General features: G+C 45.4%; 4 protein-coding genes across 5 annotated transcripts; 2 read left to right on the plus strand and 2 right to left on the minus strand.

Annotated features, from left to right (window-relative positions):
• Nucleotides 1-36,025: 36,025 nt before the first annotated feature.
• Nucleotides 36,026-38,543, minus strand: LOC123166258 (uncharacterized). 2 transcript variants are annotated; one of them, XM_044584028.1, is made up of 3 exons: nt 38,063-38,543; nt 37,732-37,776; nt 36,026-37,550 (listed from the first exon to the last, which is right to left on the minus strand). In XM_044584028.1, exons 1-3 carry the CDS (start codon nt 38,442-38,444, stop codon nt 37,510-37,512), a joined length of 468 nt encoding a protein of 155 aa, XP_044439963.1. In that variant the 5' UTR covers nt 38,445-38,543; the 3' UTR covers nt 36,026-37,509. The 2 variants fall into 2 exon arrangements, with proteins under 2 accessions (XP_044439963.1, XP_044439964.1); XM_044584029.1 differs by having other exon boundaries at nt 36,026-37,776; nt 38,063-38,534.
• A 374-nt stretch (nt 38,544-38,917) lies between these two features.
• LOC123164547 (V-type proton ATPase subunit B 1) lies at nt 38,918-46,815 on the plus strand. The gene is made up of 15 exons (XM_044582067.1): nt 38,918-39,146; nt 39,529-39,608; nt 40,155-40,210; nt 40,324-40,422; nt 40,598-40,657; nt 40,972-41,083; nt 41,240-41,445; nt 41,531-41,662; nt 41,837-41,974; nt 45,116-45,266; nt 45,591-45,673; nt 45,793-45,840; nt 45,951-46,004; nt 46,090-46,173; nt 46,273-46,815. The coding sequence occupies exons 1-15, from the start codon at nt 38,920-38,922 to the stop codon at nt 46,456-46,458; spliced, it is 1,716 nt and encodes a 571-aa protein (XP_044438002.1). The 5' UTR covers nt 38,918-38,919; the 3' UTR covers nt 46,459-46,815.
• A 1,468-nt stretch (nt 46,816-48,283) lies between these two features.
• On the plus strand, nt 48,284-53,314 carry LOC123169233 (transmembrane 9 superfamily member 7). Its single transcript, XM_044587071.1, has 7 exons — nt 48,284-48,518; nt 50,451-50,615; nt 50,758-50,867; nt 51,053-51,143; nt 51,231-51,343; nt 51,621-51,768; nt 51,850-53,314. Exons 1-7 carry the CDS (start codon nt 48,384-48,386, stop codon nt 53,005-53,007), a joined length of 1,920 nt encoding a protein of 639 aa, XP_044443006.1. The 5' UTR covers nt 48,284-48,383; the 3' UTR covers nt 53,008-53,314.
• Nucleotides 53,315-53,532: 218 nt separating this feature from the next.
• Nucleotides 53,533-55,910, minus strand: LOC123169232 (L-ascorbate oxidase). The gene is made up of 3 exons (XM_044587070.1): nt 55,442-55,910; nt 54,826-55,332; nt 53,533-54,741 (listed from the first exon to the last, which is right to left on the minus strand). The coding sequence occupies exons 1-3, from the start codon at nt 55,859-55,861 to the stop codon at nt 53,707-53,709; spliced, it is 1,962 nt and encodes a 653-aa protein (XP_044443005.1). The 5' UTR covers nt 55,862-55,910; the 3' UTR covers nt 53,533-53,706.
• Nucleotides 55,911-71,764: the final 15,854 nt, after the last annotated feature.

Consider the following 71,764-nt stretch of genomic DNA (forward strand, 5'->3'; position numbering starts at 1 on the left):
TAGGCGCGCCCCCACCCTCGTGGACAGGGTGTGGGCCCCCTGGTCTTGATTATTTCGCCAGTATTTTTTATATATTCCAAAAATATTCTCCGTGAAGTTTCAGGTCATTCCGAGAACTTTTATTTCTGCACAAAAATAACACCATGGCAATTCTGCTGAAAAGAGCGTCAGTCCGGTTTATTTCCATTCAAATCATGCAAGTTAGAGTCCAAAACAAGGGCAACAGTGTTTGGCAAAGTAGATAGGATGGAGATGTATCATTGGGGAACGTAGTATTTCAAAAAAATTGCCTACGATCACGCAAGATCTATCTAGGAGAAGCATAGCAACGAGCGGGGAGAGTGTGTCCACGTACCCTCGTAGACCGAAAGCAGAAGCATTTAGTAATGCGGTTGATGTAGTCGAACGTCTTTGCAATCCAACCGATCTAAGTACCGAACGCACGACACCTCCACGATCTGCACACGTTCAGCTCGGTGACGTCCCTCAAACTCTTGATCCAGTTGAGGCCGAGGGAGAGTTTCGTCAGCACGACGGCGTGGTGACGGTGATGATGAAGTTACCGACGCAGGGCTTCGCCTAAGCACGACGACAATATGACCGAGGTGGAAATTTGTGGAGGGAGGCACGGCACACGGCTAAAGATCAACTTGTGTGTCTATGGGGTGCCCCCCTCCCCCGTATATATAGGGGGGGAGGAGGCCGACCGGCCCTAAGGGGCGTGCCCAAGGGGGGAATCCTACTCCAAGTAGGAATCGGCCCCCCTTTCCTAGTACAAGTAGGAGAAGAAGGAAGGAGAGTTAGAGGGAAAGAGGGGCCACGCCCCCCTCCCCTAGTCCTATTCGGACTCCCCTAGGGGGGCGCCACCTCGTGGCTGCTGCCCTCCCTCTCTCCTAAGGCCCACTAAGGCCCATTACTTCCCCAGGGGGTTCCGGTAACCCCTCCGGCACTCCGGTTTTATCCGAAACTACCTGTAACACTTCCGGTGTCCGAATAACATGGTCAAATATATCAATTTTTATGTCTCAACCATTTCGAGACTCCTCGGCATGCCCGCGATCTCATCCCACACTCCTAACAACCTTCAGTACATCAAATCACATAACTCATAATACAAATCGTCATCGAACGTTAAGCGTGCGGACCCTACGGGTTCGACAACTATGTAGACATGACCGAGACACATCTCCGGTCAATAACCAATAGCGGAACCTGGATGCTCATATTGGCTCCTACATATTCTACGAAGATCTTTATCGGTCCAACCGCATAACAACATACGTTGTTCCCTTTGTCGTTAGTATGTTACTTGCCCGAGATTCGATCGCCGGCATCACCATACCTAGTTTAATCTCGTTACCAGCAAGTCTCTTTACTCGTTTTGTAATGCATCATCTCGTAACTAACTCATTCGTCATATTGCTTGCAAGGCTTATAGTGATGTGCATTACCGAGAGGGCCCAGAGATACCTCTCCGACAATCGGAGTGACAAATCCTAATCTCGATCTATGCCAACTCAACAAACACCATCGGAGACACCTGTAGAGCATCTTTATAATCACCCAGTTATGTTGTGACGTTTGATAGCACACTAAGTGTTCCTCCAGTATTCGGGAGTTGCATAATCTCATAGTCATAGGAACATGTATAAGTCATGAAGAAAGCAATAGCAATAAACTAAACGATCATAGTGCTAAGCTAACGGATGGGTCTTGTCCATCACATAATTCTCTAATGATGTGATCCCGTTCATCAAATGACAACACATGTCTATGGCTAGGAAACTTAAGAATCTTTGATTAACGAGCTAGTCTAGTAGAGGCATACTAGGGACACTCTGTTTGTCTATGTATTCACACATGTACTAAGTTTCCGGTCAATACAATTCTAGCATGAATAATAAACATTTATCATGATATAAGGAAATATAAATAACAACTTTATTATTGCCTCTAGGGCATATTTCCTTCAGTCTCCCACTTGCGCTAGAGTCAATAATCTAGATTACACTGTAATGATTCTAACACCCATGGAGTCTTGGTGTTGATCATGTTTTGCTCGCGAGAGAGGCTTAGTCAACGGGTCTGCAACATTCAGATCTGTATGTATCTTGCAAATCTCTATGTCTCCCTCCTTGACTTGATCGCGGATGGAACTTAAGCGTCTCTTGATGTGCTTGGTTCTCTTGTGAAATATGGATTCCTTTGCCAAGGCAATTGCACCAGTAGTGTCACAAAAGATTTTCATTGGACCCGATGCACTAGGTATAACACCTAGGTCGGATATGAACTCCTTCATCCAGACTCCTTCATTTGCTGCTTCCGAAGCAGCTATGTACTCCGCTTTACACGTAGATCCCGCCACGATGCTCTGCTTGGAACTGCACCAACTTACAGCTCCACCATTCAATATAGATACGTATCCGGTTTGTGACTTAGAGTCATCTGGATCAGTGCCAAAGCTTGCATCGACGTAACCGTTTACAACGAGATCTTTGTCACCTCCATAAACGAGAAACATATCCTTAGTCCTTTTTAGGTATTTCAGGATGTTTTTGACCGCTGTCCAGTGCTCCACTCCTGGATTACTTTGGGACCTTCGTGCTAAACTAATAGCAAGGCACATATCAAGTCTGGTACACAGCATTGCATACATGATAGAACCTATGGCTGAGTCATAGGGAATGACTCTCATTTTCTCTCTATCTTCTGCAGTGGTCGGGCATTGAGTCTGACTCAACTTCACACCTTGTAACACAGGCAAGAACCCTTTCTTTGCTTGATCCATTTTGAACTTCTTCAAAACTTTATCAAGGTATGTGCTTTGTGAAAGTCCAATTAAGCGTCTTGATCTATCTCTATAGATCTTGATGCCCAATATATAAGCAGCTTCACCGAGGTCTTTCATTGAAAAACTCTTATTCAAGTATCCTTTTATGCTATCCAGAAATTCTATATCATTTCCAATCAACAATATGTCATCCACATATAATATTAGAAATGCTACAGAGCTCCCACTCACTTTCTTGTAAATACAGGCTTCTCCAAAAGTCTGTATAAAACCATATGCTTTGATCACACTATCAAAATGTTTATTCCAACTCTGAGATGCTTGCACCAGTCCATAAATGGATCGCTGGAGCTTGCACACTTTGTTAGCATCCTTTGGATCGATAAAACCTTCAGGTTGCATCATATACAACTCTTCTTCCAGACATCCATTCAGGAATGCAGTCTTTACATCCATTTGCCAAATTTCATAATCATAAAATGCGGCAATTGCTAACATGATTCGGACGGACTTAAGCATCGCTACGGGTGAGAAGGTCTCATCGTAGTCAACTCCTTGAACTTGTCGAAAACCTTTCGCAACAAGTCGAGCTTTGTAGACAATAACATTATCGTCAGCGTCAGTCTTCTTCTTGAAGATCCATTTATTCTCGATGCCTTGCCGATCAATGGGCAAGTCAACCAAAGTCCACACTTTTGTTCTCATACATGGATCCCATCTCAGATTTCATGGCCTCAAGCCATTTTGCGGAATCTGGGCTCATCATTGCTCCCTCATAATTTGTAGGTTCGTCATGGTCAAGTAACATGACTTCCAGAACAGGATTACCGTACCACTCTGGTGCGGATCTTACTCTGGTTGACCTACGAGGTTCGGTAGTAACTTGATCCGAAGTTTCATGATCATCATCATTAGCTTCCTCACTAATTGGTGTAGGAGTCACAGGAACAAATTTATGTGATGGACTACTTTCCAATAAGGGAGCAGGTACAGTTACCTCATCAAGTTCTACTTTCCTACCACTCACTTCTTTCGAGAGAAACTCCTTCTCTAGAAAGGATCCATTCTTAGCGACGAATATCTTGCCTTCGGATCTATGATAGAAGGTGTACCCAACAGTCTCTTTTGGGTATCCTATGAAGACACATTTCTCCGATTTAGGTTCGAGCTTATCAGTTTGAAGCTTTTTCACATAAGCATCGCAGCCCCAAACTTTAAGAAACGACAACTTGGGTTTCTTGCCAAACCATAGTTCATATGGTGTCGTCTCAAAGGATTTAGATGGTGCCCTATTTAACATGAATGCAGCCGTCTCTAAAGCATAACCCCAAAATGATAGCGGTAAATCAGTAAGAGACATCATAGATCGCATCATATCTAATAAAGTTCGATTACGACGTTCGGACACACCATTACGCTGTGGTGTTCCACGTGGCGTAAGTTGCGAAACTATTCCGCATTGTTTCAAATAAAGACCAAACTCATAACTCAAGTATTCACCTGCACGATCAGATCGTAGAAACTTTATTTTCTTGTTACGATGATTTTCCACTTCACTCTGAAATTCTTTGAACTTTTCAAATGTTTTAGACTTATGTTTCATCAAGTAGATATACCCATATCTGCTCAAATCATCTGTGAAGGTCAAAAAATAGTGATACCCGCCGCGAGCATCAACACTCGTCAGACCGCATACATCAGTATGTATTATTTCCAATAAGTCTGTTGCTCGCTATATTGTTCCGGAGAACGGAGTCTTAGTCATCTTGCCCATGAGGCATGGTTCGCGAGCATCAAGTGATTCCAAAAGCCCATTAGCATGGAGTTTCTTCATGCACTTTACACCAATATGACCTAAACGACAGTGCCACAAATAAGTTGCACTATCATTATTAAACTTATATCTTTTGGCTTCAATACTATGAATATGTGTATCACTACTATCGAGATTCAACAAAAATAGACCACTCATCAAGGGTGCATGACCATAAAAGATATTACTCATATAAATAGAACAACCATTATTCTCTGATTTAAATGAATAATCGCCTCGCATCAAGCAAGATCCAGATATAATGTTCATGCTTAACGCTGGCACCAAATAACAATTATTCAGGTCTAAAACTAATCCCAAAGGTAGATGTAGAGGTAGCGTGCCGACCGCGATCACATCCACTTTGGAACCATTTCCCACGTGCATCGTCACCTCGTCCTTAGCCAATCTTCGCTTAATCCGTAGCCCCTGTTTCGAGTTGCAAATATGAGCAACATAACCAGTATCAAATACCCAGGCGCTACTACGAGCATTAGTAAGGTACACATCAATAACATGTATATCAAATATACCCTTCACTTTGCCATCCTTCTTCTCCGCCAAATACTTGGGGCAGTTCTGCTTCCAGTGACCAGTCCCTTTGCAGTAGAAGCACTCAGTCTCAGGCTTAGGTCCAGACTTGGGTTTCTTCACTTGAGCAGAAACTTGCTTGCCGTTCTTCCTGAAGTTCCCCTTCTTCCCTTTGCCCTTCTTATTGAAACTAGTGGTCTTGTTGACCATCAACACTTGATGCTCCTTCTTGATTTCTACCTCCGCAGCCTTTAGCATTGCGAAGAGCTCGGGAATTGTCTTATCCATCCCTTGCATATTATAGTTCATCACGAAGCTGTTGTAGCTTGGTGGCAGTGATTGAAGAACCCTGTCAATGACACTATCAACCGGAAGATTAACTCCCAGCTGAGTCAAGTGATTGTGGTATCCAGACATTCTGAGTATATGTTCACTGACAGAACTATTCTCCTCCATTTTGCAGCTGTAGAACTTATTGGAGACTTCATATCTCTCAATCCGGGCATTTGCTTGAAATATTAACTTCAACTCCTGGAACATCTCATATGCTCCATGACGTTCAAAACGTCGTTGAAGTCCCGGTTCTAAGCCGTAAAGCATGGCACACTGAACTATCGAGTAGTCATCAGCTTTGCTCTGCCAGACGTTCATAACGTCCGGAGTTGCTCCTGCAGCAGGTTTGGCACCTAGCGGTGCTTCCAGGACGTAATTCTTCTGTGCAGCAATGAGGATAATCCTCAAGTTATGGACCCAGTCTGTGTAGTTGCTACCATCATCTTTCAACTTAGCTTTCTCTAGGAACGCATTAAAATTCAACGGAACAGTAGCACGGGCCATTTATCTACAACAACATAGACATGCAAAATACTATCAGGTACTAAGTTCATGATAAATTAAAGTTCAATTAATCATATTACTTAAGAACCCCCACTTAGATAGACATCCCTCTAATCATCTAAGTGATCACATGATCCATATCAACTAAACCATGTCTGATCATCACGTGAGATGGAGTAGTTTTCAATGGTGAACATCACCATGTTGATCATATCTACTATATGATTCATGCTCGACCTTTCGGTCTCAGTGTTCCGAGGCCATATCTGTATATGCTAGGCTCGTCAAGATTAACCCGAGTATTCTGCGTGTGCAAAACTGGCTTGCACCCGTTGTATGTGAACATAGAGCTTATCACACCCGATCATCACGTGGTGTCTTGGCACGACGAACTGTCGCAACGGTGCATACTCAGGGAGAACGCTTATACCTTGAATTTAGTGAGAGATCATCTTATAATGCTACCGCCGTACTAAGCCAAATAAGATGCATAAAGGATAAACATCACATGCAATCAATATAAGTGATATGACATGGCCATCATCATCTTGTGCCTTTGATCTCCATCTCCAAAGCACCGTCATGATCACCATCTTCACCGGCTTGACACCTTGATCTCCATCAAAGCATCATTGTCGTTTCACCAACTATTGCTACTACGACTATCGCTACCGCTTAGTGATAAAGTAAAGCAATTACATGGCGATTGCATTTCATACAATAAAGCGACAACCATATGGCTCCTGCCAGTTGCTGATAACTGTTACAAAACATGATCATCTCATACAACAATTTATATATCATCACGTCTTGACCATATCACATCACAGCAAGCCCTACAAAAACAAGTTAGATGTCCTCTACTTTGTTGTTGCAAGTTTTACGTGGCTGCTACGGGCTTCTAGCAAGAACTGTTCTTACCGACGCATCAAAACCACAACGATTTTTCATCAAGTGTGCTGTTTTAACCTTCAACAAGGACCGGGCATAGTCAAACTCGATTCAACTAAAGCTGGAGAGACAGACACCCACTAGCCACCTGTGTGCAAAGCACGTCGGTAGAACCAGTCTCATGAACGCGGTCATGTAATGTCGGTCTGGGCCGCTTCATCCAACAATACCGCCGAATCAAAGTCTGACATGCTGGTAAGCAATATGACTATTATCGCCCACAACTCTTTGTGTTCTACTCATGCATATAACATGTATGCATAGACCTGGCTCGGATGCCACTGTTGGGGAACGTAGTATTTCAAAAAAATTCCTACGAACATGCAAGATCTATCTAGGAGAAGCATAGCAACGAGTAGGGAGAGTGTGTCCACGTACCCTCGTAGACCGAAAGTGGAAGTGTTTAGTAATTAACGCGGTTATGTAGTCGAACGTCTTCGCGATCCAACCGATCCAAGTACCGAACGCACGACACCTCCGCGTTCTGCACATGTTCAGCTCGGTGACGTACCTTGAACTCTTGATCCAGTTGAGGCCGAGGGAGAGTTTCGTCAGCATGACGGCGTGGTGATGGTGATGATGAAGTTACAGACACAGGGTTTCGCCTAAGCACTACGACAATATGACCGAGGTGGAAAACTGTGGAGGGGGGCACCGCACACAGTTAAAGATCAACTTGTGTGTCTATTGGGTGCCCCCCTCCCCCGTATATAAAGGAGGGGAGGAGGAGGTCGGCCGGTCCTAAGGGGTGTGCCCAAGGGGGGAATCGTACTCCAAGTAGGAATCGCCCCCCTTCCTAGTCCAAGTAGGAGAAGAAGGAAGGAGAGGGAGAGGGAGAGGGAAAGAGGGGCCGCGCCCCCCTCCCCTAGTTCTATTCGGACTCCCCTTGGGGGGCGCCACCTCCTGGCTGCTGCCCTCTCTCTCCCCTAAGGCCCACTAAGGCCCATTACTTCCCCGGGGGGTTCCGGTAACCCCTCTGGCACTCCGGTTTTATCCAAAACTACCCGTAACACTTCCGGTGTCCGAATAACATGGTCCAATATATCAATATTTATGTCTCGACCATTTCGCGACTCCTCGTCATGCCCGTGTTCTCATCCAGGACTCCGAACAACCTTCGGTACATCAAATCACATAACTCATAATACAAATCATTATCGAACGTTAAGCGTGCGGACCCTACGGGTTCGACAACTATGTAGACATGACCGAGACACATCTCCGGTCAATAACCAATAGCGGAACCTGGATGCTCATATTGGCTCCTACATATTCTACGAAGATCTTTATCGGTCAAACCGCATAACAACATACGTTGTTCCCTTTGTCATCGGTATGTTACTTGCCCGAGATTCGGTCGTCGGTATCACCATACCTAGTTCAATCTCGTTACCGACAAGTCTCTTTACTCGTTCTGTAATGCATCATCTCGTAACTAACTCATTAGTCATATTGCTTGCAAGGCTTATAGTGATGTGCATTGCCGAGAGGGCCCAGAGATACCTCTCCGACAATGGGAGTGACAAATCCTAATCTCGATCTATGCCAACTCAACAAACACCATCAGAGACACCCGTAGAGCATCTTTATAATCACCCAATTACGTTGTGACGTTTGATGCACACTAAGTGTTCCTCCGGTATTCGGGAGTTGCATAATCTCATAGTCATAGGAACATGTATAAGTCATGAAGAAAGCAATAGCAATAAACTAAATGATCATAGTGCTAAGCTAACGGATGGGTCTTGTCCGTCACATCATTCTCTAATGATGTGATCCCGTTCATCAAATGACAACACATGTCTATGGCTAGGAAACTTAACCATCTTTGATTAACGAGCTAGTCTAGTAGAGGCATACTAGGGACACTCTGTTTGTCTATGTATTCACACATGTACTAAGTTTCCGGTCAATAGATTTCTAGCATGAATAATAAACATTTATCATGATATAAGGAAATATAAATAACAACTTTATTATTGCCACTAGGGCATATTTCCTTCACCAAGTAGGATTCGGATCCTACTTGGGACGCCCCATGGCTGCCTCTCCTCCCCTCCCACCTATATATATGTGGGGAGGAGGGCGCCTAGAACACACAACAACAATTGTTAGCCATGTGCGGCGCCCCCCTCCACAGTTTACACCCCGGTCATAGTTTTGCGGTGCTTAGGCGAAGCCGTGCGAGAATCACTTCACCATCACCATCACCACGCCGTCATGCTGACGGAACTCATCTACTACCTCGACACCTTGCTGGATCAAGAAGGCCAGGGACGTCACCGAGCTGAACGTGTGCAGAACTCGGAGGTGCCATATGTTCGGTGCTTGATCGGTCGGAGCTAGAAGAAGTTCCATTACATCAACCGCGTTGTCAAACGCTTCCGCTTTCGGTCTATGAGGGTACGTGGACACACTCTCCCCCCTCGTTGCTATGCATCTCCTAGATAGATCTTGCGTGAGCGTAGGAATTTTTTTTAAATTGCATGCTACGTTTCCCAACAGGCCCCTCGTGACTCGTCTCGATCTCTACCAAGGCTTTCTGTGTTTCTTGTCGCCCCAAAAAAAATCATGGTAGGCAACGTATTTTGACATCCGTATATATTGATTTCCCGTGAAATAAAAAACAAGCAAAATATAGGAACCGCTAGTGGGCACTAAATTAATAGGTTAGTCCATAAAAATAATCTAAATTTATGTAAAAATATATTTTAAAGCGATAATATAATAGCATGAAACAATCAAAAAATTATAGATATGTTTGAGATGTATCAGCTAGTATCAAAACTGACTGACGTGACTTTCGCGTCATGGTGGGAGGAATTAGTGCGCTCGGTACTTTTACCTTTTGATGCCGATGCCATACTTTCTATCCCCTTATTTACAAGGAATATGCCAAACTACTGGGCATGGAGCGGAGAGACTAGTTTTTCTTCTAGTTCAATATGCTACCAGATGATAATGACCACCAAGACGCAAAGAGAGAACTGACTTGAGGAGAATGATGGTCCATCCTATTCGACCCCAGAGTGTAAATGTAAATCATGGACAACCTTGTGGAAAATAAAAGTACCATCAAAGCTGAAAGTATTCCTATGGCGGATTGCTCAACATTCCATCCCGATAGCCAATATACTACATCATAGGCACATGTCTGATGTTGTTGCGTGTATCACTACTGCAGGATGCTGCTAACGCGACACTACGATCAGAGACCCTTCAACGAAACTGTGTGCGATGCAATAATCGCAAACGGTGGTGTAAAAAACCCGTCAAAAAAGGTGCAAAACGTTTGCGATGACGGATGCATCAAACATGGTTTAGATTTTAGTTGCGTGTGCGATTCAGGGCATACGGTTCAGTTCAATTAACCGTTTTTGATGAGTAGGAACAAAAGAAACGGGCAGCCAGATGAAGGTATGTGCGATGTACATCATACGGTTCACTCGGATGAACTATTTTTGATTAGGCAACACAAAAGAAACGGTCAGCCAGATCAAGGTGTGTGCGATGTACAACATACAGTTCACTCAGATGAACTGTTTGTGATTAGGCAACACAAAAGAAACGGTTAGCCAGATCAAGGTGTGTGTGATGTGCGACATGCGGTTCACCCGGATGAACTGTTTGCGTTGAGACAAGAGAACAGAAACGGTTCAATATAACAAATACCATAAATATTGCAAGGTTCAAATTCAAAGATTACAACGCCCAAATTCATACATTGCATGTTGCGTCATTTCTGAAAAGGGATCAGCCGCTCGCAAGTCATGTATGGGTTTGACACAATAACTTTCAATTGCTTTGACATATGATCTTCCAATATGAAGTTTGGCATTTTTGGAGGCACTTCCATTCGACAGTACCAGCCGGCTCTGATAATCATACCATTGATCTTTCCTAATTAAATGCGTGTTCAACCTCAGTACACTCAGCACCTTTGCTCTGGCAAGAAAGAACCTGGCGAGTGTAATCTCTGGTGGGGTCCCTCGGTAGGAGTTCAAAGCAATATTTGAGAGATGCAGATCTAGGCATTCGATGTGATTGTCGTTATAAACATCATCCACCTCCGGGCCTAATATGCAAAGCAAAAGAAGAGAACGAATGTGTTAGTGCCTACATGCAGTTTTGAACACTGCTACACGCCCATTTGGTTTGCAGGATTTGTAAAATGCACCAACGTGCCATCTTCGATCTGGCATGATTAACATGGGCATTTGATTACAATCTAGAAACATGTAGCCTTCTTCACAAGAGGTTGGATTGGATGAAAAATTCCCTAAGAAAACTAGTACAGATGAATCCAAAGGAGAAATGCTTATGGGCGATTGTAACCATATGAATGAAGCAACCAATATGGGATGGGGTGTATGTCCTAAAATCCTTCAAAATTCCTTCAGAAATCGTAGTACATTGTCATTGTAAACTTGGGAAAATGTGCAAAAATTTGAACTCCCTTATGGTTAACATTTAACTGGAAAGGAACATCACCTTGATATACAACTTCTTTAGGCACGGAAATCATCTCATGCAACTGACAACTTGGCCCATGTAGGGGACGACAGGTTCTAGTGCCAAGACCATCACTGTGCCCAGAGTCTGGGTGAAGCTTCGCTGGATGACAGACGGACATACATCTTCAAAACTAGAAATAATGTTGATATCAAGAAGGAGAGGTATATAAGGCGACTGTTGTACCTGAAAGTTGTAGTATTTGACAGACGAGTAGCCCATCACTTTCAATTTTGGAGCAGAAATGACGTTGATTCTTGTTGGACCTTGTTGATCAACTACAAGTAATCTCTCAAGTGAAGGTGTGTCCTGGATGACCATATTGTGGTCCACCTTTTGTGATCTCTCGTTGCAGCACCAGCAACACACATAAATAGTGCGGAGAGTCCTGGAGGTGATGTGCAACGTACTCGACCAATTCATCCCCTGAAGACGAAGGAACTCGAGTGTAGTACAGCCGCGGAGCAGGCGCTCCATGTCATCCTTTGGGATGCGGACAACGCCGAGCTTGAGGTGCTTCAGTCGTGGTAGAAAAAGAGCGGGCGCGTCATTAAGGGGGGGTGGCAGTTCATGAACTTGGCGAGGCGCAGCGTGGGCGCGAAGCGGAGCGTGGACGTTGGCAGCAAGCGCATATGCCCATCATTATAACTTAGCTTCTCGAGCTGATCTATCACGCGGGATCGGAACCACTCGTCAAGCTTGGCTCATTCCTTGCCATTGGAACGGAACTTGCCGGCGATAAGGCCTTTGATTGGGCCATGGTGACTGCCGAGGATCTGGGAGAACGCATCCAAGCTTTGGCGATAGCCATGGCAGAGCTTGTGGGCGTGGAGGAGGTCGACAGGGGTGCGGAGCCATAGGGTGCACCACCGCCAGGAAAGGGCGGCTATCCTTGCCCAATATTTGATTGGGAGGAGGGATATGATGACTATCAACATATCATCGGGGAGGTTGTTGATGAAGTCTAGGCCTGCTGGAGTCGCTTGCGGTTCTTTCTCGACCCGCCTCTGCTTGTTGGCAGCCACGTTCTCCACCTCGTCGGCGGGGACGGAAACCTCTGTCTCCATATTCACGCAGTGCTCCGGTGCTTCAGCAGCCCCGGCGTCGCCACTCCCTCCGATGGGGCGCTTCGGCGGCATCCTCGTACACTGACGGCTTTGAGGACTCGGAGCGGCGTCGAGGATGCGGGCAGAGAGAGGAATTGTGTGCGTGGCGAGGATGGGGGGTGCGGCCGCTTGGCGGCGCCATTAATATAGACTAGTGGGAGCGAGGCGGGCGGCGGTCCAAGGCTGTCTCGCTTCCCGGTGAGAACGACTGCTTAATCTCTAGTATGAATGAAATCTATGCTTAATTACTAAATTTTAGTTGCAAAAAATAGATTGTGCTATTGATTTTTAGCTGCATATTTTGACAAATCGCAGTGTCTCCTGGCTTAGCGCCGAAGTCTGGCTTTAATTTGCATACCGTAATCTGAACCGTTTGCGTTGAAGAGATGCACAGATCCTGCGTTGAACAACTTGTACGCTTTCTGGTGAGCCTGCGCATTGGACTGCGCTCGCACGCCTCCCGTTCAGTCAAGCGGCTGTCCACACGGCACCTCCTATAGCCATTAAAACCAAGACACATGGCGTCACGTGAATGGTTAACCGAACACACACAGTTTGAATTATACAAACGTTTGAGATATTAAAGTGGCAGCTATTTTTTTCAAAATGCCTTTGTTGGCTGTCATTATTCGAGTGCGCCTTTTCTCAAAATGGACACGAAAAATACCACAGCATGTCGGGTGCCCTTCCATGATAGCATGCCAAATTTCATGAATTTCAGACGAGTTTTAGATTTATTAGAATTTAAAAATAAAGCATCTCAACGTTTTGCCGGCAATCAACGGTGCCCTAGTGTTTGAAATTCATTCACATTTCTTGCATGGGACCTAAGCATGCAACCAAGGACACATATTTGTTTTTTCAACCAATTTATATGCACTGGAGCATGTGCATGTAGTTCAAATTTCAATTATGCACATAAATACATTGAAAACTCAGTTAATGCATAAAACTGTCCAAACGAACCCCGAAAAATCACAAAAAATAACACAACACTCCTGTTGTTCTATGTTGACACGAGAAATTTTTTGAAAGCAATAAGAGGCAATGTATATCGTTTCGTCCCCAAAGGTGGGGCGTTCCCTACCGAAACCATCATGCTTGTTGTGAGAAGCTCTGGTTTGTGAGAAGCATACACCCAAACCTGCCCCAAATGGGACAAAAAATTTACCACGACATGTTGATGCCGCTCCATGATAGCATGCCAAGTTTCATGAATTTCAGACGAGTTTTGGATTTACTAGAATTTAAAAACCAGGTATCTCAATGTTTGCGGCCGAGTGACGATGGCAGGGTGTTTGACATTCATTCCCATTTCTTGCATGGGATCTAAGCATGCACCCAAGGACAAAGATTTGATTTTTCAACCAATTTATATGCACTAGAGCATGTGCATGTAGTTCAAATTTGAATTATGCACATAAATGCATTGTAAATCACTTAATGCATAAAAATGTCCAAACGAACCCTGAATAATTCCAATTTTTTATGATCACTGCAGATAAAAGGTCTAGCAATTCAAACATCGTCCATGGCCGCTGTGACCCCATTATGTAATTCAAATCAAGACGAAAAATCAAGTAGATCCCACACAGTTTATTATAACCAACTGTGTGAGATGCATCACAAAATATCTTCGGACCGTGTCTGAATAAGGGGGCGTGTCTGATGACACTTTGCGCGCTAGTTTTTTGGCTGAAGCGATTCCAAATTTGCGGCTTCCGCAGAAATATCTACCTCCCCCCTCCCCCTTACCAAAAGCCACATTTCTCCTCTTTCCACCTTCCTTTCCAAGTTGAAACCTTCACTCCTTGCTTGCAGCATCGCCGCCTCCTCGCCCGTGACCCTCCTTCACGCTGCTCGGCCTCCCCTATCTAGGCATGTAATCCACACCCGACCCCCATCCTCCTCCTCCTTACACATCCCACATGCCTCGACCGCCGGCGCGAGCGCGACACCTTCCACCCAAATCACCGACCCCTCTACCAAATAAGCGTCGACCTAAGCCATGGTGCGCGCAGTATAGCCAGGACCTCAAGGAGCATTTGGCAGCGGAGAAGCAAATCGCGGTCGCACACGCGGATGAGGTCGCGATGGCTGCCATTCGTGCCGACCCCCAAATCTTGGAGGAGCAGCTCGCCGTCGAGGCCACCGTTGACGCCTCGCGCGCCGATGCCGCGACGCGGTTGGCTGCTTTAAACGACAGTCCGTGGTGTTTTCTCGAGGCCACCGTTGGTGCCTTCGACGAAGACTACGAGGTGTTTTCTCAGCGTGCACGTGCTTACCTCATATCGAGAGCCAGCAGGTTGGTGCCCGGAGCGGCTCAGGCAACTCACCACTACAACAAGGGCACCCACGATGCGGAGGCCTCACCCTCTACCATGTCCAAGGAGCCAATCGTCATCGATATCTCCGACAATGAGGAGTAGCTTGTCTTATTAGCTCACTATAAGGACCCATATTCAGTCTGCTAGCTACTGCCTTTCCTTAACAAATTCTAGTGAATTGTGCTATCTACTTTTACCATGCAATCTTCTGCTATAGTGTATATGTTCTATATGTCGTGCAATGTGGTGTTCAATTAACTACTTGGTTTAATTCTGCAAATGTGATGTTCAATTCTTCAGGGTGCAATATTTCCAAGTTGTTAAGTATGCTTGGTTTGGTTAACTGTTGATCTTCTATTAGGAGTATGTTATATTGTTCAATTGGTTTTTAGTTAACTGCTTGGTTCATTTGTTGTGGCTTGGTTCACTTGTTGTTGTGTTTAGTTAACTGCTTGGTTTAATTCTGCAATGCGATGTTCAATGTTGTGGCTGCATTATGTTATTGTATACCATGTGAGGAATAAAACGAATTTGGTTGTACTAAATACATGAGAAACAAATACAATTGCTATATTTCCAAGTTGTTAAGCATGCTTGGTTTGGTTAACTGTCTGATCTTCTATTAGGAGTATGTTATATTGTGCAATGTGGTGATCAGTTAACGTTTGGTTCATTTGTTGTGGTGTTTAGTTAACTGCTTGGTTCAATTCTGCAATGCGATGTTCAATGTTGTGGCTGCATTCTGTTATTGTATACCATGTGAGGAATAAAACGAATTTGGTTGTACTAAATACATGAGAAACAAATACAATTGCTATATTTCCAAGTTGTTAAGCATGCTTGGTTTGGTTAACTGTCTGATCTTCTATTAGGAGTATGTTATATTGTGCAATGTGGTGCTCAGTTAACGTTTGGTTCATTTGTTGTGGTGTTTAGTTAACTGCTTGGTTCAATTCTGCAATGCGATGTTCAATTGTTGTGGCTGCATTCTGTTATTGTATACCATGTGAGGAATAAATCGAATTTGGCTGCACTTAATACATGAGAAACATATACAAGTGCTATATTTCCTAGTTCTTAATCATGCTTGGTTTGGATAAATGGGTTTTCCATGTGGCTTGAATTAATCTGATGAATCTGCAATGTGCTATTTTTCATCAACATATTTTACTGATAGCATGTGAACCCTTACTTAACCTGATGACTAACTACCTTATATGTGTTGCAGGGAAACAATGGGAAGCACTATAGTTTACAAGATGGTACTAACTATTATACCTTGCCTTTTTTAATTCCTTTGCCCCATTTCCAATATAGAGAAAATATTTATGCACATCCTTGTTTTCAGGGTTCACTGATGATTACCTCTCAAACCACCTCTGTGGTCAGGAGGCGAGGAAAGTTTTCATACAACACCCACGGTTCAATATTGAAGTGTTCCTGAAGAGGTCGAAGGATGGACGGTCAATCATCCACAGGCACTGGCCTAAAGTTGCAAAGATCTTCAACATGAATGAAGGCTCAATATTCGCCTTCCGCTTCAGCAGTTTTCCAGATGAGATGCATCTCTCCATGTACCGTCTATGATGCTAATTTCGAAAAGTTCTAGATGTTGCATGTGAAACTTGCTGCTGGTGCAGTTGTGTAATGGGGTAGCTGAGTGTTGAAGCTATATCATGTTGTACTCCGATGTATTTCAATTATGAAATCATGCTTCCTTAATATGGAAATGGAATATATTATGTGCTTAATATGAATGTCAATTAGATTAGTAAATGGATTATTAATAATAGGGCAATTAGCCCGCTAATTGGCCAATTAGCTTGCTAATTAGGTTTTCCTATTGCAAACGATTAATGAGAAAACACCGTGGGCGATGACCTCAGGCAACACGCACAGTTTCTAGGAATAAACCGTGTTGGATCAACGAACAATCACACACGACATTCTCTTCAAAACTGTTTGCGTTACGCCACCTTGCGCAAACGTTTTCCTTGTAGTGACTGTGTGGGATGTATATACGAACGGAAACGTTTAGTGGTGACTGACTGTGTGGGATGTACTTAAGACCGGAAATGATTTTGCCTGTATAATTGTATTTTTTTTAGCACTATTGTATGTATTTCTGTATTTGAGTGCTCGCCGGTCGCACACGACCTCATTTTGCCGAGCGTGTGTGCCAGGAGGGCATATCTCCAACGGTTTCTGGGTTGTGTGGGAAGGACCCCCCTATCGCTCACACTCACTTGGCGACGGTTCCGAATGCCGTCGCGGAAAAGGGTTAAAAGCCGTTTGTTTAGGACTGACGCGTACCAGTGTGTGCTTTGCGGAGCAGAGGATTCATGGAGACATGCTCTAATGGGATGCACTATGCCTTAATGTGTTTAGTCTTTAACATGTGAGAGCTTGCTGGAACAGGGGTGCCAAAATCCTGATACAAATGGTAAGAACTTTATCTTTGGGTTGCATGACAGCTTGTCAGAACCGCTTGCCATGGGGGTGGGGGGCAAGGAGGTAGGCAATGTAACATATTTCAAAGGCCTCTATCAACTCACCACTTTATCATAGCTTTTCTGGACGATCTTCAAGTGATTGAGGTGCCAAGACGTTCACATGTGGGAGGCGCCTCGGTAGCAAAAGCGACACAATGGATACAACCACCAGTAACATTATCCAAACTAAAGTGGATGCAACTACTCCAAGGAACAACATGTTCAACGTCATGGCGGTCATTTGCCGTGACCATGATGGGTTTTTCTTAGGAGCTTATGTAATTGTGTTTAAACACATCAATGATCCACCTACATTGGAAGCTCTGGCGATTCAGGAGGCTCTAGCCCTTGCCGTGGATCTCAATTTACAAAGGATTCATGTTGCATCAGACTACAAGGTGGTGGTGGATGACATCAAGCAGCTTAGGATGACCGGCTACGGAGCTATCACACATGAAGATCATAGACTATAGTAGTTCTTTTACTATTTGTACTTTCGTTCATGAATTTATGAGCTCAAATTTTGAGGCTCGCAATTTTACAAAGCTTGCTTTAAGTTTAGGGGTCGACTGCCATGTTTGGCTAGGATACCCCGATGATCTTTTATTCATCCCTATAGACACTGTGACGAATTAATAAAGTTTCGCGAGATCGCCTAAAAATGAGCATTGCGTAGTGCTCACTATGAGCGATCCAGCGCTGCCCACGTCCTCCTACTCCTAGCAATAGTTCATATGAAATTACTAGTTAGAGAGTATCCCCTGCAGAAGGTCACTCCCCGCCTCCTTCCGTGATGACAAGTGGCACACTGCTTGCGCGACACTTGCCACAATATGGAAGTTCTGTGTTTTTTTTTGCATATTCATTTTTCCAAGCATTTTATCTATTGAATCGTGCAACAAATCATGAATCGGGTTCTCCGTTGTGTTTCCGTGTCGATATCTTCGAAACTAGATCTCATGTTAATAGGTTCGGACGAAGTTTTTCCTGAAAAAGAAAACAAGAATAAAAATGAAAACATGAAAAAAAACTAAAGGAAAAACGGAAACCAAAAAAGGGAACCCGAAAGCACACCTATGTTTTCACATTTTTTTGGGGGCAGGGGCAGCGTTGTGTTTTTCTTTCACTTTTCGAAAATCATAGTTCTGCTTCACCATGAAGCACAACTGTGTTTTTCACTTTCGGAAAACACAGCTGCACTTCACGTGGAAGCACAACACAATTGTGTTTATTCTTCACACGTTGTACTTCACGCGAGCAAAAAATAAAAATAAAAACCTTTTAAGAAACCTAAAAAACTAAGCAAAATACAAAACAATCCAAAAAACATGTGCAAGAAAAAAGTCGCCACTGATGTGTTTAACGCGTGACACGTGGCAGCGGGTAGGTGCGCCAGGCTACTGCATGTGCATCCTATGTGTATCCCTCCGATGGGGTACGTTCGGTGTTTGCGGCTTATTGCGAGCAACAGAATGCGTACTGGCCTGATTTTACCTCGGCAATCCTGCGGGCTAGGTAAAAGTCCTCGGCAATCATCACCGTCCCGCAAGAAGGGTTAGGCCTGATTTTACGCATTGCCCAAGGGAAGCAAGCAAAATGGTAGACACTTTAGCTAAAATTCTTATGATTCAAATCTATCAATTAAGTACACTATACTGAGGCATGACAATCGATTGAGGTCTACAATTTAGAATTGGGTCACCTGATTTTGATCGGGTTAACAATTCCTCAGGAAGTTCTCTCATACAACTCTTTTGATTCACTATGCTCTCTAATTTTGGAGCTCTTTCATTTGATTGACGTATTCAATTTTGGAATTGGTTCACATTTTAACCTAGTCAACGACTGTTCAAATCATTCAACAACGGCCTATAAAAACATATCTACCCCCGTGCACCCTCTCAGCACCTAGAAAAAGCGTCAACATATGATATTATAGCACCAATATAGTAAATGCAACCACCGACGTATAAAAATTACCCACATAATTAAATACGAGTGGATTAGCAAATACACACATAATCACACCGTGAAAGCCTATCAAAACACTTCATTATAAGTAAAAAAAGAAAACAAACTCCATTATCTCCCTCACGCGGCAAACCAAATATTTCCACAGTTTCAAAATATAAGGTGTATTAGTTTTTTGAAAGTCAAATTTATTTAACTTTGACCAAGTTAAGAGCAAAGTATCGATACCCACAATACTAATTAAATAAAAAATTAAAATCTTCATGATGAATATGATGATACGGATTTGATATTACGAATGTTGATATATTCCTCTACAAATTTGGTCAAACTCAAAGAGATTTGACTTTTCAAAAAATCAATGACCTTAAATTTTGAAATACTTAAAGTAAAAAAACTCAACAACACCGACGACGCAGCAAGCGCGCCTAACCCTTCTAGTTCTATAAATTTTTGGGACGGTGATGTATCTATTTTTCTTCTAGCTGAACTGATTGGTGATGTAACTATATATCATCTAAATTCAATAAAGTGTAAACACCTTAAAAAAATGTGTACGGGCCTAGCAATGGAATTTATGTTTCTGCAAGAAAAACGGTAGTTGGCTTTAGCATATCAGTTGTTCCTTGCCATGTTCAACCTTTCAATCGTGGGTTGTGCACCTCTATCCATTTCATTCATTTTGTTTCTTCATGTTTGATCTTTACTCGTTCGTCTATGCTCATCCGATCCAATCAATGGCCCCGCACTGCACTAGTTGTCCATGTGGTACAGGTCGACTCTCCGCGAAACAATATGAATCGCCAAACATCTGATCTAGTATAGACAATGGGGATAGACACGTAACCCAGCCTGACCATCCACGTGGCAGCACATCACAATCAGACAAAACAATGACAGAATTGATTGTTGAATTTGAACGTGACAAGTTACAGGGTGCTGGATAAATGTATTTTTTGACAAGCAGCAGCAGGAGCTCTGCCAAATCTTTATAGAAAGAGAAAGAGGCCGAAGCTCCAGAGTACAGCACAGAACACAAGCAAGACCACGCAGTGATCAGGACCGAGTTTTTTTTTTGCGGGGGAATTTGAGAGCTTTATTCAACGAACGCATTCGCCGAGCAGTCAGCCAGTAAGCTGCTGATCAGGAAGCTAGGAGTGGAGTCTAGCCAGCTTTCAGTCACATTAAGCGAACAACCTCGCTTAGCACAAAGATGTGCAGGACCGTTCGCTGATCTCATTACATGTTGAATAATAAAAGAATTAAAACTAAGAGTTAACTCTTCAACTTCTGCCAGAATAGGTGCAATCACCGACCGGTCGGTGAAGCGCGAGTTCCAGAGGTTCACCACCTCTAGACAGTCGGTCTCCATGATGACATGCGTGTAGCCACGTAAAGTAGCAAATAACACTCCGTCCTTGAGAGCTATGGCCTCGGCGATGAGAGGGTCCGTAACTCCGGGAATTGGCTTGCACCATGCACCCATTAGAGCCGATGAGGATCGAGCAACTCCACCACCTCCCGGGTGACCGTCATCAAGATGTGTTGCTGCATCAGTGTTGATCTTGACAGTGGTGTTTTCTGGTGGTTGCCAGCCATAACCAGGTAGCACTGGTTTATGCTGTCGCGGAAGGTCAAGAATGGCAAGGTCTTCTCTGATATTCCGAATGGAGCTGGCTGGATCTGCCCCTTGTCTGTCGTGTGTCAGACGGTCCGAGACGTCCATATGGCCCACATAATGGTAACAATAATCTCCCTTTCTTTCTTGGAGAAACGTTAGTCACATGAAATATCCCTGGCCCATGTGTGGGGATGCAGCCGCGGGACGTTTATGTCAAAAAGCAGCCGAGCTTCCTCCCAGAAGCGTCGTGCGTGGGAGCACAGCAAGAGTGCATGCTCCAAATCTTCATCCATGGCAAGACATAACTTGCAAGTGCTAATCTGTCGGATGTGGCGATGCTTAAGGGTGCTCTCGTCCGGCAAGATACCCCTCAAAACACGCCACCAAAAGACTCGTACTTTGGGAACTACATTGAGCTTCCAAACATCTTTCCACATTTGTTGTTGGTTCACTGAAGTGCCGGTAGTCTGCCCCTCGTCCAGAGCTAACCGCTCTTTCTGATTCACCAGAGCTCGATACGCCGATTTAACAGAGTAGATGCCTGACTTCTCATGTGCCCAGGCTAGGAAATCGTCTCCTCCACCTCGCCGCAAGGGTATGTTAAGGATGGCCTCGGCGTCGGGGGCAATAAAAGTTTCCCGAACCAGATCCCTGCGCCATGTCCAGTTTGATGTATCAATTAAGTCGTTGACAGTATGAACTGTCGTGTGGTCCGGCCGCAGCAAGGGAGTCATAGTGTTGGTGGAGGGTATCCACTTGTCCTCCCACACCCGAATAGAAGTACCATCACCAACTCGCTTCACAAGCCCTGCAGTTAGTGCTTTTCGTCCTGCCACTATCGCTCGCCAGACAACTGAAGAGGATTTTGGAGCAGTAGCTTGCATGAAATCAGAGTTGGGAAAATATCTACCTTTCATAACCTTGGCGCAAAGGGACGTAGGATTAATCATAAACCTCCATCCGTGTTTCCCCAACAGAGCCAAGTTAAATAGCCGCATGTCACGAAAACCCATTCCCCCATTAGGTTTGGGTGTAGCCAGCTTGTCCCAAGCAATCCAATGTAAAGATTGGCGATCCAGTGAACTCCCCCACCAGTACTTCGCCATGCTCGTCGTCAAGCTTTTGCAAACTTTTTTGGTCAAGAGAAAGCAGCTCATGCTAAAGGTCGGGATCGCTTGCACAATAGATTTTATGAGTGTCTCCCGTCCAGCGCACGCGAACAACCGCTCTGACCAACCATTCATCTTGCCTCGCGCCCGATCTCCCAAATGTTCAAAAGTGCCACTGTTAATCTTGCCGGCGGCTGTGGGAAGGCCAAGATACCTTTCTGAGAAAGCCTCAACATCTACTCGAAGGAGTTGTTTCAAAATCTGCCTGAGATTTGGTGGAGTGTTGGGACTGAAATAAATTGCGCTCTTGCTTCTGTTTACACACTGTCCAGAAGCTTCACCGTAGATCTCAAGAATGTCATTAAGTCTTGCTGCACTTTCTGCACTCGCCTTGAAGAAGATGAGACAGTCATCTGCAAACAAGAGGTGGTTCACCCAAGGGGCCCTGAAGTTTACTCTTATACCTCGGTCAATATTCTGCCCATAATTCTTCAGCAAGGATGAGAGCCCTTCCGCACACAGGAGAAATAAATATGGCGAAACTGGGCAGCCCTGCCGCAGCCCTCTGGAGGGGGTGAAGTAAGGCTGTAGTTCCCCATTGACATGCACCGAGAATCGAACAGAAGTAACACACTTCATTATCAACCTCACCAGATTTGCATGGAAGCCCAACTTCAACGGCATGGCCTCCAAAAAGTGCCATTCTACCCTGTCGTAAGCTTTCATCATATCCAGCTTTACTGCACAGGCATAGTTCTTCCCTTTCTTTCGCCTCCTCAAGGTGTGAACACTTTCAAACGCAACCAGCACGTTATCCGTGATCAAACGCCCAGGAACGAAAGCACTTTGCTCCTCACTAACTGTTGGGGAACGTAGCAGAAATTCAGAATTTTCTACGCATCACGAAGATCAATCTATGGAGTTTACTAGCAACGAGAGGGAAGGAGTGCATCTACATACCCTTGTAGATCGCGAGCGGAAGCGTTCAAGAGAACGGGGTTGATGGAGTCGTACTCGTCGTGATCCAAATCACCGATGATCCTAGCGCCGAACGGACGGCACCTCCGCGTTCAACACACGTACGGAGCAGCGACGTCTCCTCCTTCTTGATCCAGCAAGGGGGGAGGAGAGGTTGATGGAGATCCAGCAGCACGACGGCGTGGTGGTGGAAGTAGCGGGATCCCGGCAGGGCTTCGCCAAGCGCAAGCGGGGAGGAAGAGGTGTCACGGGAGGGAGAGGGAGGCGCCAGGGCTTGTATGTTGCTGCCCTCCCTCCCCCCCACTATATATAGGGGGCGCAGCCTTGGCCCTTCCTCCAAGGAAGGGTGCGGCCAGGGAGGAGTCCTTCCCCCCCAAGGCACCTCGGAGGTGCCTTCCCCTTTAGGACTCTCCCTTTTCCTTATCTCTTGGTGCATGGGCCTCTTGGGGCTGGTGCCCTTGGCCCATATAGGCCAAGGCGCACCCCCTACAGCCCATGTGGCCCCCCGGGGCTGGTGGACCCCCTTGGTGGACCCCCGGACCCCTTTCGGCACTCCCGGTACAATACCGATAAAGTGCGAAACTTTTCCGGCGACCAAAATAAGACTTCCCATATATAAATCTTTACCTCCGAACCATTCCGGAACTCCTCGTGACGTCCGGGATCTCATCCGGGACTCCGAACAACTTTCGGGTTACCGCATACTAATATCTCTATAACCCTAGCGTCACCGAACCTTAAGTGTGTAGACCCTACGGGTTCGGGAGACACGCAGACATGACCGAGACGACTCTCCGGTCAATAACCAACAGCGGGATCTGGATACCCATGTTGGCTCCCACATGCTCCTCGATGATCTCATCGGATGAACCACGATGTCGAGGATTCAATCAATCCCGTATACAATTCCCTTTGTCTATCGGTATGTTACTTGCCCGAGATTCGATCGTCGGTATCCCTATACCTTGTTCAATCTCGTTACCGGCAAGTCTCTTTACTCGTTCCGTAACTCACATCATCCCGTGATCAACTCCTTGGTCACATTGTGCACATTATGATGATGTCCTACCGAGTGGGCCCAGAGATACCTCTCCGTTTACACGGAGTGACAAATCCCAGTCTCGATTCGTGCCAACCCAACAGACACTTTCGGAGATACCTGTAGTGCACCTTTATAGCCACCCAGTTACGTTGTGACGTTTGGTACACCCAAAGCATTCCTACGGTATCCGGGAGTTGCACAATCTCATGGTCTAAGGAAATGATACTTGACATTAGAAAAGCTCTGAGCAAACGAACTACACGATCTTGTGCTAGGCTTAGGATTGGGTCTCGTCCATCACATCATTCTCCTAATGATGTGATCCCGTTATCAACGACATCCAATGTCCATGGTCAGGAAACCGTAACCATCTATTGATCAACGAGCTAGTCTCCTAGAGGCTTACTAGGGACATGGTGTTGTCTATGTATCCACACATGTATCTGAGTTTCCTATCAATACAATTCTAGCATGGATAATAAACGATTATCATGAACAAGGAAATATAATAATAACCAATTTATTATTGCCTCTAGGGCATATTTCCAACAGTCTCCCACTTGCACTAGAGTCAATAATCTAGTCCACATCACCATGTGATTAACACTCATAGGTCACATCACCATGTGACCAACATCCAAAGAGTTTACTAGAGTCAACAATCTAGTTCACATCACTATGTGATTAACACTCAATGAGTTCTGGTTTGATCATGTTATGCTTGTGAGAGAGGTTATTAGTCAACGGGTCTGAACCTTTCAGATCCGTGTGTGCTTTACGAATATCTATGTCATCTTGTGGATGCTACCACGCGCTACTTGGAGCCATTTCAAATAATTGCTCTACTATACGAATCCGGTTTACTACTCAGAGTCATCCGGATTAGTGTCAAAGTTCGCATCGACGTAACCCTTTACGACGAACTCCTTTTCACCTCCATAATCGAGAAAATTCCTTAGTCCACTAGATACTAAGGATAAGTTCGACCGCTGTCATGTGATCCATTCCCGGATCACTATTGTACCCCTTGACCAACTCATGGCAAGGCACACTCCATGTGCGGTACACAGCATAGCATACTGTAGAGCCTACGTCTGAAGCATAGGGGACGACCTTCGTCCTTTCTCTCTCTTCTGCTGTGGTCAGGTCTTGAGTCTTACTCAATACTCACACCTTGTAACACAGCCAAGAACTCCTTCTTTGCTGATCTATTTTGAACTCTTTCAAAATCATGTCAAGGTGTGCGTTCTTTGAAAGTATCATCAGGCGTCTTGATCTATCTCTATAGATCTTGATGCCCAATATGTAAGCAGCTTTATCCAGGTCTTCCTTTGAAAAACTCCTTTCAAACAACCCTTTATGCTTTCCAGAAATTTTACATCATTTCGGATCAACAATATGTCATTCACATATACTTATCAGAAATGTTGTAGCGCTCCCACTCACTTTATTGTAAATACAAGTTTCTAACAAACTTTGTATAAACCCAAAAACTTTGATCACTCCATCAAAGCGTATATTCTGACTCCGAGATGCTTGCTCTAGTCCATGGAAGGATCGCTGGAGCTAGCATACCTTTTAGCATCCTTAGGATCGACAAAACCTTTCTGATTGTATCACATACAACCTTTCCTTACGAAAACTGGTAAGGAAACTTGTTTTGACATCCATCTGCCAGATTTCATAAATGCAGCTAATGCTAACATGATTCCGACGGACTTAAGCATCGCTACGGATGAGAAAATCTCATCGTAGTCAACTCCTTGAACTTGTGGAAATACTCTTTGCCACAAGTCGAGCTTCATAGACGGTAACATTACCGTCCACGTCGTCTTCTTCTCAAAGATCTATTTATCTCGGATTTCATGGCTTCTAACCATTTGTCGGAATATGGGCCCACCATCGCTTCTCCATAGCTCGTAGGTTCATTGTTGTCTAACAACATGACTTCCAAGACAGGATCACGCATTACTCTGAAGTAGTACGCATCCTCGTCGTCCTACGAGGTTTGGTAGTGACTTGATCTGAAGTTTCATGATCACTATCATAAGCTTCCACTTCAATTGGTTTAGGTGCCACAGGAACAACTTCCTGTGCCCTGCTACACACTAGTTGAAGTGACGGTTCAATAACCTTATCAAGTCTCCACCATCCTCCCACTCAATTCTTTCGAGAGAAACTTTTCCTCGAGAAAGGACTCGTTTCTAGAAGCAATTACTTTTGCTTCCAGATCTGAAATAGGAGGTATACCCAACTGTTTTGGGTATTCTATGAAGATGCATTTATCCGCTTTGGGTTCGAGCTTATCAGCCTGAAACTTTTTCACATAAGCATCGCAGCCCCAAATTTTAAGAAACGACAACTTAGGTTTCTCTAAACGGTGTCGTCTCAACGGAATTGCGTGGTGCCCCTTTTAAAGTGAATGCGGTTGTCTCTAATGCCTAACCCATAAACGATAGTGGTAATTCGATAAGAAACATCATGGTATGCACCATATCCAATAGGGTGCAGTTATGATGTTCGGACACACCATCACACTGTGGTGTTCCAGGCGGTATTAATTGTGAAACACTTTCCACAATGTCTTAATTGTGTGCCAAACTCGTAACTCAGATACTCATCTCTATGATCATATCACAGACATTTTATCCTCTTGTCACGACGATCTTCAACTTCACTCTGAAATTACTTGAACCTTTCAATAATTCAGACTTGTGTTTCATCAAGTAAATACACTCAGCATCTACTCAAATCATCTGTGAAGTAAGAACATAACGATATCCACTGCATGCCTCAGCATTCATTGGACTGCATACATCAAAATGTATTACTTCCAATAAGTTGCTCTCTTGTTCCATCTTACTGAAAACGAGGCCTTACAGTCATCTTGCCCATGTGGTATGATTTGCATGTCTCAAGTGATTCAAAATCAAGTGAGTCCAAACGATCCATCTGCATGGAGTTTCTTCATGCATATATACCAATAGACATGGTTTGCATGTCTCAATCTTTTCAAAAACGAGTGAGTCCAAAGATCCATCTACATGGAGCTTCTTCATGCGTTTTATCCCAATATGACTCAAATAGCAGTGCCACAAGTATGTGGTACTATCATTACTTTTGGCATGAACATGTGTATCACTACGATCGAGATTCATTTTAGGTGCAAGACCATTGAAGGTATTATTCAAATAAACAGAGTAACCATTATTCTCCTTAAATGAATAACCGTATTGCGATAAACATAATCCAATCATGCTCAACGCAAACACCAAATCTCGATGGTAGAGGGAGCATGCGATGCTTGATCACATCAACCTTGGAAACACTTCCAACACATATCGTCATCTCACCTTTAGCTAGTCTCCGTTTATTCCGCAGCTTTTATTTCGAGTTACTAACACTTAGCAACCGAACCGGTATCTAATACCCTGGTGCTGCTAGGAGTACTGGTAAAGTACACATTCATACAATGTATATCCAATATACTTCTGTCGACCTTGCCTGCCTTCTCATCTACCAAGTATCTAGGGTAGTACTGCTTCAGTGACCGTTCCTCTCATTACAGAAGCACTTAGTCTCGGGTTTGGGTTCAACCTTGGGATTCTTCACTAGAGCAGCAAATGACTTGCTGTTTCATGAAGTATCCCTTTTGCCCTTGCCCTTCTTAAACTAGTGGTTTTACTAACCATCAACAATTGATGCTCCTTCTTGATTTCTACTTTCGCGGTGTCAAACATCGCGAATAGCTCAAGGATCATCATAACTATCCCTGATATGTTATAGTTCATCACGAAGCTCTACTAGCTTGGTGGCAGTGACTATGGAGAACCATCACTATCTCATCTGGGAGATTAACTCCTACTCGATTCAAGCGATTGTGGTACTCAGACAATCTGAGCACATGCTCAACGATTGAGCTTTTCTCCCTTAGTTTGCAGGCTTAAGAAACTTGTCAGAGGTCTCATACCTCTTGACGTGGGCACTAGTCTGAAATCCCAATTTCAGTCTTCGGAACATCTCATATGTTCTGCGACGTTTCAAAACCGTCTTTGGTGCCACAATTCTAAACCGTTAGCATTACGCACTGAACTATCACGTAGTTATCAAAACATGTATGTCAGATGTTTCGCAACATCTACAGACGACGCTGAGGTTCAGCACACCGAACGGTGCATTAAGGACATAAGCCTTCTGTGCAGCAGTGAGGACAATCCTCAGTTTACGGACCCAGTCCGCATAATTGCTACTACCAACTTTCAACTAAATTTTCTCTAGGAACATATCTTAAATAGTAGAACTAAAGCGTATGACATAATTTGCAAAGACCTTTTGACTATGTTCATGATAATGAAGTTCATCTGATTATTGAATGAACTCCCACTCAGATAGACATCCCTCTAGTCATCTAAGTGATACATGATCCAAGTCAAACTAGGCCGTGTCCGATCATCACGTGAGACGGACTAGTCATCATCGGTGAACATCTCCATGTTGATCGTATCTACTATATGACTCATGTTCGACCTTTCGGTCTCTTGTGTTCCGAGGCCATGTCTGTACATGCTAGGCTCGTCAAGTCAACCTAAGTGTTTTGCATGTGTTCCGAGGCCATGTCTGTACATGCTAGGCTCGTCAACACCCGTTGTATTCGAACGTTAGAATCTATCACACCCGATCATCACGTGGTGCTTCGAAACAACGAACCTTCGCAATGGTGCACAGTTAGGGGGAACACTTCTCTTAAAATTTTAGTGAGGGATCATCTTACTTACTACCGTCGTTCTAAGCAAATAAGATGCATAACATGATAAACATCACATGCAATCAAATAGTGACATGATATGGCCAATATCATTTTGCTCCTTTGATCTCCATCTTCGGGGCACCATGATCATCTTTGTCACCGGCATGACACCATGATCTCCATCATTGTGTCTTCATGAAGTTGTCACGCCAACGATTACTTCTACTTCTATGGCTAACGCGCTTAGCAATAAAGTAAAGTAATTTACATGGCGTTATTCAATGACACGCAGGTCATACAAAAAATAAAGACAACTCCTATGGCTCCTGCCGGTTGTCATACTCATCGACATGCAAGTCGTGATTCCTATTACAAGAATATGATCAATCTCATACATCACATATATCATTCATCACATCTTCTGGCCATATCACATCACATAGCACATGCTGCAAAAACAAGTTAGACGTCCTCTAATTGTTGTTGCAAGTTTTTACGTGGCTTGTATAGGTTTCTAGCAAGAACGTTTCTTACCTACGTAAAACCACAACGTGATATGCCAATTTCTATTTACCCTTCATAAGGACCCTTTTCATCGAATCCGTTCCGACTAAAGTGGGAGAGACAGACACCCGCTAGCCACCTTATGCAACTAGTGCATGTCAGTCGGTGGAACCTGTCTCACGTAAGCGTACGTGTAAGGTCGGTCCGGGCCGCTTCATCCCACAATGCCGCCGAAACAAGATAAGACTAGTAGCGGCAAGAAGAATTGGCAACATCTACGCCCACAACTACTTTGTGTTCTACTCGTGCATAGAAACTACGCATAGACCTAGCTCATGATGCCACTGTTGGGGAACGTAGCAGAAATTCAAAATTTTCTACGCATCACCAAGATCAATCTATGGAGTTTACTAGCAACGAGAGGGAAGGAGTGCATCTACATACCCTTGTAGATCGCGAGCGGAAGCGTTCAAGAGAACGGGGTTGATGGAGTCGTACTCGTCGTGATCCAAATCACCGATGATCCTTGCGCCGAACGGACGGCACCTCCGCGTTCAACACACGTACGGAGCAGCGACGTCTCCTCCTTCTTGATCCAGCAAGGGGGGAGGAGAGGTTGATGGAGATCCAGCAGCACGACGGCGTGGTGGTGGAAGTAGCGGGATCCCGGCAGGGCTTCGCCAAGCGCAAGCGGGGAGGAAGAGGTGTCACGGGAGGGAGAGGGAGGCGCCAGGGCTTGTATGTTGCTGCCCTCCCTCCCCCCCACTATATATAGGGCCAAGGGAGAGGGGGGGCGCAGCCTTGGCCCTTCCTCCAAGGAAGGGTGCGGCCAGGGAGGAGTCCTTCCCCCCCAAGGCACCTCGGAGGTGCCTTCCCCTTTTAGGACTCTCCCTTTTCCTTATCTCTTGGTGCATGGGCCTCTTGGGGCTGGTGCCCTTGGCCCATATAGGCCAAGGCGCACCCCTACAGCCCATGTGGCCCCCCGGGGCTGGTGGACCCCCGGACCCCTTTCGGCACTCCCGGTACAATACCGATAAAGTGCGAAACTTTTCCGGCGACCAAAATAAGACTTCCCATATATAAATCTTTACCTCCGGACCATTCCGGAACTCCTCGTGACGTCCGGGATCTCATCCGGGACTCCGAACAACTTTCGGGTTACCGCATACTAATATCTCTATAACCCTAGCGTCACTGAACCTTAAGTGTGTAGACCCTACGGGTTCGGGAGACACGCAGACATGACCGAGACGACTCTCCGGTCAATAACCAACAGCGGGATCTGGATACCCATGTTGGCTCCCACATGCTCCTCGATGATCTCATCGGATGAACCACGATGTCGAGGATTCAATCAATCCCGTATACAATTCCCTTTGTCTATCGGTATGTTACTTGCCCGAGATTCGATCGTCGGTATCCCTATACCTTGTTCAATCTCATTACCGACAAGTCTCTTTACTCGTTCCGTAACTCACATCATCCCGTGATCAACTCCTTGGTCACATTGTGCACATTATGATGATGTCCTACCGAGTGGGCCCAGAGATACCTCTCCGTTTACACGGAGTGACAAATCCCAGTCTCGATTCGTGCCAACCCAACAGACACTTTCGGAGATACCTGTAGTGTACCTTTATAGCCACCCAGTTACGTTGTGACGTTTGGTACACCCAAAGCATTCCTACGGTATCCGGGAGTTGCACAATCTCATGGTCTAAGGAAATGATACTTGACATTAGAAAAGCTCTGAGCAAGCGAACTACACGATCTTGTGCTAGGCTTAGGATTGGGTCTCGTCCATCACATCATTCTCCTAATGATGTGATCCCGTTATCAACGACATCCAATGTCCATGGTCAGGAAACCGTAACCATCTATTGATCAACGAGCTAGTCTCCTAGAGGCTTACTAGGGACATGGTGTTGTCTATGTATCCACACATGTATCTGAGTTTCCTATCAATACAATTCTAGCATGGATAATAAACGTTTATCATGAACAAGGAAATATAATAATAACCAATTTATTATTGCCTCTAGGGCATATTGCCAACACTAACAATGTCATCCATACAGCTCCTCAGTCGGTTGGCTATCACTTTGACGGCCACCTTATAAAGTACTGGACAGAGAGCAATCGGACGATATTGTGAAATGCTTTGGGGGTGTCGTACCTTAGGGATCAAGGTGATGGAAGTGTCGTTGAACCCCGTTGGTAGTTCACCTCCATTGAGAAAAGCCAGCACCGCCTCCGTAACTTCATGTTGCAATAACTTCCAGTGGCGCTGGAAAAAGCCTGCCGTAAACCCGTCCACCCCTGGCGCTTTGGAAGGCGCCATTTGAAATAAAGCTCTTTGGACCTCAGATGGTTCGAAAAGTTTACACAGGGACTCATTCATCTTCGGTGTGACCCGGGACGGAACATGCGATAATAACGCATCCATATCTTTGCACCCTGTGACAAATACAAAGCTTGATAGAATGCATTAATTTCATCTTTAACCTCCTCTTCACTTGCACAAACCGAACCATCTGCCCTTCTGAGATTCGCAATTCTGTTTGTTCGCTTCCGTTGCCGGGCTTGTGCTTGAAAATAACCCGTATTGAGGTCGCCTTCTCGTAGCCATGGCACTCGAGAGCGTTGCCGCATCCAAATTTCCTCCAAATGAAGAGCTTCTCGGAGTTGTTTTATGATGCCTTCTCTTCATCCGAGGGCCCTCGTCCGACAGAGCGTTGTCACAGTTTGTCTAGACGTGACTGTAGTTTGCGCACCGACCTCGACGAGCTGCCGAACTCGCGCGCTCCCCACGGCTCTAGCTGCCGCTGGAGGGCAACCAGAGAATCGGCGATGCCCTGCAGACCCGGGGATCTGACCTGTTTCTTCCACGTGTCTGCAATGAGCTGATCATAGTCCTGATGGGACTGCCAAACATTTTCATACCGGAAATGTTTGGCCCCCGTCGAACCATGCGTGTTTGTGTGATGTCTGAACTCGGTAATAATGAAACAGTGATCCGACTCCACCGCACACACATGTCGCACTCGCGTGTGTTCGAACCTTTGCCTGAATTGCTCGTTCGCAAAGGCCCTGTCCACCCTGGCTTTGACGTTTGCTTCCCCTCCCTGACGGTTGTCCCATGTGTACGCAACACCGGACCAACCTAGGTCTTGGAACTCGCATTCGTCTCTAACTTCACGGAACGCCCTCATCTGCCACTCCGCCCGAGGGGAGCGACTAAAGTGTTCATCAGGATACAGGGTTTCATTGAAGTCCCCAACACAAAGCCAGGAATCATGGGGAATGCCATGTAGGGTATGAAGGAAGCGCCAGCTATGGTGTCGTTCCGCTGCTCTTGGAGCTCCGTAAAACCCTGTGAACCGCCATCCTGTCAAGTCCGCTGATGTTTCCCGCACCATCACATCAATATGACTGGCGCTATAGTTTTTGAGCTCTACATGCACATCGTTGGACCAGAACAGACCGATGCCCCCACTGAGGCCATCACTATCAACTGCAAAACTGCCGGTAAACCCTAAAGTGAACCGCAGATCCTCCACTCTCCTTGCTCTGATCTTCGTCTCCATGACAAAAACCAGCACGGGCCCTTCTTGCTTCACCACCTTGCGAAGCTCTCGAACTGCCTCAAGGTTCCCAAGCCCCCGGCAGTTCCAGCTGATGCAACTCATAGTTCCCGGCAGGGCTGGCTTGCAGCTCCTGCCGAATTATCAGATGTCGTAGGTGTATCTCTTTTCTTCTTCGGTGCACGTTCCTCCTCTGTACCGTCCGAGGCATCATCCCCGATTGGCTGTACTGACCCGGCCGGTATGATGGCATTATTGGTAACAGCCGCAGGCTCTGGTGCGGTAGACGCAGGTAATGCCAGCGGTCTATACACCTTCTTTGGAGATCCAACCTTCCTTTTGTTTCTTCCAGTGGAATTCTTTTTCAATGGGGAGGTGACCTCAGGCATGGCATCTTTAGTAGAGCTAGACTCTGGATTTTCCTTTCTTCCTGATTTAGCATTGTTCTGATTTGTTCCGAAGCTCTCACCAGAAGAGGCCTTCTTCTTCTCATCCGAAGCGCGGAGACTGGTGGAAAAGGGTAGATCGCCATGTTCATCCCTCGTCCCCGGCGTCGGGCAAACCAAATCCGAGTGGCCCAGACGACCACACGAAAAACAGAAGTTTGGAACATGTTCATATTGAATGTCATACCAATCGCGCCTGTTCCGAGCCGCTGAATCAATAAGAATCCACCTCCGTAGAGGTTTTCTGACATCAATGGTGACTCTTGTCCTCAAAAACCCTCCCACAGGATCAAACTGGACATGTTGTGCATTCGGATCTATCTGTCTAGCCACTGCCTGACCCCGTGTTTCATTGCGTAGATTGAACGGCAGGTTGAGCACCCGCGCCCACAACTGCAAGTTGTTGAACTGAAGTTCAGAAGGTTGCATACACTCGGAAAATTCCGAGAGGATGACTGCATGTTTACTGATGTGCCACGGGCTGCCATCCCAAACGCGGTCACGATCGCGCTTGTTAGCAAATTCCGCCACAAACGTGTTTTCTCCCACCGAGTTGAAACTCGAACCCTTAGGGTTACCCCAGGCAGGCCGAAGGGCATTAGAGATCGTCTGGATATGGAGTGTATGCCGGTGCAGTACCTTGCCCGCCAGCGACCACTTCGTCGGCGCCCCCTCCTCGACGTCGTCAATCACTAATGGCGTGGCTTCTTCCTCCGTCAGATAGAGTTTGCCCATCGCCTCCTCCAGCCTTGCCCTCGCCGATCGTGGCGAGAGCGAACCTTCCTTTCCTGCGCCTGCGCCGGATGAGCTCATCCCGACGCCGCCCCGATTGCGCCTCGCCGACGAGATCGGACGCGCGCCGCCGTTTCCCCTCGAAACCCTAGTTGCCTAACGAGAGGCTCCTAAGTTTTCGGAGAACAGTCGATTCATTTGACAGAATTTACTACTATCAATGAAAAGATCAGGACCGAGTCTCCTCGTTCTATTTACTTCTATCAATGAAAAGATACGTAAACTTTGCGTATTCGTGATAATAAATCATTTGATAGAATTTACTACTTTTTGAGAAATATTCTTCGAAGGTACGCCTCACAAACTAAGTTTTGACAAACTCTCGGTTTCTATAGGAATTTTTAACAGTTTTCCGCAAAAATATACTACATGCTAGGAATTTAACAGTTTTCCGCAAAAATATACTACATGCTTTTATATCAGCAGACCTCATGACCAGGGGATTCTACAGTTTGCTCAAGGTTAAACAAGGGAAGACGGATTCTAAATTTGTTCCTTGGCCCGAGGGGAAGCATGTAGGGCCACATGCTAGCTATGTTCTTCTTTGGTCTAATTGAATTAAGGTACATTTACAAAAAGAACCTGTAACCAAACCATATCAGACTTGATCGTATCACCCTTATCTGAAGTAATGGCCTTTGGAGACCAAATAAAGGCAGGGAGCAAATGGTCCCGTGACGACATGATATCATCCCATCCCGTGGTCCACCAACAGATTAATAATTTTATTTTATTGCCAGAAGTGGATCCAAATAATTTTGGACATTGTTTACCGGCCCCTCTCTGTCTCAGAAAACATGACATTATGCAGAGAGCATTTTTGGTAGTACATTGGTAGTATGTCATTTAGGAGTAGGCGACAATGACCTATTGAAAAAGTGGTGAGCGGATGAACCAAGTGTTTCAATATACAAAAAAAAAGTGTCTCAATATATGTGAATCTATGTATACTAGTAAGCGTGCACGTGCAACGCACGTAGATAGATTTCGTGAAATTTTTGAAAATTCATACAAAGTGCATTTCTTAACTCATACAAATAATTTGATTATCATTCTTCATGATCAACATTCTTGTTGAAAAAAACATCGCACATCTTTGCGTTAATTATATAATCTCTTATCTAAATGCACACTTTCTCAATGCATAGCGCCTAAATGATTATAATCCCCTGTAAATGAATTTCAGTATTCAAACAAAATATACAGGTGGGCTTCGGCCCATTGCAGTATGTGTCAAATATACAACCGTTTGAATTTTTGTTAATCATATTGTTATAGTATAATCTAATCAGAAATTAGAATCACCTTGTTGGAAAATGGATTATTTAAAAGGTTAATCACCATTCTCCATACACACATACAAGAACCATTCAATAAAGATCCATTTATGTATCAAGAATAATAAAGAACTATTACTATGAGAAAATCAAGTGTCTTTCACAGAAGTGATAAGATGCCAGGTGAGAAAATCAAGTACAACATTTATATATCTCCAGCCAATTGAAGATATAATGTCATGCAAACCAAACCATGCCTTCGCTCTTTACAACAAGAATTCCTGCCAAGCAAAGCAGAGAAGTGCAGAATAAGGAATTTTGTTTATAGAACTATCCTCCAATTCCTAAAACACATATAAAAGTCATGCATAACACACTTTACATTTTCAGTGTTGGCACTGCAAAAAAAGCATATCATGATTTCCTGTATACTTTCTTGGCGCATATATACGGAACTCCTAACCCAAACTTACCCAAGAAACTGTAGGTTCTTATCAACATACTCTCTTGGCGCATAGACACGGAACTCCTAACCCAAACTTACCCAAGAAATTGTAGGTTCTTATCAACAAAATTCCATCAGACTATCACAACGGACAAATGAGGAATTTTTTTACTTGAGAACCTCACATCGACCATCCGACATGTCCCAATTTTGTGAAAAATAGCAGATCATCAACAAGCTCACACATCATTATTCATCAAGCTCCAAACTCTGAATGCGAGGGGAGCTCACAGTACATGTTTTCCCCGCTTGTTTTCCAACCGGCCAGTCGGCTGATGGTACCAAACCAACTGCAATACATAATAAGACTTGTTGGTTGATGCAACCAAACCAACTACAATACATCCTAAGCCAAGTCGGTTGGTACACCATAAATCGGCTGCAACTCCAAATAAGAAAATGTTCATACAGAAAAAGACAGCAATGAACTTGAGATCTTGCATGCACCTTGTCAATCTCCTCCCTATATACTTTCTTGAGATCTTGCTTACAAAATTAAGGTACCTGGGAGAAAGATATGACAAAATTCCTGAAATTCTCATAACATTTGTACTGTGAATGACAACAGAAAAAAGAAAAGAAGATCTGAATAACAGTAATTGGAAGGATAGAACAACATTTGCTTTAAATAAAATTAGCTAGTTGAGGCTGCAAGAACAACATAGAAGCTAGCATTGCTCTAGCAACTACTAAAGTACATTTTAGGCAAGCACGCCTGACCAGCTACAGACCATTTAATCGCTAGTGCTAAAAGAGATAACTCAGAAACGCAAACCTGCACGTCTCCTTGTGTTCTTAGCTATTTGTGTACCTGCCCTTTGTCCGGATGGTCTTCTTCATGTTGCACGGGCCACCGCACTCGGGGCTTGCTAGCACGTTTGCCATTAGCTGCTGATCCTCCTAAACCACATCTCCAACCATTATAAAAGAACAAAATGATTTAAGCTCGACGAAAATATGAATTGGTTTGTTAAAAATTATGTGAAAATGCACATCCACCAAATCATGAAGAAAGTGAAAGGCGATTGAAAATGCAAAGACTCAGTATCATACATCAATTCAACATGAGTACACAAGCATAGTTCATATGATGGACATGAGAATAACTATACACAGACTCCAACTTCTAATTTTGAACTAAAACGCCAAATTGGAATGTATGAACGGAACGGGAATTCCAGCTGAAACCTTCAGAATTTAGAATGTGCCAGTTGGGTGTAGGAAGAGCTAAAACAATTGATATATCCAACAGAAAGTATTGATTGGCATCTTTCATGCTTTCTAATTATTTTTCTTGCCCTGTCCATGGGTGTGCTGATTGGGCAAATCATACCGTACAAGAATCCAATACAGGCCAACGTCCATGGGAGTACTAATTTAGCTTGTAGAAATTCAGAGAAACAGGTGTTGAAGAAGCTAGCTCACGGGAAAGCATGCCGCTTGGTGGCGAGGGCCTCGACATGGCGGCGGCGGTGGTCAAGCAGAGGAGTGGAGGGCGGAGCGGCAGCCCGCACTCACGTCCATGGGTATTTCTTGTGCTTGAAGACCATGTTGCCTCATCAAGTTTACACACTCATGGCAAAGAAGCATCTGTATGACATTTATATCTCAAACCTGCACAAGAAAAATTAATATGCAAATTTCTGCCATATTTCTTTGCTGGGTTCTAAATCTGACATGGTACCATACAGGAACAGTAGGAAATAAGTTAGAGAACACTAATAGCTTAAGAGTACATATAGCTTGCACATGCATGGAATCACACTCAGCATCAAGGAATAAGATAGCACATAACTGCATGACGAACAGATCAGCCATGCCCATCTACTTCCCTCATTGCCTGCAGGAAATGTCATGTCAAATCCATTCAATGAACACATAACTGAATTGTGCAAATTCAAGTGAAGTGAAAAACACAAACTTCCAGGTTTATCAATTCACTAAGTTGGCAGGCATTATAAGTCTCACACCGCCCTAAACAATTTTCTAAGCACGTACATTGTAGCTTCAACGCATTGGACAGAAAAACAAATTACCTTCTTCGCTGAGACGCTGCATTTAAGTCTCACGCGCGACAGAAGAAAAGAACCACAGTAATTTAAGCTAAAGAGAGTGCGGGAGAGAACCTTGGAAGAAGCGGACGCCGACGTCGAGGAGCTGCTGGGACCAAGAGGAGCACTCACGCAGGTCGAGTCGTCGAGGGAGCAGACCTGCAGGGCGCCGCGGCGGATCAGCTCCAGGCATAGCGCAGCGCTGACGAAGCCCTGCCCGCCAGTCACCGTGAACCGCACGCCCTCGATCCCCTCGTTCTCGCTCAGATGCATCTCGGCTGCGGCTTAGGTGTGGGGCTAAGGGGCGGCGCGGCGGAACATAGCGACCGCAGCGGGGCTCGGCCGGCGACGCGGCGTGGCCGTGGAGGTGAAGAGGGAAATAGGGGAGAGATGGCGTCCGTCGCGTGGGGCGGCGGCAGAGGCTGGGAGGCGTCACAGCGGTGGGGAAGGAAGGCATCGGCGTAGTCGGGGCAGTGGATAATTTGTTGGGTTCAGATGCGTTTAGCGGCGTGATGTGCGGAGGGGCAGGACGTGCGCGAGGTAGTCTGGCTGCCAGAACATTTAATCTGAAGCGTTAGTTTGTGTGGCAGACTTTGGATGTAATATGGATTGTTGGATGTAATTTAGTTTGATTGATCTAACGTCTCCGGTACTCCTGTGTACACTTCGTTGTATGGCTTTAGAGGGAGTTATGTTTGCCATTTTAATAGTAGTATAGATATAGATATAGATATAGATGCACAAGTTTAATTCCCATCGTTCGACCACCGCATTGTTGCAAACTCAAAAGAAAATCCCCGCAAAAGAAAATGTAATTTTCTCATCCTCCTATTCTTGAGTCCAGATTAGAATCCACAGTGAAAAAACGGCCACACAGGAATACAGTATTCTTTCTTGAAGTGTAAAATTTTAGACGCGGGCTGGGCTGATTCATGTCTGATCCTGTCACGGGGCGTATTTGGAAATTCGGTATTCCTGCAGGGGCTGACACGCAAAAGCGGTATCCCCTGCCTCAACGATTGGGTTTCCCTGCATTAATTTCCCGTCTGCTCCTCCTCTCTCCTCCTCTTCTTCTCCCAGCTGCGTCGTCGCCCACACGATCCACCAGCACCACCTCCACCTCCCTCTTCTCGCCGTCTCCCACCGATCCCGACCCCAGGTACGCCCCCTCCCCTGCTCTCGACCCCCCCCCCCCCCCCTGTCCCGTGCCGAAGCTCGCTCGCCTCGCCTCGCCTCGCGCCGCGGGCGGCCAATCGCCCCCCACCGCGCGCGGGGAGACTAGCTAGGTTCGTCCCGCCACGCTGTTACGGGTGTCGAATCCGAGATCGAGATCGAGATCTGCCCCCAATGCCTAGATCTGGGTCTAGGGGCCTGGCGGAGGCCCCGAGTCTCGGTTGTCGCGCCTGAATTTGGAGCTGCGGGAGCGATTGGCAGACAGCTTCCTGTATTTGTTTTGTCGCTGGGATCGGGGTGATCTGCGTTGTCTGGAGAAACGCGGATCGGTTTGATTCTGATGGCGCGCTTCGTGATGCTCTCCGCAGGTTGCTCTTCGTTGGGTTCAGCATGGGTCTGGTGAAGGAGGGCGCCGACATGGAGGAGGGAACCCTGGAGATCGGCATAGGTGAGTAATTGAACACGTCTCGTTTAGTGTCTCCTTATACTTTAGCTTTGTGTGCCCATCAGTGGTTGTGTTGCGCCATTGCCTGTTGTCTCCGGGTAACTGCCATTGCAGCCCGTCAGCACTTGCATTGTCGCGCCAGCTTTGGATAGGAAGTTTGAGATGCTGACTTCGATATATGTAATGAGCTTAGGCTACAAGATAAGGGACCATTTGATATAACAGAGCTTTTGCTGGAAATCCGTAGTGTCCCAATAGAGAGGGATCTAATCAAATTGTAGATGGAGTTTGCTTTTTGTAGCTTTGCAGTTTATTTTTTAACTGTGCGACAGTATGTTCCTTCAGGTCTTGCACTATGCGAATTCTTTTAGCTTAACGTTCTAATGTTAACCTTTTTGGAAGCTTCATTCATAGCAAAAAGTGCATTCCACTAAGTACAATTCATTGTTGTCAACGGCATAGGGTCAAAGTGCACACACTAGTACTGCTGCTACATTCTTTTCATACAACCGAACAAAGACGGTGCTTACTAAACATTTACTTATGCAGAGTACAGGACAGTTTCTGGTGTGGCAGGACCTCTGGTTATCTTGGACAAAGTAAAGGTGTGTATGTTTTTCTAATTTGTGCATCTGTTAGCATATTCCCACACTTTTTACCAGATTATTCTAGTAGTTCCTTTTTCTTACTATTTCATTATTGTCATTATGGTCTATAGGGCCCAAAATACCAGGAGATTGTAAACATCCGATTGGGAGATGGCACCACCCGGCGTGGTCAAGTTCTGGAAGTTGATGGTGAAAAGGCTGTTGTGCAGGTTAATTAATATTTTCTCTTCTGCATTGTTGTGACGAAAAAAATGTTCAGTCTAGTCTGAAGTAATACCATTTTATATTCTTATTTGCTTTAGTAATATGTTTGGTTTAATTTCATTTTCGATTAAACTTTAGACTGTCGTTATCTATGTTTATCTGAACAGCTTGATTATACAGGTCTTTGAAGGTACTTCAGGAATAGACAACAAATACACAACTGTTCAGTTCACAGGCGAGGTACATGCCCATTATCCACAACTCTCTTCTTGTTTTTTTTACTGTTTAAATGCTCTCTAAAAGGAAGCTTTTGGTTGGCCACTGTTCGTATGATGAACTGATGATGAGGATATTCATTCTTGAAAATGCTAAGTCATGCTTATCCTTGAGTAAGGAGGATCACAACTGCATACCACTGGAATGGGATCATGCGGACAAACCCACATTGAACTATGAGAATGAAATTTAAAATAATATTGTCTGCCTTCTTGTTTGTATATGAATATGACAAGCTGCCACTTTTTGTTGCTTATGGTATCCTCCTTCTGTGACAGGTCCTGAAAACTCCTGTCTCGCTTGATATGCTTGGACGTATTTTTAACGGTTCTGGAAAACCTATTGATAATGGCCCCCCGATATTGCCTGAGGCCTACTTGGATATCTCCGGTAAGTGCTTTCTCAGTTCAAGGACACTGTTATTTAAGAGATTCATGGTTTATTGTATGTTCATTGTTCTTTATAGGACAAAATTAGAACTATGAATGGTGTTAAACTGTAATCATTTTTATACTTCCGATAGTTATGTATTGTTACTCATTTCAGGGAGTTCTATTAACCCAAGTGAGAGAACCTACCCAGAGGAGATGATTCAAACAGGGATATCTACAATTGATGTCATGAACTCCATTGCTCGAGGGCAAAAGATTCCTCTCTTTTCTGCTGCTGGTCTTCCTCATAATGAAATCGCTGCTCAGATTTGTCGTCAGGCTGGTCTTGTCAAGAGGCTAGAGAAAGGAAAGCATGCAGAGGTAGCCTTCTCTTTGAAAGAGACCATTTTTTCAACCGTGGCCAAATCATTGCTTGTTGATTGATCTGATTTCTTTGATGTACCAGGGTGGTGGTGAAGATGACAATTTTGCTATTGTGTTTGCTGCTATGGGAGTGAACATGGAGACAGCCCAATTCTTCAAACGTGATTTTGAAGAGAATGGTTCAATGGAGAGGGTCACCCTTTTCCTGAACTTGGTATTAACATTCTACCTGTTAACCAGACTTTTTCCTACCGCAAGTCAAAAATTGTTACTGCATATATAGCTATAATTTATATTTGATAATGTTTACTTGTCTCCTAAACAAGATTTGACTCAGTCAATGTCAAACAAAACATAATTTAACATTCTGCTCTTGTTTGTCTTTTAGGCAAATGACCCCACGATCGAACGTATCATCACCCCTCGTATTGCGCTAACAACAGCAGAATATTTGGCATATGAATGTGGGAAGCACGTTCTTGTCATCTTGACAGATATGAGTTCATATGCAGATGCACTTCGTGAGGTATTGCCCTTGATATTTCATCAACTAGAGCATGATTCCATTGAAGTGTATTTTCAAATCAGTTAGCTCTTCCTTGGAGTACTTGCCCTGATGTTTTGCCAGTGACCTGAATAATTAATGATTTTTTAAGGAAAGGATTGATAAAATTGTATAACCTTATTGCACACTAAAATGTCGTCTATCTATTTGCAAAAATTACTGCTTGAATGAACTAAAACTTGAAATTGTCTTGTACAAAATGCAGTACAAACTGAAGTAGCAGAGTTTGGTTGTGATCTGGTGTTGAAATATCTTGTTTTTGTTTGTTCATCACATCACTGCCAAACGGCCATATAGTGTTAGTGTTGAAAACAGAACCGATTGGTGAGAAGCCTGGAAGAGGGAGTTCTGGGAAGGCCTGGAAGACATGGTTAGGAGTGTACCGATTGGTGAGAAGCTCTTCATAGGAGGAGACCTCAATGACCACGTGGGTACATCTAACACAGGTTTTGAAGGGGCGCATGGGGGCTTTGGCTATGGCATCAGGAATCAAGAAGGAGAAGATGTCTTAAGCTTTGCTCTAGCCTACAACATGATTGTAGCTAACACCCTCTTTAGAAAGAGAGAATCACATCTGGTGACTTTTAGTAGTGGCCAACACTCTAGCCAGATTGATTTCATCCTCTCGAGAAGAGAAGATAGGCGTGCATGCCTAGACTGTAAGGTGATACCTGGAGAGAGTGTTGTACCCCAGCATAAGCTGGTGGTTGCTGACTTTCGCTTTCGGATTCGTGTCCAGCGGGATAAGCGTGCCAAAGTCGCTAGAACGAAGTGGTAGAAGCTCAAGGGGGAGGTAGCTCAGGTGTTCAAGGAGAGGGTCATTAAGGAGGGCCCTTGGGAGGAAGGAGGGGATGCGGACAATGTGTGGATGAAGATGGCGACTTGCATTCGTAAGGTGGCCTCGGAGGAGTTTGGAGTGTCCAGGGGTAGGAGAAGCGAAGATAAGGATACTTGGTGGTGGAATGATGATGTCCAGAAGGTGATTAAAGAGAAGAAAGATTGCTTCAGACGCCTATACCTGGATAGGAGTGCAGACAACATAGAGAAGTACAAGATGGCGAAGAAGGCCGCAAAGCGAGCTGTTGGTGAAGCAAGGGGTCGGGCATATGAGGACCTCTACCAACGGTTAGGCACGAAGGAAGGTGAAAGGGACATCTATAAGATGGCCAAGATCCGAGAGAGGAAGACGAGGGATATTGGCCAAGTCAAATGCATCAAGGACGGAGCAGGCCAACTCTTGGTGAAGGACGAGGAGATTAAGCATAGATGGCGGGAGTACTTCGACAAGCTGTTCAATGGGGAGAATGAGAGTTCTACCATTGAACTGGATGACTCCTTTGATGAGACCAGCATGCGTTTTGTGCGGCGAATCCAGGAGTTTTGAGGTGAAGGAGGCTTTAAAAAGGATGAAAGGAGGCAAGGCGATGGGCCCTGATTGTATCCCCATTGAGGTGTGGAAAGGTCTCGGGGACATAGCGATAGTATGGCTAACCAAGCTTTTCAACCTCATTTTTCGGGCAAACAAGATGCCAGAAGAGTGGAGACGGAGTATATTAGTACCAATCTTCAAGAACAAGGGGGATGTTCAGAGTTGTACTAATTACCATGGAATTAAGCTGATGAGCCATACAATGAAGCTATGGGAGAGTCATTGAGCACCGCTTAAGAAGAATGACATGCGTGACCAAAAATCAGTTTGGTTTCATGCCTGGGAGGTCGACCATGGAAGCCATTTTCTTGGTACGACAACTTATGGAGAGATATAGGGAGCAAAAGAAGGACTTGCATATGGTGTTCATTGACTTGGAGAAGGCCTATGATAAGATACCGCGGAATGTCATGTGGTGGGCCTTGGAGAAACACAAAGTCCCAGCAAAGTACATTACCCTCATTAAGGACATGTACGATAATGTTGTGACAAGTGTTCGAACAAGTGATGTCGACACCGATGACTTCCCGATTAAGATAGGACTGCATCAGGGGTTAGCTTTGAGCCCTTATCTTTTTGCATTGGTGATGGATGAGGTCACAAGGGATATACAAGGAGATATCCCATGGTGTATGCTCTTTGCAGATGATGTGGTGCTAGTTGACGATAGTCGGACGGGGGTAAATAGGAAGTTAGAGTTATGGAGACAAACCTTGGAATCGAAAGGGTTTAGGCTTAGTAGAACTAAAACCGAGTACATGATGTGCGGTTTCAGTACTACTAGGTGTGAGGAGGAGGAGGTTGGCCTTGATGGCCAGGTGGTACCTCGGAAGGACACCTTTCGGTATTTGGGGTCAATGTTGCAGGAGGATGGGGTATTGATGAAGATGTGAACCATCGAATCAAAGCCGGATGGATGAAGTGGCGCCAAGCTTCAGGCATTCTCTGTGACAAGAGAGTGCCACAAAAGCTAAAAGGCAAGTTCTACAGGACGGCGGTTCGACCTGCAATGTTGTATGGCGCGGAGTGTTGGCCGACTAAAAGGCGACATGTTCAACAGTTAGGTGTGGCGGAGATGCGTATGTTGAGATGGATGTGTGGCCACACGAGGAAGGATCGAGTCCGGAATGATGATATACGAGATAGAGTTGGGGTAGCACCAATTGAGGAGAAGCTTGTCCAACATCGTCTGAGATGGTTTGGGCATATTCAGCGCAGGCCTCCAGAAGCTCCAGTGCACAGTGGACGGCTAAAGCGTGCGGAGAATGTCAAGAGAGGGCGGGGTAGACCGAATTTGACATGGGAGGAGTCCGTTAAGAGAGACCTGAAGGATTGGAGTATCACCAAAGAGCTAGCTATGGACAGGGGTGCGTGGAAGCTTGCTATCCATGTGCCAGAGCCATGAGTTGGTTGCGAGATCTTATGGGTTTCACCTCTAGCCTACCCCAACTTGTTTGGGACTAAAGGCTTTGTTGTTGTTGTTGAAAACAGAACCTTGACATTTTTATTAGCTTCTAACAGTGTTTTGTAGTTTTCTCTATCCAGTAAGCTGTAAGATTTCCACCTTGGTAGTATTGCATTTCGGAGTATATGTAGTAACTTTTATGCTCAACTGTAATAATTTTGCACTTGCTGCCATAACAAGTCAGTAACCCACTTCTTCTTATGTGTAGGTATCAGCAGCCCGAGAAGAGGTGCCAGGTAGGCGTGGTTATCCTGGATATATGTATACTGATCTGGCAACCATTTATGAGCGTGCTGGGCGTATTGAGGGAAGAACAGGCTCCATTACCCAAATACCCATTCTAACTATGCCTAATGATGGTAAGTAGTGAATTGCTTGCTCTGTATTCCTTACAGTTATATAGCACCTGCAATTGTGTTATGAACATGCTATAAACTTGACGTGCAATAGATTAAAATCAGCATGTTGTCTGTCAGTGTTTGACCATTTTGCTTAGTCCTGAGTGTGATACAATCTAGCATGTGCACCAGTCTAGCAAGAGTATCTGAACACTCTTGTTTGGCGGACTAACATCAACTGCAAATCTGATTGCATTTAGGCCAATTATTACTGCACATTCCGTTTTATTGACCATTTTACATAAGAATGCAATGACCATGGAGTGTTCTTTTCCCTCCAAACAGATATCACACATCCAACTCCTGATCTCACGGGGTACATTACTGAAGGACAGATATACATTGACAGACAGCTCCATAACAGACAGGTACTTTCACTGTTCTTTTACTTCTGGAATACAGCTCTTTATCATTTAGAACCTGTAGTAGTTTCTTTTCCTTCTTAATATTTTTCTCAATGTTTTACATGATCATGGTATTGTTTCAGATATACCCACCCATCAATGTCCTTCCATCACTCTCTCGGTTGATGAAGGTGAGACCGCTTACCGATCGAGCTTTACAAAACTGGGTCCATTACTTTAAGATGCTATCAAGATTTCATACCGAAATTTAGTTCTAAGAACTGTCAATAATTCTTTGCAGAGTGCTATTGGTGAGGGTATGACCCGTCGAGACCATTCAGATGTGTCTAATCAGGTACTTACTTGAACGCTCTATATTTGGTTCCCTTTCTAGCCAATTGTAACATACAGTGGAATCACACATCCTGCTTTCTGTTCAGCTTTATGCCAACTATGCTATTGGAAAGGATGTCCAGGCCATGAAAGCAGTCGTGGGAGAGGAGGCTCTCTCTTCTGAAGATCTGGTCCGTAACTGCTCACTAGCCAACTAAGTAACCAGCCCATGGGCTCATGGTCTTTTTAGAAATCAAAGAATCTAATGTATTGTTGTTTTGCTTGTGCAGCTTTATCTAGAGTTCCTTGACAAATTTGAGAGGAAATTTGTAGCACAGGGAGCATACGATACTCGGAACATCTTCCAGTCACTTGACCTAGCATGGACATTGCTCCGCATCTTCCCTCGCGAGCTTCTCCATCGTATCCCTGCGAAGACCTTGGACGCGTTCTACAGCAGAGACGCTGCCCACTGATCTTTGTTGGGAGATCCAATGTTTTCTCAAGTGCAGATTGAATAAATTGAGCAGTTCAAACTTCTGGCCTTTTTACTGTAGTAATTATATAGTCAGATCCCATTCTTTTTGAAGCAGCGAGCATATGTTATCTGTAGATTTCTTTGGTCACGGCGTCTTCTGTAATATTATTGTCTTGTGTAATATCATCTCCTGTATTGTTGAACCAACGCACATGAGCTGTTTTTTGGTTTCACTTCCCGGAACTGTTAGCAAGAGCATTCTAGGCCAAGATGCTCGAACACGCTGGTTGTATCTACTTTTGTGTATGAATAAAGATGGGGCAATAAACTGTGCTGGACTGCACGTGCTGGTGTACATCGTCAACTACACGGGTTCTGTCTGTAACCTCTAGCTTGTAATTATTTTCTCTTGGTACTTCTTTACTTTTCTGAGAAGAGGAGCCTTGCCTTTTTTTTGTGTGGGTAAGAGGAGCCTTGGCGTTGGCGCAGTGGTAAATCTGCTGCCTTGTGACCATGTCACGGACTCATGGGTTCAAGTCCTGAAAAACAGCCTCTTAAAATGTAAGGAATGGCTGCGTACAATAGACCCAAAGTGGTTGGAGCCTGCACAAGCGGGAGCTACATGCACTGGGCTGTCTTTGCTTTACTTTTTTGAAACTTTAATTATTTTCTCTTCCTATTTCTTTACTTTTCTGAAACTTGAAACGCACAGTAACTTGATTGCCGTGTGCATGAGAAAGTTGCAGTGGAGACTATTTTACCAGGGGTTGCAAGTTGCGCCGAACTAAGCGTAGAGAAAGAGCAAAGTGTAGTCATTTTGGTTTGCCTCATCTTTTTAACGTCGCTCGTTTCATTGACTTTGAATGATCGCTTTTGAACGGTTGTTCAAACTTGGTTTGGTACTGGGATATGCTTAAATTTCATTAGTGCCTTTCTGTTAACTTTGTAGAGTACTTGGTTTTGTAGCTGCACAATAGATTCTTTCGACCGAGTGTTATATGTGGAATTTTGAAGTAGAAAGAAAATGGGGGGAGCAGAGTCACTTATGACTGCCTAGTGGGCGGCTCCTGAGAGGCTGAGCCATAAGCAAATCGAAATTAAGAATTTGGATGCCGTTGATCTTGGACATATTTAATTAAACTACTACCGGCGGCCTGTGTCGGTGGATCACGTGCATGGTCGGCATTGTCAACTACTCCCTCTGTTCCATAATGCAAGACGACTAGTGTTAAAAAACATCCTATATTATGAGATGGAGAAAGTACGAAGTTGGAAGTGCGGGAAGAAATAAATACTCTCTTTGTCCCACTAATGTCAAGAGTACTGTCAAGCGTGATTAGGCGCATGGCGAAAGCAAAGAGGGATAGTTGTTTTGTACAACCTTCGTCCAGAACTAACTATCGTTGAAATGAATTGTAGGCACTCGTTTCAGTAACAAATTAATTCAAAAGGAGGAAGTATTTCATATTGTCAAAAGAACTGTTCAAGAAGGTAAAGTGCCACCTAATACGTACAGTTGAGAATAAAGAAAGTCTTTGACGACTGACGAGCTTATAAAGCTCAAAGAGGGTAAAGTGTCTTCCAGCAAATGCGCCTAAAAATTTCTTTCTGGTGACTCCAAAATGATGAAAGTGATTTGAGGTTGACGGGAACCATCCAGTGTAGGTCGGAATAAGACGGCTCCTCTGTCGGTCGGTGGGGTTTCTATTTTGAATTTTGTTCCACACGGCACATACGATACGTAATCCCTTTCCTTTTATTACGTCGACGAATCGCGGCCGTTTATTGGCTCGTTGCATTGCACCCTTCCGTAGGCCGTAGCTCGGAGTTCCCCACCACCAGGGCAGGCACCACCTCCCCACCCATATTTCTCTTCTCGGCACACTACTCCCCCCACTTCTCCCCCGCATCGCCTCCCCCGACATGGCGATCACCGGCGGCCCGCGCGGCCGCCTCCTCCTCCTCCCCCTCTTCCTCGTCGCCGCCGCCGTATGCCTCGTCTCCACCCCCGCCCGCGCCTTCTACCTCCCCGGCGTCGCCCCCCGCGACTTCCAGAAGGTGAGCAATCCGCCCCCCGCCCTCTCCTCGTCGGATCTAAGCTCTAGGTGGCCTCCCGACCGTACGCGCCGGTGGATCTAGCCTTACCGGGAGCCGCGGCCTCAGATCTGGCTTCCCAGACCTCGTTTCCCCGTGTTCGGAGGGTCTCCGCGCATTTGGAGGATTATTAGCGTCTGTGGTTCAGGGTTTAGTGACCTGAGCAATGGAGGTGGAGAGCGGAATGTCTGGATTTTATGCTGGCTTGCGTGTGCGTTTTGCGCGTACCTGCGGATAGGGTGAAAGCCGTACGTGGCAGCGCCCGCTTGCTTGGCCTTTGATTGCGTGTGATTAATGTTGTCGAGCATGGTGCATCGGGGTTAGGCTCCTCGTTCCATAGGCCGACTCCTGATGTTGTTTTTAGCTCTCCTTAGCATGAATCGCGATGGTATTGCACAGTATAGTGAGATCCGTTGATGTGGTGAACTGTATTTGGTGCAGCGTGTTGGTATTATTGTGGGATGGGTGCGGGTCACACTTCAAAAAGTGTTGATAAGCAGGGGATTTTTGGTTTCTGCTTGTTTGAGTTCGTCTAGAGGTGTAGACACGTTATCGCTTCGCGTCTTGTTTTCATCGCTGTTTTATTTAGTCTCTTTTGTACTATTGGAGAACATGTATTTACTGAGTCGTAAACTATTTGGGCGTTCTGGGTAGAAAAGTCAGTTAGGTACCTATTGTTGTGTATGTTGGTGGGTTTCATGGAGATTACAACACTGCAATCACAAACCTTGTGAAAGTGGCATCAACTGAAGTGTTGGCTCCGTCTAACTTGCTAGGGCCTAATATCCTCATATGACGGCTGCAAACTACGACAAACAGTCCATTCTTAAATTAAAATGTTTGAAACGTCAACATGCCTTATGTAGTATGTTTGTAGATGTACTAGAGTTGTTGTATTAGAATGTCCACATCATCTAAAAACATCATGCATATCCTGATGTTCCTTTCCGTTATACTATCATAATATAGTTTGATATAGACAAATAGTCTCCTTACCCATTTTAAGCTCATTTGGTTCTCTTGTTTGAATGATACTCTGATGAGAATCAAATGTGTAGAAGTATATTCTGCAACAGTAACGTTTATGTTGAAGCCTATATGTGTTGCCTATGTGCTTGGCGATCTACTTGAAGAAGCCACACCTTATAGACAAGTGCATGGTTGTTGTTTCTTGTTGCCTCCTAAGTCCTAACGCAGTTACAATTTCAGGAGATCAGGAGAACAGGATACATTATGTATAACTTAATTAACACCTGTTAACACTTGCATGCTGTTTTCCAGTGCCATTAAATTGACGTGTTAATTGATTTCATCATTTACAAGTTGTTGGAGTCCTCTTGTTTATGGAGCTCCTATTGTTGTGTTGCGTTGGTGACTGTCATTTCTTCGGAGAGACAGTTACCAACTTACCATACCATACAATTATTAAGGCAGTTACAGTTGTATAACCAAACTTCTAAACCAGAGATGATACCCCGCGCGTTGCTGTGGGACTTAGACACAGTTATTTCTATGAGATTTGGCAGTATGAAACTTCAGTATTTTGATTAGCAATATGAGAATTAAAATAATAGTACATACAATTTACAATATCTAGTTATTATATAGTTGTAAAATATTTATTGAGAATGAGTAGCATGCATGGTGCATGGAGTTTTTTCATGCATAGTGACATGGTGAGTTGGCATAGTTGCATATGGAGAGAATTAAATTTAGTTGGGCATGCATGATGGCATGATGAGTTGGCATAGTTGCAGGTTAGGATAATTGAGTTAGCGGGGATCAACTATTTAGGTATATAGATATGATTGTTTGGAAATTTTATCCATAGTTTCCTGTCTATATTCTCTGCTTGCTCAATGGTTTTCAAAGGTTGACTAACCGTTCATATTGCAGGATGATGATCTCCAGGTGAAGGTCAACAAGCTGTCATCTATAAAGACACAACTTCCATATGACTATTATTTCCTGGACTACTGCAAACCTGAGGCGATTAAGAACAGTGCTGAGAACTTAGGGGAAGTCCTTCGTGGGGACCGCATTGAAAACTCTGTCTATAATGTAAGTATACTACCTGTGTATTTTGCATTAAATACTCTACAAATGATTTTTGCCCGTTTGTTCAAGGGTGTACAGAGCACGACAACATAATATGATAAATTGTACACTCTTTAACTTAAGTTCAATTTCCCAACTTTTGCAGTTCAAGATGAGGAGGGACGAGAGTTGCAAAGTTGTTTGTCGAACAAAGCTGTCTGCAGAAGCTGCAAAGAATTTCAGAGAGAAGATCGATGATGAATATCGAGTGAACATGTATGTTCTGATTTTGAAGTTCCTGTTGTATTGCCAGTTGATTAACATGACCGTTCCCCGCCAAAAAAGGATTAACATGACTGTCTAGCCGGCTTACATATGATACTGGTCCAAGTTGTAGAATTGTGGTTATGTTCCGCATAAGCTATAATACAGTGCCTGACAATGTACTTTCCTTCTATCAGGATTTTGGATAATCTCCCAGTTGTGGTCCCTAGGCAGACACGGGAAGGGAGCCAACCGATCTTTGATCATGGTTACCGCGTTGGCTATAAGGTGAGCATCTCACCAAGTCGATTGCTACTCACTGAAACATGAAACATTTATCAAGGAACTTGTTTAATTTGAGCACAACATTGGCAGCTCAAGGATGACAAGTACTATATTAACAATCACTTGAGCTTTAAAGTCTTGTACCATGAAGACCTAAACTCCCCAGAGGCTCGTATTGTTGGCTTCCATGTGATTCCTAGCAGGTATGTTATGTATACTCAGTCATGTCTAACTTAGCATGCCTCATGGTCTAATTGTTCTTTTTTTGTTATGGGTATGTGTAGCTGACCAGTCCGAAACCAATTGAAATTCTTGTTCATGTAATGTTTTGATCATTTCATAAATAGTTTAATCTCCATAGTAAATGTTCAACATAGCCAATATTTAGAAATTAGTGCTTGGCTTTTTATAAATTTATATCTTATGTGAAGGTACATGTGCCTATCATAACTTGCCTATTCACTCTCTATCTTTATACAGCATTAAACATGAATATGGTGCCTGGGATGACAAGAATCCTACAGTGCAAACCTGCAACGCTAACACGAAGATAACTCCTGGTAGTCACACACCTCAAGAGGTGGCCCCTGATGCATATGTTGTGTTCTCTTACGACGTTACCTTTGAGGTATATTACCTTTTTCATATCCTTTGTTGCTGGCATTCATGTTCCTGCCGTGCTGATTAATTCACAATTGATCTTCTGCAGTCTAGTGAGATCATATGGGCATCTCGCTGGGATGTCTACCTTCTTTCCAGTGACAGCCAAATCCACTGGTTCTCGATCATTAACTCCTTGATGATTGTCCTTTTCCTTTCTGGCATGATAGCCATGATTATGATGAGGACCCTTTACAAGGACATAGCAAACTATAATCAGCTTGACAATCAGGAGGAGGCCCAGGAAGAAACTGGATGGAAGTTAGTGCATGGTGATGCCTTCAGGCCTCCTGTTCATTCAGGCCTTCTTTGCGTTTATGTTGGAACTGGTGTGCAGTTCTTTGGCATGACAGTGGTAACCATGATGTTTGCACTACTTGGATTCTTATCCCCTGCGAACCGTGGAGGACTCATGACTGCTATGGTCCTTTTGTGGGTTTTCATGGGTGTATTGGCGGGTTACACGTCGTCTCGCCTCTACAAGATGTTCAAGGGCACCGAGTGGAAGAAGATAACCCTCAAAACTGCCTTCATGTTTCCTGGTATAATCTTTGGGGTCTTTTTCGTCCTGAATGCCCTTATCTGGGGTGAGAAATCATCTGGTGCAGTTCCTTTTGGGACAATGTTTGCTCTGGTCCTTCTCTGGTTTGGCATCTCCGTGCCACTGGTCTTTGTTGGAAGTTTCTTGGGATTCAAGCAGCCAGCCATTGAGGACCCAGTCAAGACAAACAAGATTCCCAGGCAAATTCCCGAGCAAGCATGGTACCTGCAGCCAGCTTTCTCGATACTTGCTGGTGGCATTTTGCCATTTGGTGCTGTCTTCATTGAGCTCTTCTTCATCCTCACATCTATCTGGCTGAACCAGTTCTACTACATCTTTGGCTTCCTCTTCATAGTCTTCGTCATTCTCCTGGTAACCTGTGCTGAGATCACAATTGTGCTCTGCTACTTCCAGCTATGCAGCGAGGACTACCACTGGTGGTGGAGAGCCTACCTGACCGCAGGCTCTTCAGCTCTATATCTTTTCGCTTATGCTATCTTCTACTTCTTCAACAAGTTGGAGATCACAAAGCTTGTTTCAGGCATTCTCTACTTTGGTTACATGCTGATCATTTCTTATGCCTTCTTTGTCCTGACTGGCACCATTGGCTTCTATGCTTGCTTCTGGTTTGTGAGGAAGATCTATGCTTCTGTGAAGATCGACTGATGTAGCAACTTCCAAGATAAGTTTCCTGTCTGCTTCTAGAGACTCTCCCGGACAAGGTTTTCTTGCAATATCATACATGCTGCTGTTCAAGTGACATATATGAAGGAAACTGGGATTTGAGATGGGATTCCATGGTTTTGGTAGAATATGTAGCCTGGTAGGATTAAGAATCACCGGATATTCACGGATGTTGAAGAGAGAATTTGATACTCGTTGCAGATTAGCATGTCTTGTAATTCTAAAGATATTGAGTGCTCCTGTACTGTTTCGGATCTCAATTGACCATGTCTGTTCCATTTGTGTTTTATGTCTTACACGCAGTATGCTGGACATGGCACTATTTCTTAGTGCATAACTTTCTCGTTGGTTGAATGATTTCATTCGATAGTACCCTGATGCTGGGCTAAAGGCGTACTGTCTGTTACTCTCTTACTATGGTAGTAACTGTGTACCTGAATCTTAAAATCATTTTGCCAATCAATGAAAATTTCAGAACAATTATCTTTTCATTAGAAGACGCCACCAGAAAGCAAACTTTTTTATTTATCAATACAACTTTATTCAGTGAGAATGTGTAGTGAAATACATTTTACGTTTGACAACTACTGATATTTGAAGTTCTGACTGGAAGGCCTTTGTTTTGCGCTGCTCACTGACAAATGACCACGGATACACTGGAACAGGCATGCGAGGAGGAGCTTATCGATGAGCCGATGGCGCCGGCGCCGACGAGCCTGGCTTAGCGGGAGTCAGGGCTGCGGCCGTCGTCCTGATCACCCCGCACATCATGGCCTCCCTGGGCACGTCGAGCTCGCGTATCTTATGGGCCCCTTCAACGAAGACGGCGCCCATGCCCATGTGGAGGTGCGGCTCGATGTGGCAGTGGAACGCCCACGCGCCCACGTTGTCGGCGACGAACCGGATCGCCGTCCAGCCGTGCGGGAACACCACCACCGTGTTCCGCAGCGGCGGGTCCTCCGTGTTGAGGCGCTCGCGGCCGCTGGTGTACCGCCCCTCGCCGTACCCCAGCACCCAGAAGTCGTGGCCGTGCAGGTGCCACGGGTGCGTCTCGCTGTCGTTGTCCCTCCGCATGTCCGCGTTCTGGAGCACCACGTCCACCACGGCGCCGTGCGGCAGCTCGTACACCCGGTCGCTGAGCGTCGTCTCGTAGCTGTTGTTCGCCGGCGGCAGGTCGATGTCGTAGCCGCCGGGGAACCCGTTGGGCGCCTCGCCGGAGGCGTCGAAGGCGCTGCCCTGCACGCCGTAGAAGTAGGCGCCGAGGTACGGGGTGGCCGGGAGCGTCAGGGACACGTTGTTGACGGCCCACTTCATGTGCCCGCCCACCAGGGTCTGCGTGTTGAGCATCACGATCGTCCGGTTCACCTGCTCGGTCCGCGGCGGCGGCGGCGCCTCGGCGGCGTTCCTCCGGGCATTGATCCTGTGGGTGAAGTCCTTGCTGCGCTGCAGGTCGTACCACGCCGGAGTCGCCGGGGGCGGGCTGCCTGGCCACGGGAACCTGCTGTTGGTGTACCTTAGGATGGCGGTGGCCGGCAGCGTCTTGGGGGGCCGTCCTCTCACGCCGACGGAGATCCAGAAGGACCCAGACCTGTAGAACGTCGGCGTGTGGTTGGTGGTGAGGAGCACGGAGTAGCTCTCGCCGGAGTAGATGTCGATGTCTGGGACGGTGAACGGCTCCACCGGGTTGCCGTCGGCCTCCACCACCGTCAGGTCGTGCTGCAAAATCACAAAACCCCCACCATGTCAATAGTCAACCGAATAATTTCTCACCGTGAGATGTATGAAAATCTATAGTCTTACCCCTTGGACCTGCACGTTGAGGGCGGAGAGTGAGGTGGTGCTGGCGATCCTGAGCCGGTACGTCCTGCCAGGCTCCACGTCGAACACCACGGGGGCGCACTGGCTCTGCGGGCAGTAGGGCCCGCACTCGCTCCGCCGGAGGCACCTCTCCTCGTCGCCGCACAGCTTGGCCTCCTTGCCCCTCACGCAGGTCCTGGCGCGCCTGTCGATGCCCCGGTGGAACCTCGTGACCGCGCCCAGCATGCAGTCGTATTGCCCTCGCCCGTTGATGAGGATCGTCTGGGGCTCGCCGACCCACTGGAAGTGATCGTACTTTTGCTCCAGCCCGGCCGCCTGCGCGTACACGTTGTCGTGGTACCAGTCGCTGAGCAGCATGCGGAGCTCGCCGCCGTCGTAGTCCCTCCGGTACGGCTCGTCCTGCTCCGCCGTGGCGTTCACGACGAGCCACCCGTACAGCCCCGCCGCCCGCTGCATCCCGAAGTGCCCGTGGTAGAAGTAGGTCCCCGGCTGCACAAGCGGACAGATTCGGTTCAGTTCAGTTCAGTTCCTCGGGCCTTTTCTTCACGTGCCCGGCCATTCCGGGTACGGGGTTTTGTTCGGTTGCGACGTTGCCTACCTTGTCGGCGACGAACTCGTAGGTGAACGAGTCCCCCGGGCTGATGGCGCACTGGGAGATGGACGCCGTCCCGTCCGCCCACGGCGTGCCCACCTGCCGCATCCCGTGCCAGTGGATCACCAGCCCCTCCGTGTGCAGCTTGTTGTTGACGGTGATGCTGAGGGTCTCGCCGGCGCGGGCGGTGATGTTCGGGCCGGGGAACTTGCCGTTGATCCCGATCATCACCCGCTGCTGGCAGTCCGGCGACCACAGGATGTACTCCACGTCCCACGTCATGTTCTGCTTCGCCGGGGTCAGAGCAGGGGCGGGAACGGAGGCTGCGGTGGTCGCCGGAGCAGCCAAGGCCAGGAGAAACGTGCAACACAGCAGCAGATGCACCATCAGTGGTGACTCACTACTGCTAGTGTGAGGCCTGGTCATCGTGGCTTTTCCGCTTTTCGGAGGGGTTGTTGCCGTGGAGGTTCTGCTCTGGGTTGCTGAGCTTTTTATAGGCGTGAGAAATGATCGAGTTGAGGAGGAAATATAAATTGCTAAATTATTAGGAAAATGGGTTGAGCCGTTCCACATGTTTCCAACCGTTTTTTTGAGAGTTATAAATCTTTGCAAACAACAAGTAACTCTATCCAATATAATTGTAGTTAATGGTCTGTCTCAAGTATTTTTTTTAAGTTTGATCAAGTCTACAAAAATACTAACACCTAAAACGTCAAAGTAGTCTCGTGAGATTCTTTATGAAATACATTTCCATACTATGCATAAAAAATTGCGAACTTTTTCGACACAGTACAACGCAGATGCCCACCCAACCCCTATGAGCACCTTCGAGTGACTGAGGTAGCACAATATTTTGAGATTGACGAAGTCACCACATGTATCCTCATAGTCGAGGGAAACATCTCTCTCACTGAAATAAACCGAGAAAAATACGAGCACCAATGCCAAGTTTAGGACTTAAACCATGGTGGGTTGGTTTCATCAGAAGGAACAGAACCATCTGAGCTACGCTCATTTTTTCCTATAGAGTTGATCAAAATTAAATTAATGCAATTCATGTTATAGATTAGAGCATCTCCAACGCTGACCCGCAAATTTGCTCCGGTATTCGTCCGCGGACAGGGGGTACCAGTCCGTGGACATGGATGCTGGAGCCGGCCATCCAACGCTGCCCGCATATATTTCAAGCCGGGTTTCGACTTAGCGGACGGAATTCATGCAAACTGGTGGATATTCATCAAAGTTCGGAAAACAAAAAACACAAATCATCCATACATAGCATGCAAATAAGTGTAGTACACCAATGTCTCAAATTCGATGTCCAACAAGTTTCAACGGATCATGCCATCTCACACATACTGCCCCTTCAGCTTTATTCGATAGTGTGTGTACGTAAATGAACATCCCTCTTTCCTATGGTACATCATGTCAACGCGTACGGGCTACACAATGTGTAGAGCAACATCGAGTGAATGAATGATTCAAAGCATCTTCAGCCGCACCCCCAATATGCCCCCCAAGAAGCCATTTTTTTCGCCAGCGACAAAAAAACCCCAGCCGCCCCCAGGACGCCGAATTTCGCCGGTTCAGCCCATTTTTTGGCCCGACGATCCCAGGCCGAACCCAACGCACGGGGGTGGGGGGGGCACTTGGGGGCTCCGGCGGAAGGAAAGGTGTCGCGTGGGCCACCATCGTCAGGCGAGAAACGCCTTTTCCCCGCCCAGATTCGACCCGCCGCCGCAGGACGCCACTTCCTCTTTCGCAACCATGCCGATCCGGCGTCGCCCACCTGCCCGCAACCGCTGCTCTGCCGCTAGAAAGCCCATTTCCCCGCCGGAAAGAGAGGGTTTCGCCGCGACAACCTCCAACCCGCTCCTGGGCGAGCTTTCCAGGGCTCCAACCACTCAGGCAGGGATACTGGCGGCTACACCCACCACGCCCGCCAGGTGTTCGACGATTTGCCTGTTCGACAATGGACTCCAACAACGAGGAGGCATTCACGGCTCTGATGAAGGAGGAAGTTGAGGCCGACACTGATACGTCCATTTTGCAGCATGTTTTTATGTTGATATTTATTGCATTATGGTTTGTTATTTCACATTATGGTACAATACTTATGCCTTCTCTCTCTTATTTTACAAGATTTACATGAAGAGGGAGAATGCCGGCAACTGAAATTCTGGACCAGAAAGGAGCAAATCTGAGATAACTATTCTGCACAACTCCAAATGTCCCGAAACTTTACGGAGAATTGTCTTGGAATATATATATATATATATATTGGGCGAAGAAACAACACAAGGGGACCCGCTAGGTGGCCACAAGCCCAGGGCACGCCCCATACCCCCAGGGCGCGCCTCCCGAGCTTGTGGGCCCCCTGACCAGCCCACGGTGTCCATCTTCTGCCATATGGAGGGTTTTGACCTAGAAAAAAAATCATAAGGAAGCTTTCGGGATGAAGCACCACCGTCTCGAGGCGGAACCGGGGCAGAAGCAATCTAGGACTCCGGCGGAGCTATTCTGCCGAGGAAACTTCCCTCCGGGAGAGGGAAATCGAAGCCATCATCATCACCAACGATCCTCTCATCGAGGGAGGGTCAATATTCATCAACATCTTCACTAACACCATCTCCTCTCAAACCCTAGTTCATCTCTTGTATTCAATCTTTGCCTCAAAACCTCATATTGGTACCTGTGGGTTGCTAGTAGTGTTGATTACTCTTCGTAGTTGATGCTAGTTGGTTTATTTGGTGGAAGATCATATGTTTAGATCCTTAATGATATTCAATACCCCTCTGATCTTGAACATGGACTTGCTTTGTGAGTAGTTACGTTTGTTCCCAAGGACATGGGAGAAGTCTTGTTATAAGTAATCATGTGAATTTGGTATTCGTTTGATATTTTGATGAGATGTATGTTGTCTTTCCTCTAGTGGTGTTATGTGAACGTCGACTACATGACAGTTCACCATGATTTGGGCCTAGGGGAAGGCATTGGGAAGTAATAAGTAGATGATGGGTTGCTAAAGTGACAGAAGCTTAAACCCTAGTTTATGCGTTGCTTCGTAAGGGGTTGATTTGGATCCACATGTTTAATGCTATGGTTAGATTTATCTTAATTCTTCTTTCATAGTTGCGGAGGCTTGCGAGGGGGGTTATCATAAGTGGGAGGCTTGTCCAAGTAAGGACAGTACCCAGGCACTGGTCCATCCGAATATCAAATTATCAAAGTAACGAATGCGAATCATATGAGCATGATGAAAACTAGCTTGACAATAATTCCCATGTGTCCTCGGGAGTGTTTGCTTTATGTAAGAGTTCGTCCAGGCTTATCCTTTGCTAAAAAAGGATTGGGCCATCTTGCTGCACTTTTTTTACACTTGTTACTGGTTACCGTTACGAATTATCTTACTACCAAACTATCTGTTATCGATAATTTCAGTGCTTGCAGAAAATACCTTGCTGAAAACCGCTTGTCATTTCCTTCTGCCCCTCATTGGGTTCGACACTCTTACTTATTGAAAGGACTATGATAGACCCCTATACTTGTGGGTCATCAAGACTCTTTTCTGGTGCCGTTGCCGGGGAGTGAAGCGCCTTTGGTGAGTGGAATTTGGTAAGGAAAAAATTATATTACGTGCTGAAATTTACTGTTACTTGTCACTATGGAAAACCATCCTTTGAGGGGTTTGTTCGGGGTATATTCACCTCGACCGAAAGAACAAAGAGTTGCTCCTCAACCTACTGCACCTACTGAAAATACTTATTATGAAATTCCTTCGGGTATGATAGAGAAACTGCTAGCTAATCCTTATGCAGGAGATGGAACACTACATCCTGTTATGCATCTAATCTATGTGGATAAAGTTTGTGGATTATTTAAGCTTGCAGGTTTACCCGGAGATGAAGTCAAGAAGAAGGTCTTCCCTTTATCTTTGAAGGGAAAGGCATTGACATGGTATAGGCTATGTGATGATATTGGATCTTGGAATTACAACCGATTGAAATTGGAATTTCATCAGAAGTTTTATCCTATGCATCTGGTTCATCGTGATCGGAATTATATATAAAATTTTTGGCCTCGTGAAGGAGAAAGTATCGCTCAAGCTTGGGGGAGGCTTAAGTCAACGTTATATTCATGCCCCAATCATGAGCTCTCAAGAGAAATTATTATTCAGAATTTTTATGCTCGGCTTTCTCGTAATGATCAATCCATGCTCGATACTTCTTGTACTGGTTATTTTATAAAGAAGACTATTGAATTCAGATGGAATCTTTTGGAAAGAATTAAACACAACTCTGAAGATTGGGAGCTTGACGAAGGTAAGGAGTCAGGTATAAAGCTTGAATTTGATTGTGTTAAAACCTTTATGGATACCGATGCTTTTCATAATTTTAGCACTAAATATGGACTTGACCCTGAGATAGTAGCTTCTTTTTGTGAATCATTTGCTACTCATGTTGATCTCCCTAAGGAGAAGTGGTTTAAATATCATCCTCCCATTGAAGTAAAAATAGTAGAACCCGCTGAAGCTAGAGAAGAAACTACTACTTATAATGTTGATCCAGTTATTCCTACTGCTTATATTGAGGAACCACCTTTTTCTGTTAGGATAAAAGAAAATGCTAAAGCTTCAGCTATGGTTCGCAAGAGTTATACAAGAACACCTACACCCTCTAAACAAATTAAATTTGAACTTAATGTTGCTATGGTTAAAGATCTCTTGGCTGAAAATATTGATGGGCATGTTTGAAAGTGCAACTAATCCCTGGGTGGTTTTGGTAATTCATAACAACATATAGCTCATTGAACTAATATCCATTCAAGTTAAATATTTCAGAAAGTTCAATGATTGGCATCGCATGGACTAGAGATGTGGACCCCTCAAAATGTTAAGGACAAAGATTGGCAAAGGCTCAAGACTCTTCATTTTCATTTTCGTGATCCAAGATCACATTGAGTCCATAGGAAAGCCAATACTATTAAAAGGGGATGAGGTGTTACTTAATGGTCTACTTGCTCAAAGTGCTTGGTGATATTGCTCCAAAAACCTCAACCACTTTATCATTTCCAAATATCTCCAAAACCCAAAGTCAAACTCGGCCCCACCGATTTGATCTATCCAGCACCACCGAGTTCTTTTGACATAGCCACTGCCAGAAACCCTAGACAATTCGGTCTCACCGATACAGATCTCGGTCTCACCGAGATGGATTTGCAAACTCTCTGTTTCCCTTCGTAACATTTCAGTCTTACCGAAATGAGCGATAGGTCCCACCGAGTTCGCATTGCAAACTCTCTGTTTCCCTTCGTAATGTTTCGGCCTCACCAAAAGGAGCGATCGGTCCCACCGAGTTTGCCTAACCAACTCTCTGTTTGCTCATTGTTGAAATCGGTCTCATCGAGATGAGGTTTTGCCCTAGCCCTAGCACATCGGTCCCACCGAGTTGATCATGTCAGTCCCACCGAGATTCCTAACGTTCACATTTTGAACTGAATCGGTCTCACCGAGTTCTTCTATTCGGTCTGACCAAGTTGGGTCAAATGTGTGTAATGGTTGGATTTAGCGTGGAGGCTATATATACCCCTCCACCCCCTTCTCTATTAAAAAGAGAGCCATCAGAACGTGCCTACACTTCCACTACTCATTTTCTGAGAGAGAACCACCTACTCATGTGTTGAGACCAAGACATTCCAATCCTACCACAAGAATCTTGATCTCTAGCCTTCCCCAAGTTGCTTTCCACTCAAATCATCTTTCCACCATAGCCAAATCTATGAGAGAGAGTTGAGTGTTGGGGAGACTATCATTTGAAGCACAAAAGTAAGGAGTTCATTATCATCACACCATCTATTACCTTTTGGAGAGTGGTGTCTCCTAGATTGGTTAGGTGTCACTTGGGAGCCTCCGACAAGATTGTGGAGTTGAACCAAGGAGTTTGTAAGGGCAAGGAGATCGCCTACTTCGTGAAGATCTACCCGAGTGAGGCAAGTCCTTCATGGGCGATGGCCATGGTGGGATAGACAAGGTTGCTTCTTCATGGACCCTTCGTGGGTGGATCCCTCCGTGGACTCGCGCAGCCGTTACCCTTCATGGGTTGAAGTCTCCATCAACGTGGACGTACGATAGCACCACCTATCGGAACCACGCCAAAATCTCCATGTCTACATTGCGTTTGCCTTCTCCAAACCCTTCCCTTTACCTTCATATGCAATGGTTTACTTTCCGCTGCTACACTCTTAGAATTGCATGTGTAGGTTGATTGCTTGACTTGTGCTTAGTTGCTAAAATCTGCCAAGACTTAAAATTGGGAAAAGGCTAGATTTTTATTTGGTCAAGTAGTCTAATCACCCCCTCTAGACCTACTTTCGATCCTACAAGTGGTATCAGAGCTTTGGTCTCCATTTTCCTTGATGTCCATAGCTTTTGGTGATCATAGCCTTGGTTTCACAACCTAGGAGAGTATGGCGTCTAGTGAGGGAAATTACCACCGTAGAGGTCCTTACTTTGATGGTACTAATTTTGCTAGTTGGAAGCATAAGATGAAAATGCATATTCTTGGTCATAACCCCGCCATTTGGGCTATTGTGTGTATTGGTTTGCATGGTGAATACTTCGAGGATGGAAGAGGACCGAATCATGAAGCAACCGTAGAAGAATTGAAGATGTTGCAATACAATGCTCAAGCTTGTGATATCCTCTTCAACGGATTGTGCCCTGAAGAATTCAACAAAACCAACCATCTTGAGAATGCAAAGGAAATTTGGGATACTTTGGTTGATATGCACGAAGGTACCGAGTCCGTTAAGGAATCCAAATTGGATGTGCTTCAAAGTCAACTTGACAAGTTCAAAATAAAGGATGGTGAAGGAGTCGCTGAGATGTACTCTAGGCTTGCTCTCATCACAAATGAGATTGGCGGCTTAGGAAGCGAAGAAATGACCGACAGATTCATCATCAAGAAGATCCTAAGAGCCTTGGATGGAATATATGATACCGTGTGCACCTTGATCCAATTGACGCCCAACTACATGTTGGGGATCGTAGCAGAAATTAAAATTTTCTACGCATCACCAAGATCAATCTATGGAATTTACTAGCAACGAGAGGGGAGGAGTGCATCTACATACCCTTGTAGATCGCGAGCGGAAGCGTTCAAGAGAACGGGGTTGATGGAGTCGTACTCGTCGTGATCCAAATCACCGATGATCCAAGCGCCGAACGGACGACACCTCCGCGTTCAACACACGTACGGAGCGGTGAAGTCTCCCACGCCTTGATCCAGCAAGGAGGAGGGAGAGGTTGAGGAAGAAGGCTCCAACAGCAGCACGACGGCGTGGTGGTGGTGGAGTGACAGTTCTCCGGCAGGGCTTCGCCAAGCACACGCGGAGGAGGAGAGGTGTTGGGGAGGGGAGGGGCCGCGCCTTGGATGTGGTGCTGCAGCCCTCCCCTCACCCCTCTATTTATAGGGAGAAGGGGGAAGGGGGCCGGCCCCTCTAGATGAGATCTAGAGGGGGGGGGCGGCCAAGGGGGGAGGGAGCTTGCCCCCCAAGCAAGGGGGGCGCCCCCCCTTTAGGGTTCCCCCAAACCCTAGGCGCATGGGCCCTAGGGGGGTTGGCGCCCAGCCCACTAAGGGCTGGTTCCCTTACACCTACAGCCCATAAGGCCCTTCGGGGCAGGTGGACCATCCCGATGGACCCCCGGAACCCCTCCGGTGGTCCCGGTACAATACCGGTATACCCCCGAATATTTCCAGTGACCGTATGGTGACTTCCCATATATAAATCTTTACCTCCGGACCATTCCGGAACTCCTCGTGACGTCCAGGATCTCATCCGGGACTCCGAACAACATTCGGTAATCACATACAAACCTTCCTTATAACCCTAGCGTCATCGAACCTCAAGTGTGTAGACCCTACGGGTTCGGGAATCATGCAGACATGACCGAGACACCTCTCTAGCCAATAACCAACAACGGGATCTGGATACCCATGTTGGCTCCCACATGTTCCATGATGATCTCATCGGATGAACCACGATGTCGAGGATTCAAGTGATCCCGTATACAATTCCCTTTGTCAATCGGTACATTACTTGCCCGAGATTCGATCGTCGGTATCCCAATACCTCGTTCAATCTCGTTACCGGCAAGTCACTTGTTCCGTAATGCATGATCCCGTGACTAACTACTTAGTCACATTGAGCTCATTATGATGATGCAATACCGACTGGGCCCAGAGATACCTCTCCGTCATACGGAGTGACAAATCCCAGTCTCGATCCGAGCCAACCCAACAGACACTTTCGGAGATACCTGTAGTGCACCTTTATAGCCACCCAGTTACGTTGTGACGTTTGGTACACCCAAACCATTCCTACGGTATCCGGGAGTTGCACGATCTCATGGTCTAAGGAAATGATACTTGACATTAGAAAAGCTTTAGCAAACGAACTACACGATCTAGTGCTATGCTTAGGATTGGGTCTTGTCCATCGCATCATTCTCCTAATGATGTGATCCCGTTATCAATGACATCCAATGTCCATGGTCAGGAAACCGTAACCATCTATTGATCAACGAGCTAGTCAACTAGAGGCTCACTAGGGACATGTTATGGTCTATGTATTCACACATGTATTACGATTTCCGGATAACACACTTAAAGCATGAACAATAGACAATTATCATGAACAAGGAAATATAATAATAACCATTTTATTATTGCCTCTAGGGCATATATCCAACAGTCTCCCACTTGCACTAGAGTCAATAGTCTAGTTACATTGTGATGAATCGTACACCCATAGAGTTCTAGTGTTGATCATGTTTCGCTCGTGGAAGAGGTTTAGTTAACGGATCTGCGACATTCAAATCCGTATGCACTTTACAAATATCTATGTCTCCATTTTGAACATTTTCACGAATGGAGTTGAAGCGACGCTTGATGTGCCTGGTCTTCTTGTGAAACCTGGGCTCCTTGGCAAGGGCAATAGCTCCAGTGTTGTCACAGAAGAGAGTCATCGGCCCCGATGCATTGGGAATAACTCCTAGGTCGGTAATGAACTCCTTCATCCAGATTGCTTCATGTGCTGCCTCCGAGGCTGCCATGTACTCCGCTTCACATGTAGATCCCGCCACGATGCTTTGCTTGCAACTGCACCAGCTGACTGCCCCACCATTCAAAATATACACGTATCCGGTTTGTGACTTAGAGTCATCCAGATCTGTGTCGAAGCTAGCATCGGCGTAACCCTTTACGACGGGCTCTTCGTCACCTCCATAAACGAGAAACATATCCTTAGTCCTTTTCAGGTACTTCAGGATGTTCTTGACCGCTGTCCAGTGTTCCATGCCGGGATTACTTTGGTACCTTCCTACCAAACTTACGGCAAGGTTTACATCAGGTCTGGTACACAGCATGGCATACATGATAGACCCTATGGCCGAGGCATAGGGGACGACACTCATCTTTTCTCTATCTTCTGCCGTGGTCGGGCATTGAGCCGTGCTCAATCTCACACCTTGCAATACAGGCAAGAACCCCTTCTTGGACTGATCCATATTGAACTTCTTCAATATCTTGTCAAGGTATGTGCTTTGTGAAAGACCTATGAGGCGTCTCGATCTATCTCTATAGATCTTGATGCCTAATATGTAAGCAGCTTCTCCAAGGTCCTTCATTGAAAAACACTTATTCAAGTAGGCCTTTATACTTTCCAAGAATTCTATATCATTTCCCATCAATAGTATGTCATCCACATATAATAAGAGAAATGCTACAGAGCCCCCACTCACTTTCTTGTAAACACAGGCTTCTCCATAAGTCTGCGTAAACCCAAACGCTTTGATCATCTCATCAAAGCGAATGTTCCAACTCCGAGATGCCTGCACCAGCCCATAGACTGGAGCTTGCATACTTTGTCAGCATTCTTAGGATCGACAAAACCTTCCGGCTGCATCATATACAATTCTTCCTTAAGGAAGCCATTAAGGAATGCTGTTTTGACGTCCATTTGCCATATTTCATAATCGTAGAATGCGGTAATTGCTAACATGATTCGGACGGACTTCAGCTTCGCTACGGGTGAGAAGGTCTCATCGTAGTCAACTCCTTGAACTTGTTGATAACCCTTAGCGACAAGTCGAGCTTTATAGATGGTAACATTTCCATCCGCGTCCGTCTTCTTCTTAAAGATCCATTTATTTTCTATCGCTCGCCGATCATCGCGCAAGTCTGTCAAAGTCCATACTTTGTTTTCATACATGGATCCTATCTTGGATTGCATGGCTTCAAGCCATTTGTTGGAATCTGGACCTGCCATTGCTTCTTCATAGTTCGAAGGTTCACCGTTGTCCAACAACATGATTTCCAGGACAGGGTTGCCGTACCACTCTGGTGCGGAACGTGTCCTTGTGGACCTACGAAGTTCAGTGGTAACTTGATCATGATCGTCATCATTAACTTCCTCTCTAGTCGGTGCAGGCACCACAGAAACATTTTCTTGTGCTGTGCTACTTTCTGGTTCGAGAGGGGTCATCTCATCAAGTTCCACTTTCCTCCCACTTACTTCTTTCGAGAGAAACTCTTTCTCCATAAAGGACCCGTTCTTGGCAACGAAGATCTTGCCTTCGGATCTGAGGTAGAAGGTATACCCACTGGTTTCCTTAGGGTATCCTATGAAGACACATTTTTCCGACTTGGGTTCGAGCTTTTCAGGTTGAAGTTTCTTGACATAAGCATCGCATCCCCAAACTTTAAGAAACGACAGCTTAGGTTTCTTTCCAAACCATAATTCATACGGTGTCGTCTCAACGAATTTCGACGGAGCCCTATTTAAAGTGAATGCGGCAGTCTCTAAAGCATAACCCCAGAATGATAGCGGTAGATCGGTAAGAGACATCATAGATCGCACCATATCCAATAGAGTGCGATTACGACGTTCGGACACACCATTACGCTGAGGTGTTCCAGGCGGCGTGAGTTTTGAAACAATTCCACATTTCCTTAAGTGTGTGCCAAATTCGTGACTCAAATATTCCCCTCCACGATCTGATCGTAAGAACTTTATTTTCCTGTCACGTTGATTCTCAACCTCACTCTGAAATTCCTTGAACTTTTCAAAGGTCTCAGACTTGTGTTTCATTAAGTAGACATACCCATATCTACTCAAGTCATCAGTGAGGGTGAGAACATAACGATAGCCACCGCGAGCCTCAACGCTCATTGGACCGCACACATCAGTATGTATGATTTCCAATAAGTTGGTTGCTCGCTCCACTGTTCCGGAGAACGGAGTCTTGGTCATTTTGTCCATGAGGCATGGTTCGCACGTGTCAAATGATTCATATCAAGAGACTCCAAAAGTCCATCTGCATGGAGTTTCTTCATGCGTTTGACACCAATGTGACCAAGGCGGCAGTGCCACAAGTATGTGGGACTATCATTATCAACCTTACATTTCTTGGCATTCACACTATGAATATGTGTAACATCACGTTCGAGATTCATTAAGAATAAACCATTGACCAGCGGGGCATGACCATAAAACATATCTCTCATATAAATAGAACAACCATTATTCTCGGATTTAAATGAGTAGCCATCTCGCATTAAACGAGATCCAGATACAATGTTCATGCTCAAAGCTGGCACTAAATAACAATTATTGAGGTTTAAAACTTGTCCCATAGGTAAATGTAGAGGTAGCGTGCCGACGGCGATCACATCGACCTTGGAACCATTCCCAACGCGCATCGTCACCTCATCCTTCACCAGTCTCCGCTTATTTCGCAACTCCTGCTTTGAGTTACAAATATGAGCAACTGCACCGGTATCAAATACCCAGGAGCTACTATGAGCGCTGGTTAGGTACACATCTATAACATGTATATCACATATACCTTTGGTATTGCCGACCTTCTTATCCGCTAAGTACTTGGGGCAGTTCCGCTTCCAGTGACCGTTTCCCTTGCAATAAAAGCACTCAGTCTCAGGCTTGGGTCCATTCTTTGTCTTCTTCCCAGCAGCTTGCTTACCGGGCGCGGCAACTCCCTTGCCGTCTTTCTTGAAGTTCTTCTTACCCTTGCCTTTCTTGAACTTAGTGGTTTTATTCACCATCAACACTTGATGTTCCTTTTTGATCTCCACCTCCGCTGATTTCAGCATTGAATATACCTCAGGAATGGTCTTTTCCATCCCTTGCATATTGAAGTTCATCACAAAGCTCTTGTAGCTAGGTGGGAGCGACTGAAGGATTCTGTCAACGACCGCGTCATCCGGGAGATTAACTCCCAGCTGAGACAAGCGGTTGTGCAACCCAGACATTTTGAGTATGTGTTCGCTGACGGAACTATTCTCCTCCATCTTACAACTGTAGAACTTGTCGGAGACTTCATATCTCTCGACCCGAGCATGAGCTTGGAAAACCATTTTCAGCTCTTGGAACATCTCATATGCTCCGTGCTGCTCAAAACGCTTTTGGAGCCCCGGTTCTAAGCTGTAAAGCATGCCGCACTGAACCAGGGAGTAATCATCACTACGTGACTGCCAGGCGTTCAGAACGTCTTGAGTTGCTGGGAAAACAGGTGCATCACCTAGCGGTGCTTCAAGGACATATGCTTTCTTGGCAGCTATGAGGATAATCCTCAGGTTACGGACCCAGTCCGTGTAGTTGCTACCGTCGTCTTTCAGCTTGGTTTTCTCTAGGAACGCGTTGAAGTTGAGGGCAACGTTAGCGTGGGCCATTTGATCTACAAGACATATTGTAAAGGTTTTTAGACTAAGTTCATGATAATTAAGTTCATCTAATCAAATTATTAATGAACTCCCACTCAGACAGACATCCCTCTAGTCATCTAAGTGATACATGATCCGAGTCAACTAGGCCGTGTCCGATCATCACGTGAGACGGACTAGTCATCATCGGTGAACATCTTCATGTTGATCGTATCTGCTATACGACTCATGTTCGACCTTTCGGTCTCTTGTGTTCCGAGGCCATGTCTGTACATGCTAGGCTCGTCAAGTCAACCTAAGTGTATTGCGTGTGTAAATCTGGCTTACACCCGTTGTATGCGTACGTTAGAACCTATCACACCCGATCATCACGTGGTGCTTCGGAACAACAAACCTTCACAACGGTGCACAGTTAGGGGGAACACTTTCTTGAAATTTTAGCGAGGGATCATCTTATTTATGCTACCGTCGTTCTAAGCAAATAAGATGTAAAACATGATAAACATCACATGCAATCAAATAGTGACATGATATGGCCAATATCATTTTGCTCCTTTTGATCTCCATCTTCGGGGCGCCATGTTCATCATCGTCACCGGCATGACACCATGATCTCCATAATCGTGTCTTCATGAAGTTGTCTCGCCAACTATTACTTCTACTACTATGGCTAACGGTTAGCAATAAAGTAAACTAATTACATGACGTTCCAGTTGACACGCAGGTCATAAATAAATTAAGACAACTCCTATGGCTCCTGCCGGTTGTCATACTCATCGACATGCAAGTCGTGATTCCTATTACAAGAACATGATCAATCTCATACATCACATATATCATTCATCACATCCTTCTGGCCATATCACATCACATGACACTTGCTGCAAAAACAAGTTAGACGTCCTCTAATTGTTGTTGCAAACTTTTACGTGGCTGCTATAGGTTTCTAGAAAGAACGATTCTTACCTACGCCAAAACCACAACGTGATATGCCAATTTCTATTTACCCTTCATAAGGACCCTTTTCATCGAATCCAATCCGACTAAAGTGGGAGAGACAGACACCCGCTAGCCACCTTATGCAACTAGTGCATGTCAGTCGGTGGAACCTGTCTCACGTAAGCGTACATGTAAGGTCGGTCCAGGCCGCTTCATCCCACGATGCCGCCAAATCAAGATAAGACTAGTAATGGCAAGTAAATTGACAAAATCGACGCCCAAAACAACTTGTGTTCTACTCGTGCATAGAAACTACGCATAGACCTAGCTCATGATGCCACTGTTGGGGATCGTAGCAGAAATTAAAATTTTCTACGCATCACCAAGATCAATCTATGGAATTTACTAGCAACGAGAGGGGAGGAGTGCATCTACATACCCTTGTAGATCGCGAGCGGAAGCGTTCAAGAGAACGGGGTTGATGGAGTCGTACTCGTCGTGATCCAAATCACCGATGATCCAAGCGCCGAACGGACAACACCTCTGCGTTCAACACACGTACGGAGCGGTGACTTCTCCAACGCCTTGATCCAGCAAGGAGGATGGAGAGGTTGAGGAAGAAGGCTCCAACAGCACCACGACGGCGTGGTGGTGGTGGAGTGACAGTTCTCCGGCAGGGCTTCGCCAAGCACACGCGGAGGAGGAGAGGTGTTGGGGAGGGGAGGGGCTGCGCCTTGGATGTGGTGCTGCAGCCCTCCCCTCACCCCTCTATTTATAGGGAGAAGGGGGAAGGGGGCCGGCCCCTCTAGATGAGATCTAGAGGGGGGGCGGCGGCCAAGGGGGGAGGGAGCTTGCCCCCCAAGCAAGGGGGGGCGCCCCCCTTTAGGGTTCCCCCAAACCCTAGGCGCATGGGACCTAGGGGGGTTGGCGCCCAGCCCACTAAGGGCTGGTTCCCTTCCACCTACAGCCCATAAGGCCCTCCGGGGCAGGTGGACCCCCGGAACCCCTCCGGTGGTCCCGGTACAATACAGGTATACCCCCGAATATTTCCGGTGACCGTATGGTGACTTCCCATATATAAATCTTTACCTCCGGACCATTCCGGAACTCCTCGTGATGTCCGGGATGTCATCCGGGACTCAGAACAACATTCGGTAATCACATACAAACCTTCCTTATAACCCTAGCGTCATCGAACCTCAAGTGTGTAGACCCTACGGGTTCGGGAATCATGCAGACATGACCGAGACACCTCTCTAGCCAATAACCAACAGCGGGATCTGGATACCCATGTTGGCTCCCACATGTTCCACGATGATCTCATCGGATGAACCACGATGTCGAGGATTCAAGCAATCCCGTATGCAATTCCCTTTGTCAATCGGTACATTACTTGCCCGAGATTCGATCGTCGGTATCCCAATACCTCGTTCAATCTCGTTACCGGCAAGTCACTTTACTCGTTCCGTAATGCATGATCCCGTGACTAACTACTTAGTCACATTGAGCTCATTATGATGATGCAATACCGAGTGGGCCCAGAGATACCTCTCCGTCATACGGAGTGACAAATCCCAGTCTCGATCCGAGCCAACCCAACAGACACTTTCGGAGATACCTGTAGTGCACCTTTATAGCCACCCAGTTATGTTGTGACGTTTGGTACACCCAAAGCATTCCTACGGTATCCGGGAGTTGCACGATCTCATGGTCTAAGGAAATGATACTTGACATTAGAAAAGCTTTAGCAAACGAACTACACGATCTAGTGCTATGCTTAGGATTGGGTCTTGTCCATCACATCATTCTCCTAATGATGTGATCCCGTTATCAATGACATCCAATGTCCATGGTGAGGAAACCGTAACCATCTATTGATCAACGAGCTAGTCAACTAGAGGCTCACTAGGGACATGTTATGGTCTATGTATTCACACATGTATTACAATTTCCGGATAACACAATTAAAGCATGAACAATAGACAATTATCATGAACAAGGAAATATAATAATAACCATTTTATTATCTCCTCTAGGGCATATTTCCAACACTACAAAGATCTCAAGACAACGGAAGTCATTGATAGAATCGTTGCTCATGAGATGTCACTTAAGGATAAGGAAGAGCTTCAAAACAAGTCTAGTGGTGCTTACAAAGCTTCATGTGATGCTCCTACAACATCAAGTGAGAAGCAAGTCTTCAATGAAGAATTGAGCTTAATGGTGAAGAATTTCAACAAGTTCTACAAGAGTAGAAGCAACAAGAGAAGTTCCAACTCAAGGTCCTACAATGACAAAAGATCTTCTAGTCGTGATCGCAATTGCTGTAATTATGGAAGACCCGAACACTACTCCAATGAGTGTACGGCTCCCTACAAAAGAAGAGAAGACTCACCTAAAAGGAGAAGTAAAAGAGAAGAATCACCACCAAGAGAGAGAAGGAGTAGAGATGATCGTTATGAACGAAGACCCTCTCTTAGAAGCAAGGATTCGGAAAGGAAGGACAAGTCATCAAAGAGCTACACAAGACGAAGACATCAAGCTCATGTTGGTGAATGGGTATCTGGTTCCGACTCCGACAACTACTCTGAGAGAAGTTATCACTCCGACTCTGAATATACTCAAGATGAAGGTGTTGCCGGTCTTGCAC

Source organism: Triticum aestivum, chromosome 7D (assembly GCF_018294505.1).
Source record: "Triticum aestivum cultivar Chinese Spring chromosome 7D, IWGSC CS RefSeq v2.1, whole genome shotgun sequence".
In the NCBI taxonomy this organism is placed as follows: domain Eukaryota; kingdom Viridiplantae; phylum Streptophyta; class Magnoliopsida; order Poales; family Poaceae; genus Triticum; species Triticum aestivum.

Bases quoted from the DNA above. Each gene is read 5' to 3' on its own strand.
- LOC123169233 (XM_044587071.1), top strand. From the start codon at position 48,384: ATGGCGATCACCGGCGGCCCGCGCGGCCGCCTCCTCCTCCTCCCCCTC. The intron at 48,519-50,450 runs GTGAGCAATCCG...TTCATATTGCAG, and splicing joins CCCCCCGCGACTTCCAGAAG to GATGATGATCTCCAGGTGAA. The intron at 50,616-50,757 runs GTAAGTATACTA...CAACTTTTGCAG, and splicing joins TTGAAAACTCTGTCTATAAT to TTCAAGATGAGGAGGGACGA.
- LOC123164547 (XM_044582067.1), top strand. From the start codon at position 38,920: ATGTCTGATCCTGTCACGGGGCGTATTTGGAAATTCGGTATTCCTGCA. The intron at 40,211-40,323 runs GTGTGTATGTTT...TATGGTCTATAG, and splicing joins TTATCTTGGACAAAGTAAAG to GGCCCAAAATACCAGGAGAT. The intron at 41,663-41,836 runs GTATTAACATTC...TTTGTCTTTTAG, and splicing joins TCACCCTTTTCCTGAACTTG to GCAAATGACCCCACGATCGA.
- LOC123169232 (XM_044587070.1), bottom strand. From the start codon at position 55,861: ATGACCAGGCCTCACACTAGCAGTAGTGAGTCACCACTGATGGTGCAT. The intron at 55,333-55,441 runs GTAGGCAACGTC...CCGCTTGTGCAG, and splicing joins ACGAGTTCGTCGCCGACAAG to CCGGGGACCTACTTCTACCA. The intron at 54,742-54,825 runs GTAAGACTATAG...GTGATTTTGCAG, and splicing joins TCAACGTGCAGGTCCAAGGG to CACGACCTGACGGTGGTGGA.
- LOC123166258 (XM_044584028.1), bottom strand. From the start codon at position 38,444: ATGCCTTCCTTCCCCACCGCTGTGACGCCTCCCAGCCTCTGCCGCCGC. The intron at 37,777-38,062 runs GTTCTCTCCCGC...CATTTCCTGCAG, and splicing joins CGGCGTCCGCTTCTTCCAAG to GCAATGAGGGAAGTAGATGG. The intron at 37,551-37,731 runs GTTATGTGCTAT...TTTCTTGTGCAG, and splicing joins GCTGATCTGTTCGTCATGCA to GTTTGAGATATAAATGTCAT.